Source organism: Nicotiana tomentosiformis, chromosome 6 (genome assembly GCF_000390325.3).
Source record: "Nicotiana tomentosiformis chromosome 6, ASM39032v3, whole genome shotgun sequence".
Taxonomy (NCBI): Eukaryota; Viridiplantae; Streptophyta; class Magnoliopsida; order Solanales; family Solanaceae; genus Nicotiana; species Nicotiana tomentosiformis.
Genome location: NC_090817.1, coordinates 11,476,994 through 11,549,082, shown reverse-complemented (window position 1 = coordinate 11,549,082; position 72,089 = coordinate 11,476,994). Strand labels below are relative to the sequence as shown.

The window sequence follows — 72,089 nt, the reverse complement described above, 5'->3', positions numbered from 1 at the left end:
TTCAATCACAGCCACAACAGCCATGGGGAAGGTACCAACTTAGAGATGAACCTTCCTCCTCACATAGCACTTCCGAGGGTTCGGAGAGTGCAAGTCAGGCTTCAGAGCCCTCTTCTACACATATTCTTGAAGCACCAGAAGTTGCTGTGGATGATATTCCGGACGATGCTAGAGAAGGTGATACCACAGTTGCCGGCCTTGAGAGGTCGAAGAAGAAAGAGGTATGGGAGGACCGGTTTGTGATTCTGGCTGCCTTCACTAGTTTGCATGAGTGGTGGCTGGTGAGATCTCTCACTCTTGAGCGATAATTCCAACGCAGAGATCTTGACAAGTACAATCCAGAAGTGTTGAGGCAGTTCTGAGAGAGAAAGGGTGGATGTGGTTCACCCAGTCAGTTGTGGATGCAAAGGAATACTTGGTCCGGGAGTTCTATGCCAATGTGGAACATATCAAAAAAGGGATCAAAGTTACAAAAGTGAGAAATCTGAAGGTGTGGTTCGACCAGATCACACTGAACTCCTACTAGGGGTTTGAGGATGTGGAGCCAGTGCAGTACTTGGAGAAGCTGGTGATGGGTGATGCAACTCTCCCTTGGCTAGCTGAGCTTCTTGCAGCCCCGGGGCCACCACCACTATGGATCACTGTAGTGGTTCCTATTCAGCGGAACACCCTAAATTTCGAGGCGAAGGGATGGCAGACCTTCGTATGCAGCAGACTAGACTTGTGCCAGAACGAGACAAACTTACCTATTCCACGAGCAGTTCTAGTCGCCTCTATTATGGACGGGTACCCGATCAATGTGGGTGTCGTGATGTCGGCCAACATGTCAGTGGTCGCCAGGCAGGCTGATACTTCCTACCCATATCCCAACACCATCACTAAGTACCTTACGGATGCACAGTAGAGCCCAGAAGCTATGACATGAAGGTTCGGGCAAAGAAGCCCTTCTCTTGGTACTCTCTGATGGATGCACACAACCCCAAGAGAAAGGGTCAGCCGACTACTATCGTAGGCCAGTCTGATGAACCTTCGGTGGTAGCTGCAGAGTCCACAGATGTGCCTTCTACTTCAGCAGTGCCATCTTCCAGTACAGCTGCCATTCCTCCACCTTCAGCCTCAATACCTCCCTCCTTAGCTTTGAAGTCGATGCCTATGCCTTTTGCTCCACTATCTGCGTTGTGAGTCTCCCAGGCACTGGCGAGCCTCAACAACTGGATGCAGACAGCTACTGCAAAGCTCACTGATATATCCAGTCAGGTTGCAACATAGGCATCCTCTCCGATACCCCAGATTCCTCCCACAATCGAAGAAACATTAAAGAAGATCCTGTACAACCAGAACACTATCATGGCTACTCTGGTACAGTATGGGTCCGTGATTGAAGAATTGGGCAAAGAAGTAAAGAATATGCGGAACTCACAGGCTTCGAAGAAATCGGCAGATACACTCCGGTGACAGGTCACCAAGCTTGCAGTAGCCGGAGACATTCCATTCGACATGTCGATAGACCCGCACCACCCAGGCCCAGTTCCCACAGAGCCTACCCAGCAGTTGGCCAGTCTGAGGAGCTAGACCTTGCTGCTGAGGCAGTCCGTCAGATGTTCACCAACCTAGATACTCCCGAACTTGAGGATGATGAGATCCAATTGGAGACTGAGGTCGGTGCCACTACTGGGGCATAGAGATGGACACAGACCCATAGGGAGTTTTCTTCACTCTCACCCTTCTTATACTCTTATTTTGTTAAGCATTGGGGACAATGCTTATTTTTATTCAGGGGGTCGAGTTTCTTTGACATTTTGATGATTCTAATGACGTATTTTGATAACTATGAGACAAATTGGCCTGGAATTAACTAAGTACTATTTTCTCCTTACTTCTCGTTATGTATATATTCTCTCTTATACCTCTTTATGTATATTTGTTTAGCTTTCAATAGCTTGTTATCCCTAGTCAACCCATTTGAGCCTAAAACCTTTCTCAATTGACAACCATGTCACAAGCCTTTACCCATTTTGTCGTGACCCTCTCTTGGCACCCGAGCTTTCCTTAACACTCCTGTGAAACAATTGGCTAAAAACGTAAGTGGGATGACCCAAAAGGTCATCTTCAAATTTAATAATTATTTCTATATTTTAAGACCTCAAAAAGTACTATTTATCATTTCTCGACTTGCGTGCGCAGTCCGTATAATTTTTTGAAAAGTTTTTATGTGAAAAATGGATTAAAATATGAATTAGAGCCTTAAAACTCAACTAAGCTGACTTTGGTCAACATTTTGAGCAAACGGACCCGGATCAGTATTTTGACAGTTCCGGTATGTCCGTATCATGATTTGGGACTTGGGAATATGCCCGGAATTTAATTTGGAGGTCCCTAGCTAAAGTTATGACCATTTAACGGAAACTAGTAATTTAAAGGCTAAAGATTTCCAAAAATTTGACCACGGATTTGACTTTTTGATATCGGGGACGGAATTCGATTCTGAAAACTGAAATAGCTATGTTATGTCATTTATGACTTGTGTGCCAAATTTGAAGTCATTCCGGATACATTTAACATGCTTCGGCACAAGTTTTGTAAATTGAAAAGTTTGAAAGTCAAAAGTTCGAATCGAGGTGTGAATTGTAATTTTGATGTTATTTGATGTGATTTGAGACCCCGAGTAAGTCTGTGTTATGTTACGGTACTGATTGGTATAATTGGACGAGGTCCCGAGGGGCTCGGGTTAGTTTCGGACGCGTTTCGGACCATTTTTGTAAAAATTGCAGGTCTGGTTCTTGTGTGTCGCACCTGCACAATTTTGGCCGCAGATGCGAGCCCGCTTCTGCGAAGGAAATGTCGCTTCTGCGACGTTGAGGCTGGGAAGGAAGCTTCGCTTCTGCGAAGCTTTGATAACAGGTGTGATACCGCTTTTGCGATCAGCCGACCGCAAATGCACACCTCGTCGCTTCTACGGCTCCATCTTGTGCTTTTGCGCAGGTGCAAATGCGGCCCATTTTCCGCAGATGCGGAACTTGGCAGAACATTAAGGGGTCGAAAATGGCCATTTTTTATCATTTTGTTTGGGTTTTAAAACCTCGATTTTGGGGCGATTTGAAGGTTTTACGACTTCGAACTGGGAAAGTGTTCCTTATCATATATTGATGATCTTTCATAAATCCATGTCTATATTCATATTGTAAAACTTTCCAAAAATAAAAATTTAAGATTTGAAGGTCCATTTGACATTGGAATTTGATAATTTTTGTATGGTTGGACTCGTATCAGAATGGGTGTTTGAATATCGTAAGTTTTTTCGAGATTCAAAATGTGGGCCCCACTGTTGATTTTTTAGATGAATTTCGGATTTTAATCCAGAAAATTAGTAAATTCATATGGAATTAATTGCTACGATTTGTATTGAATATATTGAATTGTTTATGACAAGAATTGAGGATTTCAGACACTAATTCGCGAGGCAAGGGTGTATTGAAAACTTAAAATTTGGTTGCAAAGCGAGGTAAGTGTCGTGGTTAACCTTGACTTGAGGAAATAGAACCCTTAAATTATTTGTTATGTGAGATACATGTGTATAATGTATAGGCAAGGTGACGAGTGTCTATACGTCGTCAAATTAATTGTTGCATAATTACTTGAAAAATCATAAATCATTTTAAATCATGAATTAATTATTATATTAATTTCTTCACTAATATTCCTTGTCAAATATTAATTCTTGAATTTCTCCAATAATTGTCATATGCGTATTTGATCATTATTCGTGAAATTATTATTAATTTAATTATTGATGAATATTTTGGAAGGTGACGTCGGTATTTTGGTATTGAATTGATTGATAAGTGTATATCCCCGCACTTAAATGCTCTTCCGAATTTATATTATTATTTTCATGGTAAGGAAGAGTATAAAAGCACGAAGGGTGTTGCCGTGCCATTTGTGAGTGTAAAAGCACGAAGGGTGTTGTCGTGCCATTTGTGAGTGTAAAAGCACGAAGGGTATTGTCATGCCATTTATGAGTGTAAGAGCACGAAGGGTGTTGTTGTGCCATTTGTGAGTGTAAAAGCACGAAGGGTGATGCCGTGTCAAATGAGAGTAAAAGCACGAAGAGTGGTGCCGTACCATTTTCATATTATCATTTGCTCATTTTATTGTTGATAAATTAATTGGCTGCTAAGTGACACTCCTCCTGCTGAAATTATTATATCCTTCCCCTTCGCATGTTCCCTCCCAATTTATAAATTGTTGTTTGTTGTATTGTTGTTACTTTGTATTTGTATATACTTGTACATGTGGTTTACATGCGTGTCTTGTCATAGCCTCGTTACTACTTCGTCGAGGTTAGGCTCGGCACTTACGAATACATGGGGTCGGTTGTACTGATACTGCACTTTGCACTTCTTGTGCAGATTTCGGATTTGGTCTCAGCGGCGTACTTTAGATTTGCCCGGATACAGTTACCAGTGGAGACTTGAGGTATAACTGCACAGCGTTCGCAGTTCTGAAGTCCCCTTCTATATTATCTCAGTTGTGTATTATATTTCAAACAACTTGAATTTTATTCAGACCTTTATTTGTATTATTCTAGAAGCTCGTGCACTTGTAACTCCAGTTCTGGGATGGTATTTAGATATCGCTATTATTATGGATTATTTCAGACATTATTTCCGCATTTGTTTCCTTGGTATTAATTAATTTAAAATTTTATTAAAATAGCTAATCATATTCTAACGTTGGCTTGCCTAGCAAGTGAAATGTTAGGCGCCATCACGGTTCCGAAGGTGGGAATTTCGGGTCGTGACAGTAAGTTTGGGGGAGAGACGAGGAGTTTATCAAGGCACAAAAGAGAAAAGAAATAAGGAAAAGGAAAGGGAAGAAAAAGAAAGAACAAAAAGAAAAATGCAAAAAGAAAGTGAATAAGTTGAAAAGTTGAAGGGATTCAAAGAAAAGTAAAGATGCGAAGCATGAAAAAAGCAAAGAAGGAGAAAATGAATATCATGACCAAGAAAGAGTGATGTTAAGTCTCTCTAGTTCCCCTAAGGAAAAGAAAATGCCTCAAAGAGTTGGCAAAAGCATGAGCCGATAAAAAAAAATAGAGTGCTTAAGGAAAGGTGAACCCGTTCTATCATAGCTTATCCAACCTTAGTCCAAAAGCCTTCATTGCATCCCGAAAAAGCCCTACGTGATTTCAAGCCAAGTAAGCTTACATTAGTGGTGATTTACATGAGCGGCAAGCCTATGGTACTTAAAGCCGTACTTGTGACATTATTTTGAGAGAGATGAATAAACATTTCACAAAACGTTGAATTGAGTGCCATATTCTTAAGTGAGATAGGAAAATAGAGAGTAGAGAAGGAGGAGTTTGGGATCCACAATGACCTACATGAAAGAGCGAGCTTCTTAGATAAATAAAGTCAACTCTTGATGCTCAAGTGTCACATTAGAACCATTCGTGCTTAAACGTTTAACTTGTTGCCTTGTTGATAATTCATAAGTGTCGTAGGTAATTGTTTGTCCCAATTGATGTGTGATTGATTCACCTTTGATTAGCGGGAATGGATCTTAACTTGTGTAAGAGGGAACTACTTTATTTGCTTGAGCACAAGCAAAAGCTTAAGTTTGGGGGAGTTGATAAGTGGGGATTTTGACTACTTATTAGAACCTTTTAGCTTTCGTTTTAGTCCAAAAGCGCTTAATTGTGTTTCCGAAAACTAATGAAATGTACTTAATTGCAGAAATATTGGAAGATGAGCTCCCAAGATGAAATCCAACTCAAGAATGAGTAATCAGAACTCAAGGACAAAAACAGGCACAAAAGCTCAAAGTGCGGACCGCAGAATATCATCTGCGGCCGCAGGTCATGAAGCAATTCCATCAGAGAATGTTGCAAGATGCGGACCGCACACAAATTATGCGGCCGCAGAAGCTGGATTAGAGCAAAAGTTCAGAGAACCTGCATCTTAAAGTGCGGACCGCACAATTATTGTGCGGCCGCACTCAGAATTGTGCGGACCGCAGAAGAGCAAGGTGCGGCCGCACTCAAATTGTGTGGACCGCAGAAAAAAAAAGGAGTGTGGCCGCAGATTTCCACTCCTGTCAAGCTGAAGAAAAGTGCGGACCGCATATGGAATTGTGCGGCCGCAAAACCTCCTAAAAGGCATTTTTGTCCAAAAATTTCAGCTTTATATAAATAGAAGAGTTTCACTTTTTAGGTTAACTTTTGACATCAGCTGCTACAGTAGACGGCTTCTTTTACTCTTTTTAGTATATTTTGCTATTTTGAGCTTTTTTGAATATTGATTTCATCATTTTTTTAATTATCAATATGGGCTTAATTATCATTTTTCTCTCGTTTCTTCTAGTTTATGCATGAGTAGCTAAAGTTTCACTAGGGTTGTGACTCAACCCTAGTATATAAATTTAATGGGTGTTTGATTTATTGCTTGTTTATGGTTGGGTGTTTATTATCTAGCCTTGTTCTTATTTTTATTTGAAGAATTAATTGTTGCAAGCATTAATTCATGCCTATTTGACTTAGTCCCTACTTGAGAAAGAGAGACATAGTCTAGGAAAACTTGGCTAGTAAGAAATTGGGTCAATCGAGAGATTGATAAGCCCAATTAAAGGGTTGAACCTAGAGATAGTAAAATCTGACTTGAGCTTCTTATCAACTCTTTTGTTCAATACCCATTTGGACTTGAGAAAGCCAAATTGGGCAAAATCACTCTCTGACCTAGAGGTATTGAGTGGGTACTTGAGTGTTGATAGCTATAATACACTCCGACCAATAAAACAAGCTTTAAAGTTTACAACCCATTAGGCAAACACCTAGGTGAAGGTCATAACCCTAGGCCTTTTATATCATCTGGACAACAACAAAAACAATTTCCTAGTTTTATTCTTTGAATCGCAATCATAGTTTAGTTTAGATTTTTTTTAAAAACCAAATATTGCGGAAAGGCAAATTTAGATATACAAACTCACGCGCCAAGATATTTACTACTAACACCCATTCATATAGCTCCATACGGAATTCGACCCCGACTATTATTGGGTATTACTATTGTATCGACCGTTTTCATAACCTCAAAGAGAGGAGTGAAATTGGACGAGATCAGAAAGTAGTTACAACACATATGGGATGACATTGAAAGTACGGTTTCAGCTTCCTAGAGGCGCTTAGCAAAGCGAGCGCTAGTTTTTCTAGGTGAGGGTATCTAGTTTCAGTCTCGCCTAGAGTCCTGCTAACATAATAGATTGGAAATTGCGTACCTTTCTCTTCCCGGACCAAGACTCCACTTAGCGCTATCTCGGATACTGCTAAGTACATGTATAGTTGTTCGTTTGTCTTTCAAGTATGAAGCAGAGGTGAGCTCGAGAGATACCGCTTGAGTTCCTCTAAGGTCGTTGGCACTCCGGGGTCCATGAGAAGTTATTATTTTTCTTCAACAGTGAGAAGAACCAGTGGCTCTTGTCCGAGAACCTCGAGATGAATCGCCCCAGGGCGACTATGCATCTGGTTAACCTTTGAACGGCCTTGACATTGTCCACAACGATGATATCTTCGATGGCCTTGATCTTATCGGGATTAATCTTGATTCCCCGATTAGATACCATGAACCTGACCCGACTCCAAATGCGCAATTCTCCGGGTTCAACTTCATATTGTACTTCTTCAATATGCTGGAGGTTTCCTACAAATGTTTGAAATGGTCATCTGCTCGTAGGGACTTAACCAACATATCGTCAATGTAAATCTCTATTGATTTTCCTATTTGTTCTTCGAACATCCGATTTACTAGGCATTGGTAATTGGCACCAGCAATTTTCAGTCATAATGGCATCACGTTATAGCAGTAGGTATCGTACTTAGTGATGAAGGAATTTTTTTCCTGATCACCCGGGTCCATCCGAATTTGATTGTACCCAGAATAAGAGTCAAGAAAACTGAGGATCTCATGGCCGGACGCTGCATCGATCATACAATTGATGTTAGGCAAAGGGAAAGAGTCCTTGGGACATGCTTTATTCAAGTCTTTATAATCTACACACATTCTTAATTTGTTTGCCTTTTTAGGGACTACTACGTTTGCTAACCAGTCCGGGTACTTAATCTCCCGGATGGACCCTATTTTAAGGAGTTTAGATACCCCATCCTTGATGAACGCATGCTTGACTTCGGACTGGGGTCTCCTCTTATGCTTGACCGGGTGGAACTTCGGATCCAGGCTTAGCTTGTGAATGGTTATTTCCATCGGTATCCATGTCATTTCAAGGTGGGACCAATCAAAACAATCTATGTTAGCTATAAGGAATTGAATGAGTTTTTTCCTGAGCTCGGGACTTAACCCCGTGCCCAGGTATACCTTTCGATCGGGCAAGTGCTCAATTAGTACGACTTGCTCCAGTTCCTCGATTGTCGATTTGGTAGAATCGGAATCGTCGGGGGCTATAAAAGACCTGGGAACCCCGTAATCCTCATCTTCATCGGTCCCCTGCTTCTCCGGTTGGGTCGGGGACGGTGTAGGTAATTGCTATTTGGCTTCTTTCTTGGCAGCCAAACCCAGACCTTTTGTCGCTGTAAGTGCGGATACCGGGACCACCTCGTCGACTGCGAACATCTCCTTTGCAGTCGGTTGTTCTCCGTAAATTATTTTTATCCCTCCTGGCATTGGGAATTTCAACACTTGGTGCAGAGTCGAGGGTACCGCCCTCATGTTGTGGATCTATGGCCTCCCGAACAGAGCGTTGTACCTCATGTCTCCTTCGATTACATAGAACTTGGCTTCTTGAATGATCCCGACGATGTTCACCGGTAATGTTATCTCCCCTTTAGTGGTCTCACATGACATGTTGAATCCGTTTAGAACTCGAACTGCAAGCACGATCTGATCTTGTAGACCGAGTTGTTTCGTGACCCTTGATCTAATGATGTTGGCCGAGCTACCTATATCAATTAACACAAGCTTAACTCGAGATTTATTTATGAGTACAGATATTACCAGTACATCGCTGTGGGGATGTACGATCCCTTCAGTGTCCTCGTCATTGAAAGACAAGGTTCCCTCTCTCACGTAATCCCGAGTCCGTTTTTCCCTTGTGATGGATACTTTGGTGCGCTTCAGCATCGACCCCTGGGGACGTCAACCCTATCGATAATCATGTTAATGACGTGCTGAGGTTCCTCCTGCTTGATCTGTTTATTAGAATCTTTATTCCTGAAATGATTCTTGGCTCGATCACTCAAGAACTATCGGAGATGTCCATTGTTGAATAGTCAGGCTACTTCCTCTCTTAATTATCGTCAGTCCTCCATTCTGTGCCCGTGAGTGCCATGATATTTGCACATTAGGTTACGATCCCTTTGGGCTGGATCAGACTGTAGAGGTCGAGGCAAATTGGTGTCTCTGATGCGTTCGATGGCAGTTACGATAGCAACAACATCGACGTTGAAGTTGTACTCAGATAACCTCAGTGCTTCCTTAGGCCCGATGGGCCTGTCAAAATTGTTTTTGCTCATGAGTCCCCGGTTATTTTGACTCCGATCGCTTCTCCTTTCATTTCTCATAGGGTTTCGTCCAGATACGTTACTCTTACGATCACCGATATACAACTGATATCGATCCCTACTTGGCCTTGGTTCACGATCAATGTCTCTTTTGGGTCTGTCACTGGCTCGGACAGGATAAACAGACCCGGAAGGGGCCCAAGTTACGATCGAATACTCTACCAGATTTTGCTTCAACTGCTGCGAAGCCAACGAGCTTCGAGTGTTGAGTCCTTGGGTGAAGGCCTGAACGGCCCAATCGTCCGCGACCGGAGGCAGGTCCATTTGTTCCATCTGAAACTGGGATACGAATTCTCTGAGCATATCATTATCCCTCTATTTAACTTTGAAAAGGTCCGACTTCCTGGTCTCGACCTTGATAGCCCCGGCGTGTGCTTTTACAAAGGAATATACAAGCATAGCAAACGAGTCTATAGAATTAGGAGGTAGGTTGTGACTTGTGATACCATATCATTGCTCATTTTGACAAGGTCTCCCCGAATATTTTCAGCAAGACAGATTCGATCTCATCATCTTCTAAGTCATTCCCCTTTATGGCACATATGTATGAGGTCACATGTTCATTTGGGTCAGTTGTCCCGTTATACTTAGGAATTTCAGGCATGCGGAACTTTTTAGGGTTCGACTTCGGGGCTGCGCTCGGAGGGAAAGGTTTCTGAACAAACTTTTTGCAGTCTAGGCCTTTCAATATCTGTGGCGCTCCGGGGATTTGGTCAACCCTGGAGTTGTAAGTCTCCACCTTCTTGTTGTTGGCTTCGATTTTTTTTTCTCCTATTTCAACCCACTTTTTCAATTCCATGATCATCTTTATTATCTCGGGCTTGGTTCTGGGTTCAACTTCATTTGGCCTATCTCCGGCTGGTTCATTTCTGCGAGTGTTTCCCGGGATGATTCGGGCTCAACTCTACTGGGAGCGCGGCTTCAGTTCTGCAGTTGGGCTATTATTGACTGTTGAGCCTGCAGTATTTCTAAGATCACCCGTAAGCTGATCCCATCTCCTTCACCATCACGAGCATTTTGAGATACCGACCGGACTCCCCCATGGATGTTTTTCTCAGGATCGGTGGGAAACTTCGTGTTGATGGCCACATGTGAGCTGGCGTCGATCGGGTCTGCGACCAGAATTCTATTGGGATCGGCGGGGGGCACCTCGTTACCAGGCGCTATATTGTTGTTCTCGCCATGGTGTCCAGACTCAGCATCCGTGTTTAGAGGGGCAGATTGGGAGTTCGACATTTTAAACCCAGACCTGAAATCAAAGGCACTTCAAAGAACAAGTATGAAGCAGGGTGTGTTATGAAGTATCATATCGTTGCTATTATCCTTATCTCCACGGTGGGCGCCAAACTGTTAACCCTCAAAATCGGATAACAATGAAATTTGTAAGTGATTTTAAGGATACGCAAATTAATTTGATACAAAGTGATAGATTAAGTCAAATTGAACAAACAAAGAAAAAATGGATTCAAACCACACAAGGAGGACAATTTCAGCCTTAATGAAGTATTCGCCCTCGATCCGGGCTCACTATGGCCAGCACTGATGAACAAGAGAAAGAGCTAATAACAGAGAAAATAATAATATATTGCTTTGGAATGCGTGTTACAGTGTCCCCTTTGAATAAAAATCATCTCATTTATATAGTAGGAGAGTTTCATCCCTAGTACAATTCTAAAAAAGGTAAAAATCTTCTTTTTCGTTAATCACTCATTTGCTGCCGATACGGGACGAGATCCACGCCATGATATTCGGTCGAGCGCGGATATCACGGCCCTTCGTTAGTCGTGTGCAACCGTTTGGTAAGGCTTTTCCGAGGTCTTGGAGCTTGAACTGAATCTGGGGGCGTGGTCTCGATGGCTCCAATGGTAACCGATCTGTTCGGGCCTTAGCACAGGAGGTATATCTGGCCGGTCCTAGACATAACGGCCCTCCGTTGGTCATGCTTGATTGCCCGACACGTTCTTCGAAGTTGTTCAAAGCTAGGACCGATTCCGAATCATGACTCGATAAAACTCTTACCACGATTTCGGTCCCCTGTCATCATGTCTCGAGCTTGGCTTATTTTGTCGGAGGCCGGGGTGTACCATAAGCCCGATTTTAACCGTATACATATATATAATCGGGCCTTATTAATTAAGAGACTTTATCAATAATATAAGTGGACTTCTCAAAGGTATAAGTAGTCATTAGTCTTGCTGGTTCGGACGATAAGGCCCTAGGTAAGCTCGGGTTAGCGTGTCAAGGTGAACGTAGGTAGTGGATGTAACAATTCTTTTAAAGCGTCTTAGTTAATAGCTACCGAAGTGTAGAATTGAGGTGAGGAGCGCACTAGCTAGGTGGAGTTTCCTTTCGAAACTACTTCTTTTCCTTTCTCTCTCTACAATCCCATCTATTGAACTGTCAGTGTCGACACAAGTTCAGAATGTTGGTTGAGCGTAGACTAGTCTGTTTAGGCAATCACAGACTGTCTAAAGCTAAAAACGAAACTTAGTTTCTCACTGACTACATCAAAAGCGAAATCCACAACTTCAAATACAATGTGAGCTGGAATGGGGGTTGCCTTAGCTAATATGGTGTACATATGCCAGGAATCACACCATAGCCGGAGTCGATCGATGAGGATAAACCTAACTACCTTGGGGAAGGGCCAGATCTTGATGTAGAAGGAAGCTCTCAAGCTGAGGCTCTCTCTCTCTCTCTCTCTCTCTCTATATATATATATATATATATATATATATATATATATATAAACAATAAATAAATATCAATACACAATAAATATCAATTTGGAGAAGAGTCAATCCTTAGAACCTCTGCATCCTCATATCTAAAACCCCACAAGCTTACAAGTTGAGTTCTAATAAAGATGTGGTAGTGAGGCTAGACAATGCCCAAACTAATATGGCAGCCCAAAAAAGCCCACAATAAAAAAAATAAAAAAAAAGAAGTAAACATAGTATTACAAGTTTGGGATATTACCACTTTTAGCCAGTGCAAGAAACTATTTATATTTGGTAGCCAAAAAAGTATATAAAATTTGTATAATTTTTGTATATAACATACAGAATGTATATATATACAAAAAAATATATATTTTTTCCGCTATTATTTTCATAGCAGCTATACAATGTCATTTCCCAACAAGTTTTTGCCAGTATGCAATATATAATCAAGGTATAATCACTATATAATTAATAAATGAATCTGCTTTTAAGCAAAAAAATTTTAAAAGGTGTACATTTCATTTTGAGAAATTTTACACCGTTTATAATTTCTAAAGATTCGTTTATAGCTCCTACCCCTTTATACCACAAAAGTTTACCATCTAAGGGAACTGGTGGAATCTCTTGTACACAATAGATTTGGTTTTGGAACCTCTTGTACACAATAGGTTTGGTTTAATCATCACCAATGGTATTCATGGTTCGGTTTGAGTCGATTTTTCCCTAAAAAGAAACCAAATCAAGTAAGTCGGTTTTTTAAATATTGGAACCAAACCAAACCAATTAAGTCGATCTTTTATCGATTCGGTTTTTGTTGGTTTTTTGTTAGTTTTTCGGTTATTTATTAATTTTTTTCTTAAATATGAGATATACACTACCAAACGCATATTTCGGAAACTACGTTTTCAACGTAACACTATCAAATCAATTGCTCTTTGAGAAATCTATCATTTTCAAGATATATTGATGATAATTGAATCAAATGGTGATGAATAATTTAAATACTCAATTAAAAATCGATTATTTTTAACATGAAATAAATTCTTGTACTTAGTAAAAGAAAACAACCAATCAAACTAGAATATAAAGGCAAAGAATTAGATAATTATAATAGCAAAGAACTAGACTAAAAATACAAATGACTAATATGTACCATAAAATTTTAAAAATTTTATATAAAAATATACATATATAGGTGTAATAATAAATTTAAATAGCTACTTTTATCGTCGATTTGATTCGATTTTTTCAGTTATTTTTTTTATTAAAACTCAAATCAAATCAAATCTAAAAAGTATCGATTTTTTGGTCGATTTGGTTCGATTTTCGGTTTGATTCGATTTTTCGAGTTTTTATGAACACCCCTAATCATCGCTACTCCTTCCCTTCCTTCTTTTTATTAGAAAAATCATCCCTGTTCTGTTTTCTTTTTTTTAAAAAGTTCTATTACAGTAGGAAATCATATTTTCTTTTTAATTAAAAAGAATCAACCCTAATCTTTCTATTTTAATTCAATGGAATCAGGGGAGGGCCACATACCCCTAATAAATGGGTGATTGATACAAAAGGGATTTTTGGGGCTAGTCTTAGCATAATATTCTAAAAATTGGCGGTATTTAAAAAAAGACTCCAGAATCGCATACTACTCTTCATGGGTTTTTTTATCGGATTAAATTATTCATCAAAGTTTATTGAATTGTCATATTTTTTATCTTTAGAATTTCTCTACCGAACTGGTAGAGTTGCTTAGGGCTGGGCATATATCGGGTAAAACCGATAGCCCCAACCGAAAAAAACTTATTGGATTATCGGTATCAAGTTATTGGGTTAACGGTTCGGTAACGGTTTAGTGTTATTTTACTATTGGGTTATCGGTTCGGGTCTCGATTTACCCAAATTTTTAACGATTTTACCGATAACCGAATAAACTTTATAAAAATATGATTTTACCCTTAGATATATAAATTTTTCAATTCTCCCAATTCTTTATCTATTGTTCTAACCCTCCCAAATTTATCATTCAACATATAGAGAAACAATATTATAAGGTTTATTATATTCTTTGAGAGGGTTACAACAATCGAGAAAGTTTATCATATTGTTTATACAGTACACATTATCTTTCATTACTTCTTCTAATAGAATCGAGATTGAGTTATCTTATCGGGTAACCGATAACGATCGATAACCGATTAATCGATAATCGAAAACCGATATATTATCGGTTTGGTTATCGGTTTATCATATTTATAAACCGATAACCGATAACATTCACAGCCGAACCGAACCGACTGATGTCCGTCCCTAGAGTTGATGCTATTACTACTCTACCTATATGTTAAGTTGTTCATTGAAGTCTATCAGATTGTTATACTTCTGCTCTTCAGGTATTTTTCTACCTGGTTGGTAGAGTTGATGCTATATTTTCTCTACCTATCTGTTAAGTTGTTCATCGAAGTCTATCAGATTGGCATACTTTTTTTGGGTTGTTTTAACAAAATGTTCTTCGAATAGACAACTTCAATTTCGATCAAACCATCCCATATCTGCTCCAACTGATCTCAAATTTGAAACAAAGATTTCAAATACCAACACAAACAATCTCAAATCACCAATTTAGTCGAATAACACCAAATTAAAAAGACCCACTTTGTCTTCTCCAACACTTCTAAGGTCCAAAAATGGAGTTTTGGGATTTTTATAGTAAATCACCAAAATCTGTGTTTGAACTAAAAGTTAAGCATAAATTATCAACATTCAAACGATTTTAATAATAATTGATCATTAACTTTTATTTTTTTTACCACCAAACAAGAATTTCAAGCTTTAAAAATTGAAGAAGGTGTTCAAGTAAAAAAAGGAAATATTTTGCTAAGTCATAACCCTTTAGGGGTCATGGCGTGCTAATTTTAACTAATAAACACTTGTAAATTTTAATATATTTGGTCGGGCGGCTGAAACTAATTATAACTGCTAGCTAAATATAAAAACAAATCTATTAATTATGCATATATATATATATATATATATATATATATAATTAATAGTTTCAGTTTATATATGTATATATATATTATATGTATATATTGTTTTTATATTTAGCTAGCAGTTATAATTAGTTTTAGCATATATATATATATATATATATATATTGTATACGGTTAAAACCGATCCTCGGTCATGAAGATCAATCGAGGATGGCATTTCAATCAAGGGGTATCTTCATGGAGACCCCGAACGAATTCCGAGACGGAGGCGTCGAGCTCGGCGTTCGAATCGACCGAGGTAACATCGACCGATACAGGTCCCAAACATCGATGCCCAAAAGTGATCACCTAGCTCGAAACCAAGGCCAAGGTTCCGATCCGATACCGAGCTCGAGTCGGTATCGAGCTCACAGACAAAAAGCTGTTACAACCGCACCAAAGGAGGGAATCTCTGCGGGAATTAAGGAGGAGACATACCATCATGGGTCCTCCACTAGTAATATTTATTCATCATGTTGCTATAGATAAAGTAGTGATCCTTGCCTATAAAAGGAGAGATAGTTTGTAATAGAAGGTATTTTTTCGCTGGGATTAAGAATTCATTGTGTTTATCCTTCTAAAGCTCACTAAATATCTTTGTTCATCATCTTCTATTTTTGCACCATAAATATGTGTATTGTTATTTTCATATCAAATGAATCTACTTGCCCTTAGAACCATACATAAATTCAACGTTATCCGATTTTTCGGGTAAACAGTTTGGTGCCCACCGTGGGGCTAAGGATAACAAGTGATTATTTGATACAAATATACAGTACACTCCAGCTTACAACTTCATACCAGCAATGGCTCCGCCAATCGACCTCGAAGCCGGCCTTCAGGATGAAACCAACAACTCGGTGCCCGTGGCCGAAAGGCTACCCAACAACGGCAACGAGGCTCGAATCGAGGAACCCAAAATTCGAGCCGAAGTACCAGTAGATATCAATTCACGAATAGCTCTAGAAGAGAATCAACTTTCCGAGCAAGAAAGAAGCGTTCAGGGTGGCGCTCGACCCATAGCCCGAGACACCCACAACACGGGGGAAATCGGGGTCAGCTTGCGTATGATTTTCGAAATGCTACAAGCCCAACAAGTAGTGATAGCTCAGTTGCATAGCCAAACTCATATGCAAAGTAATCCTAACTCCAATCCACTTCTTCGAGAAGTAACCCCCAGAACGGAGCCCGACACAGTGAAATCAAACGAGCGAAAATCAGTAACCGCTCCTGAAATTGCTAAACTACTCGAGGAACTCACAAAACGAGTCAAAGCCAACGACAAAAAATTAGAAATATATGATGCTAGGATCGATCAGATCCCGGGGGCTCCGCCCATGATGAAAGGGCTGGATTCGAAGAAATTCATACAAAAGCCTTTTCCATCGAGCGCGGCCCCGAAACCGATCCCAAAAAAGTTCTGTATGCCCGTAATTCCCAAATATAACGGTACGACCGATCCTAACGAACATCTCACCTCCTATACATGTGCCATCAAAGGCAACAATTTGAAAGACGATGAGATCGAGTCCGTATTATTGAAAAAGTTCGGAGAGACCCTCGCAAAAGGAGCAATGATCCGGTATCACAACTTGCCACCGAATTCTATCGATTCTTTTGCCATGTTAGCAGATTCGTTCGTAAAAGCACATGTTGGTGCCATAAAGGTCGCAACGAGGAAATCGGATCTATTCAAAGTAAAACAAAGGGGTGACGAAATACTGAGGGAATTCATATCCCGGTTTCAAATGGAACGAATGGATTTGCCACCAGTCACAGATGACTGGGCCGTACAAGCTTTCACCCAAGGGTTAAACGGACTGAGTTCGACAGCATCACGTCGGCTGAAACAAAGCTTGATCGAATACCCTGCAATAACTTGGGCGGATATACACAATCGGTATCAATCGAAAATTAGGGTCGAAGATGATCAATTGGGATTTTCGTATGAACCCACGCGTCAGAACCGCGCAACCACTAAAATTCTAAAGGAAACCAACAGAGAACAAAGGTCAAACAAAGACCGACATCAGCCGTACGTCATAGATCGGGTGAACCACGATTCGGCACATGAGACAGTTAGGAATAACCGCAGGTATGATCGGGGGCAAAATTCTCGGGGACTTATGAGCAAGAGAGGCTTTGATAAATATGCCGATCCTATAGAAGTTCCTCGATTATCGGAATATAACTTCAACATCGATGCATCCGCCATCGTATCGGCCATCGGACGCATCAAAGATACCAGATGGTCTCGACCCATGCAGACCGATCCGGCCAAAAAGAATCCCAATCAGATATGCGAGTATCATGGCACCCATGGTCACAAAACGAAAGAATGCAGACAATTAAGAGAGGAAGTAGCCCGCCTGTTTCAACAAAGGGCACCTTAGGGAATTTTTGAGTGATAGGGCGAAGAACCATTTTAAAAACAAGGACTTCGGCAAGCAAAACGAAGAAGAAGAACCACAGCACATCATTCACATGATCATCGGCGGCGTCGATACCCCTCAGGGACCTTTGCTCAAACGCGCTAAAACGTCGATTGTGAGGGAAAAGCGATCTCGAATTCAAGATTACGCTCCCACAGGGACTTTATCGTTCAATAATGAAGATGCAGAGGGAATCATCCAACCCCATAATGATGCACTGGTAATATCCGTACTCATGAATAAAATTAAAATTAAGTGTGTGTTAATTGATCCAGGTAGCTCGGCCAATATCATCAAATTGAAGGTCGTAAAACAGCTCGACTTACAAAACCGGGTCGTATCCGCAACTTTGGTTTTAAACGGATTCAATATGGCATGCGAAACCACCAAAGGCGAGATAACCCTACCGATAAACGTCGCCAGAACAATTCAGGAAATAAAGTTTCACGTGATCGAAGGTGATATGAGATATAACGCCCTTTTCGGAAGGCCATGGATCCACAACATGAGAGCTGTACCTTCGACCCTACAACAGGTCCTCAAATTCCCAACACCGACAGGTGTCAAAATAGTATACGGAGAACAACCAGCCGCAAAGGAAATGTTCTCCGTCGAGGAAGCAAAACCAACATCTTCGTCTTTGCCAGTGAATGGATCGGGTTCAAAAGGAGGGACAGTCGAAGAATGGAATGCCAAATAGCAACCAAAGACATCGGCCCCGACCCAGCCAGATAAGCAGAGCATCGAAGAAGATAATGATCAGTGGATCCCTCGATCCTTCGTGACCCCCGATGACTCTGATGCCACCAAATCAACTATTGAGGAATTGGAGCAAATCATTTTGATCGATCACTGGCCTGAACGAAAGGTATACCTGGGAAGGGGTTTGAGACCCGAACTCAGGAAGAAAATCATTTAATTTCTTATCGATAACATCGATTGCTTTGCTTGGTCCCACTTAGATATAACAGGAATCCCGCTGGACATAACGACACATCGACTAAGTGTGTCCCCTGGATTCAGACCGGTGAAGCAAAAAAGAAGACCCCAATTGAAGGTGAAGCACGCATTCATAAAAGATGAGGTAACTAAACTGCTCAAAATAGGATCCATTAGAGAGGTAAAATACCCCGAATGGTTGTCCGATGTGGTCGTAGTGCCTAAAAAGGGAAACAAACTTAGAATGTGTATAGACTACAAGGACTTGAACAAAGCATGCCCCAAAGATTCTTATCCACTGCCCAACATCGATCACTTGATCGATGCCACGGCCGGCCACGAGATCCTTACTTTTCTTGATGCCTATTCCGGGTATAATCAAATCCAGATGAACCCGGAAGACCAGGAAAAGACTTCGTTTGTGACCAGATATGGAACATATTGTTATAACGTAATGCCTTTTGGGCTAAAAAATGCAGGAACCACTTATCAATGCCTAGTAAATAGAATGTTCGAAGAACAAACAGGTAAATCAATGGAAGTCTATATTGATGACATGCTAGTCAAGTCCCTGCGCGCAGAGGACCATTTGACCCATTTGCAGGAAACATTCGATATTCTAAGGGAATACAACATGAGGCTCAACCCCAAAAAATATGCTTTCAGAGTCGGCTCGGGTAAGTTCCTCGGCTACATGGTGTCAAATCGGGGAATCGAGATTAACCCAGACAAAATCAAGGCCATTGAAGACATCACCATCGTGAACAGCGTGAAAGTTGTACAAAGGTTAACAGGAAGAATAGCAGCCTTAGGCCGATTCGTTTCGAGATCATCAGATCGAAGCCACAATTTTTTCTCTCTACTCAAAAAGAATAACGACTTCGCTTGGACACCGGAATGCCAACTAGCGTTACAAGAACTGAAACGATATCTATCGAACCCACCACTGCTGCACACTCCAAAAGCCGACAAAAAACTTTACTTGTACTTGGCAGTATCAGAAGTCGCCATAAGCAGCGTCCTGGTTCAAGAAGAGGAAGGTACGCAATTTCCTGTTTACTACGTAAGTCGGACCTTAGGGGAAGCGGAAACTAGATATCCGCACTTGAAAAAATTGGCACTTGCGCTGGTTAGCGCCTCTAGGAAGTTACGACCGTACTTCCAATGCCACCCCATAAGCGTATTAACCACCTGCCCACTTCGTAATATTTTACATAGGCCTGAACTATCGGGCCGATTGGCCAAATGGGCCATCGAACTCAGCGGGTATGATATCGAATATCGACCTCGAACAGCCATCAAGTCTCAAATTTTAGCAGACTTCGTGGCCGATTTCACGCCGACCCTCATACCCGAAGTCGAAAAAGAACTATTGTTAAAATCAAATTTATCGACGAGGGCATGGATCCTCTTTACGGACGGAGCTTCGAACGTAAAGGGGTCCGAACTAGGCATAGTTTTAAAATCTCCCACGGGTAACATTATTAAGCAAGCTATTAAAACTATCAGGTTAACTAACAACGAGGCCGAGTATGAAGCCATAATTGCAGGTCTCGAGCTAGCTAGAAATTTGGGAGCGGAGGTCGTTGAGGCCAATTGCGACTCTTTGCTAGTGGTGAGTCAAGTAAACAAAACCTTCGAAGTCCAAAAAGGCAGAATGCAAAGGTATTTGGAAAAACTGCTTATCACTTTGAACCTTTTCAAACAATGGAGTCTACGACATGTTCCACGAGAACAGAATAACGAGGCCGATGTGCTTGCTAATTTGGGATCATCGAGGTGAATGATTTGAACTCGGAAACTGTCGTTCAACTTTCAAGATCTGTAACCAAAGAAGGGCACGCCGAAATAAATTCTACTAGCTTAACCTGGGATTGGAGAAACAAGTATATTGAATACTTAAAAAACGGAAAGCTCCCTTCAGACCACAAAGAGTCCAGGACCCTTCGAACTAAAGCTGCTCGATTCACTTTGACTGCGGACGGAACGTTATATCGAAGAACATTCGATGGACCGATGGCGGTATGCATAGGTCCGGGAGATACCAATTACATACTCTGGGAAGTACACGAAGGCACTTGTGGCAATCACTCTGGTGCCGACATGTTAGTTCGAAAAGTGATCAGAGCAGGGTATTATTGGATCGATATGGGCAAAGACGCAAAAGAATTTGTTCGTAAATGCGATAAATGTCAAAGGTTTGCTCCAATGATCCATCAGCCCGGAGAACAACTTCACTCGGTCCTATCGCCATGGCCATTCATGAAATGGGGAATGGACATCGCCGGCCCCCTACCATCGACCCCAGGTAAAGCCAGATTTATTTTGTTTATGACTGACTATTTTTCTAAATGGGTTGAAGCGCAGGCGTTCGAGAAAGTAAGAGAAAAAGAGGTTATCGACTTTTTGTGGGATCATATCATATGCCGATTCGGGATACCATCCGAAATAGTATGTGATAATGGGAAGCAATTCATTGGCAATAAAATCACAAAATTCTTCGAAGACCACAAAATAAGAAGGATACTAGCAACCCCATACCACCCCAGTGGAAACGGACAAGCCGAATCAATAAACAAAACTATTCTTCAAAACCTGAAAAAGAGATTGAACGGCGCTAAGGGAAAATGGAGAGAAATCCTGCCCGAAGTCCTTTGGGCATACCGAACAATATCGAAATCCAGTACAGGGGCGACCCCATTCTCCTTAGTATATGGCTCCGAAGCATTGATACCAGTCGAAGTCGGAGAGCCTAGTCCCAGATTTCGATTCATGACGGAAGAATCAAATAACGAGGCTATGAACACCAGCCTTGAATTATCAGACGAAGGACGAGAAGCTGCCCTCGTCCGGTTGGCCACACAAAGGCAACGAATCGAAAGGTATTACAATCGAAGAACTAAACTTCGCCACTTCAAGCCAGTAGACTTGGTGTTAAGGAAAGTCGCCATCAATACTCGGAATCCAAACGAAGGAAAACTAGGAACAAATTGGGAAGGACCATACCAGGTGCTCGAGCACTTTGGGAAAGGATCGTACAGGCTCGGCATCATAAACGGCAAACAGCTATCAAGCAATTGGAATGTATCACATCTAAAATGGTACTACTGCTAAGGTCCGACCTTTCCTATATTTATTCAACTGTCCCGTACAGAAGTTCGAACAAAGAACAGAAGTATTCTTCTACTCAAAAGCACGTGTTGCACTTTTTTTTCCTTAGACCGGTTTTTTCCCAAATGGATTTTTTGCGGCAAGGTTTTTAATGAGGCAACCATCGATCGTGCTGCGCTTTCGAAACAGTATCTGAAGCTTTCAATCCTTAGCCCGAACGACCTCGAATACCGGGGGCACCAGGGCCTCAAATACATCGAGTTCAGATGCAACAAAGTCTTCTCACAACAATAGAGGAAAAATTGTAAGAGCCAAAATGGTCAAAATAAACCATGCTCATATTAGATTGCCCCAAAACATATGTACAATGACTTGAGATTTATTATGCAACCAGAATTAACGATCACTCGAACATTAAGCCTACGGGCTAACACATTATCTCGAGTTCGAAATAAACAAGCCTACGGGCTACTTCTATATCGAGTTCGAAATACTCGGTCGACCATTGAGCCTATGGGTTACTTCAACATCGAGTTCGAAATAATCACTCGAATATTAAGCCTACGGGCTTCCACATTATCTCGAGTTCTAAATAATCACTCGAATATTAAGCCTACGGGCTTCCACATTATCTCGAGTTCGAAATAATCATTCGAATATTAAGCCTACGGGCTACCACGTTATCTCGAGTTCGAAATAAACACTCGAATATTAAGCCTACGGGCTACTTATATATCAAGTTCGAAATACTCAGTCGACCGTTGAGCATACGGGCTGCCGAGTTCGAACAAGGACCCAATCGAATTTGAAACATTGAAAAAGCTACATTTACTCAGAGTTTACATTAACAACCACATTATCATCGACTCAACAAGCAAAATCGACCTTGTTATATATATACAAAATTGCCTACGTAATTAATTTACAGATAATGAGAATTAGACTCTAAGCTTCTGGGTCGGGGTCTTCCCCACCCTCGGACCCACTTTTGCTACCATCATCATTATCATCGTCATCATCATCAGAAGCCAAGGCTTCAGCTTCCGCTTCAAGCTCTTTTGCCTTTCTTACCTCTTCGGTAAGATCGAAACCTTGAACATGAATCTCCCCGAGGGTCTCCCTCCGAGATCTACACTTAACAAGTTCGGCAACCCAATGAGCTCGAGCATCGGCAATCTTTGCCGCTTCCCGGGCCTCCACCTGAGCGGCCTCAGCATCAGCTCGATACACAGCAATAGACTTATCTGCCAAAACTTTCGACGACTCAACCTCTGCCTTAGCCTCAGCAAGTCGTATCTCAAGCTCATCGATTTTCTTAGCCTGAACCGACACCTTTTGCTCGACGTTTCGAAGCTGAACGTCGGCTGATAATAACTTTGTTAAGATGGTTTCTTTCTCCGCTGCCAGGCGGTCAATAGTCTCCTTCCACTGGTTGCATTCGTCCCGAATTTGATCGACCTCCTCTCGAAGTAGCCTGATCCTCTCGATCTTTTGCTGCAACTGAGACAACGGATGGTTAACTTCCACAGTCGAGTCAAATCCATACTTTAACAGAACGAGGATCACCTGTTGATCGAGTTCGACCCTTTCTTCACGAACCTTATCCAAATCCGCTTGAAGATCCTTTATAGCCTCCTCCTTTTTGCTACAAAGAAGCCGAAGGTCATCTCTTTCACCTAGGAACTTCCGGAGTTCGGCCTCACACTGGCTAAGATCAACTCGAAACCTACCGATGGCCTGCATAGTTAGAAACGGTCATCAACACCAATAAAGCAAAAAAGGATCACCGATATCGGAACCGTCAAATATGGAAAAGAACAAAGAAGCCAAGTATGGAAGAATCATTACCCGAGTAATAAAACGCTGAGCTTCCTCTAACAAAAGAGAAGCATCACCGATATCGGAACTGTCATCAACACCAGTAAAACAATCCTTAAAAGGATCCGCTGCACCTGAGCCAACACCAATATCAGGAGTCTTCAGCTCTCGAGCCTCCTTCAACGCCTCCTCAGAAAAAGATGGAAGGGAAGGTGAATGATCCATTGCCATTGCCCCGAGCAAATCACTCAGAGTACTCCGATCGAGACTTAGGTCTTCGAAACCAACCCCGATGGGCACGGCCGCCATCGGCTCAACAGCTCTAACAACCTCGACTGCCTCCGTAGGTCGGACTACCAAAGCCGAGGAGCTATCTTCTTCTTCTTCCTCCTCCCTCAGTCGATGGACCGAGTCAATCGAAAGGGCAATGATTTTTCTCCTCACCGTTCAAGTTTTGGGCTTAGGGTCCTCCAGCCGAGAGGAAGCCCTTCGTTTCTTTTCTTTTCCCTGTTCCAGGATCGGGGGCTTATTGCCTTCATCACCGCTCGAAGACCGCAAAACGGCATCCCTAGTTACACCTATATACAAGGAAAAAATCGATAACGAAATGAACGCAGAATATACCTCGAGGGAAACAGGAACCAAACCTCACCATGATTCTTGGCCTCCCATCTACCTTTAGCCAAATCACGTCAAGCGCGCTCGGCATAGGATGAAGTCGAGGCTAACTTTCGAACCCAATCCTCGAGATCAGGCACAACTTGTGGCATCCAAGGTGCAGCTGAACATCAGAAAATAATATTAACAAATACGGAAAAAGACACGAAAAACAAACACGGATCACTTACGGTCGAAGTTCCATTTTTCAGGAAATGGCATCTTTTCCTCCGGGATAAGATCACTAGTCCTCACTCGAATATATCGACCCATCCAACCTCGATCCTTATCTTCATCGATGCTCGACATCAAAGCCTTTGATGCCCGATGATATAGCCTAATAAGTCCACGATAAATCTGAAGTTGATACAGTCATATAAGGTGGCTCAGAGAAAAATCCAACCCTCCGGCTTTGATAGAGAAGAAACACAATAAGATGACTATACGCCATAAGGAAGGATGAATTTGGCCGAGGGTGACCTGATATCTCCTGCAGAAATCAAAAATTACGGGATCGACAGCTCCCAACGTAAAGGGATAGGTGTAAACACTTAAAAATCCCTCCACATAGGTAGTGACGCTCTCATCGGAGGAGGGGATTTGTAACACAACCTCAGAACCCCAGCCGCAGTCTTTTCTGACGGCCTCGAGGTGAACCTCCGCTATAGAGCACACATACATCGATACGTACTCACACCGACCCGGAACGGACGAAGGATTCTCCACCTTAAAATCAGTTTTTAAAATACACGGGCCGGGAATATAATCTTGAACGGACGGCTCGGTCGGCGCCTTATCGTCACACGGCCGTGAGGAAGAAGCTTTCTCCTTGTGAGGTACGATTTTTGAAGTTTTCGCCATTAATACGAGAAGAAAAAGTCGCAAAGAAAGGTGAAAGAGGGGACAACACCGAAACTCTGGTATAAGCGGCACTAAAGCAACGAAATAAGAGAAACTAATCAAAGAGAATTTGGGAAAAGAGGAAGCACGAAAGTGGAAGACATTATATGTGAAAACTATTTATAAGGCATGGCGATTCGTTTCTAGCGGTGGCCGACCACCGACTGACACACATTAAATGCCTCGATAAAACCAAATCGATGGGACAGCTATCACGCACGTCATAGTCAAAGCCGATAGAAACGTCATTATCGATTCGGTCGAACCTTAGGGAAATCATATCGTTTCTCGTCATTTCCTTTCCAAGAAACGAGGGGGCTATCTGTATACGGTTAAAACCGATCCTCGGTCATGAAGATCGATCGAGGATGGCATTTCAATCAAGGGGTATCTTCACGGAGACCCCGAACGAATTCCGAGATGGGGCGTCGAGCTCGGGCGTTCGAATCGACCGAGGTAACATCGACCGATACAGGTCCCAAACATCGATGCCCAAAAGTGATCACCTAGCTCGAAACCAAGGCCGAGGTTCCGATCCGATACCGAGCTCGAGTCGGTATCGAGTTCACAGACAAAAAGCTATTACAACCGTACCAAAGGAGGGAATCTCTGCGGGAATTAAGGAGGAGACACACCATCATGGGTCCTCCACTAGTAATATTTATTCCATCATGTTGCTATAGATAAAGTAGTGATCCTTGGCTATAAAAGGAGAGATAGTTTGTAATAGAAGGTATTTTTTCGCTGGGATTAAGAATTCATTGTGTTTATCCTTCTAAAGCTCACTAAATATCTTTGTTCATCATCTTCTATTTTTGCACCATAAATACGTGTATTGTTATTTTCAGATCAAAGGAATCTACTTGCCCTTAGAACCATACATAAATTCAACATCCGATTTTTCGGGTAAACATATATATATATATATATATATATATATATATAAAGAATATATATTAAATATAAAGAATATATTTGCCGACTGTTATTTCAAAGAGCGGGCTATACTGTCTTTATAGGATCTTGAGATACCTCAAAGATTATGTTGGCAAATATATAATCTATTTAGGATGAGAAAAGATTGCTGAGAAAGCATCTTGAAAAAGATAAAAGAGTTTTGATCTGAAAATCCTGAAACAAAGCCCCTATATTTCCTAAACCCTTCTTTTTAGCATGACGGATATATTGAGTAAAGGGACGATAAAACAACGAAAGCAACTTTCCTGTCTTTACCTTTGCTTTTTACCAAGGAAAAAAAAAGGAAAATCTAGTTGGTCCCAAAAAACAATAAACCGACCAAGCATATGTTATTATGTCTGATTCTCTTATTCTCTCCACGTCGGACTTACATCAGAGACAACTACACTTCTGATCGAAAATCACTTATCTCAAATAATCTGATCAAGATTCACTGTAGAAATTTCCAGTTGATAATCAGTAGTCTCCTTCTTCACCAATGTCTGAAGCAAAATCACAAGCACCGGCAACCTCCTCTTCAGGTAACCATTTCGCACTTTTAATTTTCTTTTGGATTTTGCAAACAAATGAGAGTTTGATTTCGATTAACTTTAGAACCCCAATTTATTAAATATTAAGCTTTTCATTTAATCATCAATCATTTCCCCGTGTTCAATGATTCGAGTTATGTAGAGCGTCAATTTATAAACATTTTTTTGGGCTTATCTACACATTTGAAAAGCACCAAAAGAGTATTTATAAACCAAATACTTAGTGGGCGTTTGGACATAAGAATTGTGAAATTTCGGAAAAAAGTGGGAAAAAAAAATTCAGTTGAAAATGGTATTTGGAAATTGGAGTTTTGTTTGGATATGAATACAATTTGGAATTGTTTTTTAATTTTGTAAGTGATTTGAAGTAAAAATTGTGAAAAATAGCTTTTTGGAGTTTTTCAAATTCCGGAATTCAATTTCAAGTTGGATTTGGAATTTTATGGCCAAATATTGATTACAAAAAAAAAGTGATTTTTTTTATGGCCAAACGGCCCCTTAGTGGGCTTTTGGACATAAGAATTGTGATATTCCGGAAAAAAGTATTTTTTTTTTCAAGTTGAAAATGATATTTGGAAATTGAAGTTGTGTTTGAACATGAATAGAAGTTGGAGTTATTTTTGAATTTATGTGAGTGATTTGGAGTGAAAATTGTGATAAATAGCTTTTTGGTGTTTTTCAAATTTCGGAATTCAACTTCAAAGTTGGATTTGGAATTTCATGGCCAAACACTTATTCCGGAAAAAAGTAAAAATTTTGTATAGCCAAACGGGCCCTTATAAGCCAAAATCAGCTAATAAAATTTTGACTTTTCAGTTTATAAGCACATTTGAGTTAACCAAAATTTTTACGTTTACTTTATTCCATTTCCTTTGCGCTTCTCCCCATTGCTAATTTGCATCTGAAGTAATTTGAAACAAAAATCTTGCATTTATTAGTTTTTTTTATTTTTTTATTTTTTTATTTTTTTATTTTTTTATGTAAACATCTTTAAAAGCATTTCGACCATTTTAACTAGAAAAGTGCTGAAACCAAATACATTACCCGCTTATTATCAGTTTTAACACTTTTATCCAAACACATAATTGTCTGTGTATAAAATCAATTTCAACTCTTAAAAAATGGTTTTCAACACCTAAAAGTATTTTTAAACACTTATGCTTATGAGCTACTTTCAATCAGTTAAGCCAAACGAGATATTCCAACTCAGGGGATAAAAGACATAAAAAAGAGCTTATAGTAGTTTCCGGTCACTCCACCCATTGACTTAAGTTTTCCGACTGCTTATAAAGTTTGGATGATAAAAAAAATTATTTGAAGTTGAAATTGAAAAAGAGTATTAGGTTGAATTGTGTTTGGACAAGAATTTCACTTAGAAAAAAAAAGTTGAGGTTTGTAAGTGGAAACCATTATTTCATCTGAAATACTCGTGAGACCAAATTTTTAAATTTCAAATTCTTTTTTTCAAGTTTAAAGTTGAATTAATGGACAAGATTGTAAAACAAACACTTATCAGTGAAATTTTTTCTTCAATTATTCCAAATATTATCTATGCTAAATCCACATAATTGCCTTAAGATTTTGAGTTGGATGCCCAAATTCTTTCACAGTTTCATTCATTCAGGAGTATGGAATAGGTGGTTGGGGTTTAAGATTTGCGTCGAATAATGGACTAATTTTGATATTCTAATATTGGCAGATAAAGATGTAAAGGCGCCTAATGTGTTTGAGAGAGTTAAAGAAGAATTTGAGGCAGTACTGCATAGTGAAAAACACTCACATCACCATCACAAAGAAACTCACGGTTTGCGCGATGATATTGATGAGAACACACCCGTTAACGATGTGAAAGCACCTAACGTGTTTGAGAGAGCGAAGGAGGAAATCGAGGCTATTGTTCAAGCAATACATCCAAAAAAGGAAAATCACAGTCATGATTCAACTTCAGACGGCGACAACAGGTTTCAAGAACAGGATTTTCTTGCAAAAATAGAGAATAAATGCTTCTGAGGATTTAATTAGTTAGTTAGTTTTGCGCTATTTTGTTGATGATATGCAGGACTTACGGTACAACAGCTGATTTGAAGACACATGATCCAGATTCTCTTTCAGGTATGAACTCTACGATTCATTTTAACGGATTGTTATAACTTCAATGATTCGTGATTATAATCACTTAACAAGTGATTAATGAACAGCATTGTGTGACTCATGTCACCTTAGATATATTTTAAGTTTTGATGTTTTTTTTTGTGTGTAAGCCGAGGGTCTTTCAGATACAGCCTCTCTACCTCACCAGGGTAGGGGTAAGGTTTGCATACACACTACTCCCAGACCCCACTTGTGGGATTATACTGGGTTGTTATTGTTGTTGTCGTTGTTTTGTGTGTGTGTGTGTGTATATACCTGCTTTTGCTGCCTTTCTTCAAACTGATTACACTTTTTCCTATTTCATTTAGGGAATTACGTGACAATATTGCAAATTTTTCTTTCACTGCCCAGTTATTCTTCATCTGCCTCGGCATAAAAATGTCTGCAGAACAGTTTGTCTAATTTCTGGTATTTGACCTTATATTGTAGAAAAGAGCGAGAACTGTTTATTTTCACGGAGAGAAATAGCTTAATTTCAAAACTATTTCATATGAAGATTACAGTTTTCCTTGAACTTCCAAACTACAAGTACTAAAACGTAACCTCAATTTAACCTTCAGAGCCCCTCGAATGGGTAATTTCTGTTGTTTTTTTAAGTGACAGAGAATTTCTTAAACAGAAAAGTGAAATGATACAAACTTTGGTGCTGGAAATGGCTATTATCAATAGAGTCTTGTTGGAAAAAGTATCAAAGTCCAATTAAAATGACTCTACCCTCTTCTGTCCTTAGACATTGTTTGCTCAACCTATTTTTTGGTATGAGCTTTTAAACTGATAACATTTGCTGTCTCAGAAGTAGTTATTTCAATTAGTAGCTTAAGTCTAAATCATTTTTAACTTGAATCAATGCTTTTCCAAATTCAATACATTCTGATCGAAACTTCTGACTTTTCTGATCTAAATGATAAAATTCATAGAAGAGATGGAGTTTTTGGCTGTAATCTAAAGGTATACATAAGCATTCCGGTGGCAAAAAGTTTTAGTTGTGGTTAAAAACACTCCGACAATTATGTCGGACTCTGCCTTCGGGAGGTCTCTTTCACTTCCATCAAATACTACGAACATAATCAAACCAGCCAAAATTGTCCTCTTTCTAGTAGAACGTTTTCTATGACAACCATGTTTGGGCAAAAGCCATTTTCTTCCAACCAAATGGAGACCTAGATTTATTTGAAAATGACTGGCTAGTGGTATCAAATTATTATAAACTATCCGGTATTGCTAAAATTTTCCTCATTTGGAAACAATTTCAAGAATTGAAAGAATTTTCATGGTGTTTGTTCCATGTATGTGATCTGTGTCATTTACTGTAGTTTTTCCCTTTTTTCTCAAATATAAAAAAGAACCCATCTAATTAACCACTTACCGAAGTTTTCCCTTTCTTTACTTTCTACGTATCCTCCACCCAGCGGCTGAACTAAGTAGAGTGAATGGGGTTCAAACTGACCCCATTCGTCGGAAAATTACACTGTGCAAATAGAGTAAAAATGACCTTTTTGACTACATATGAGTTGTTGAATCCCCTTGACGTGAAGAAAAATTCAAAATTTAGTAGTAAAGGGGGTTTAAATTTGCTTTAGGTCGTAGATTCAAATTTCAACTGAGACATTTTTGAATCCCCTTATATACATTTCTGGTTCTGCCACTGGCTCTACCAAGTATGCAAAAGTCATCTTTAACGTCACGCTTTTGGTTAGAAGTTCGAATCTGTATTCATCCTTTGATCATACTGTGGTTCTGTTTAAGCAGCGAACAAAGAAAAGATGCCTAATCAAAACGAGAGAGTCGAGGAAGAGATAGGAGCAGATCTGCACAGCGAAAAATCTCCTCATCGTCATCACAGAGAAACTCATGGAAGGAGTGATGACATTGATGATAATACACCGATTAGTGAAGTTAAAGGTCCAAATATATTCGAACGAGCCAAGGAAGAAATCGAGGCCCTAGTTCACTCAATTCATCCAAAGAAGAAATAATCTAGCATTGCTACACAACGAAGTAAAACGGATTGGTGATTGATGTTTATCGGAAGAGGTTGACAAAGATATGCTCATCTTAGGGTCACTGGGACATTGATCTTGCAAGTTTAGCCACTTTTTCCTGCTGCTTTTAATCCTTTTCCAAAAAATTTACCTACTTTCCATGCAAAAGATTGATTATTGAGCTAGCTTATTTGGTGCCTTTCATCTGGAAAATATAGGTGCTGAGATGTTTGTGCATGTAAAGTTAGTATTTTTCAGTACTCTTGTGAGACAATTTGATTCGGATATGTTGACACACATTGATATTTTATCAGTAAAAAAGATTATTATTCCTGTATTAGTGATATATTATTCATATATATGAACTTTGTTTCTAGCAAATGAATTTATATATACTAAAAATAAAGTAAAAAGCTTGTTATATATTGAAAGTATAAAATTATAAAAAAAAAAAGTTGCGCGGTGCACAAGGCATCTCGTGTTTACACAGGGTCCGGGGAAGGGACGCATCCAAATGGGTGTGATGTAGACCGTTTACCCTAATGCAAACATTAGTGACTGCTTCCACGGCTCGAACTCGTGACTTATAGGTCACACGAAGACAATTTTATTGTTACTAGTAAACATTCTTATAATGTCGGTATATATAATGTTATGAATCAGCCTCAACCCAGTAATGATAGCAACAAGGATGTTACAAAAATAGCTATTTGGCTGAGAAGAGCTATTGGGTCGAGAACAAGCAATTGAGCCAGGTTAATATGGGATCCGGGTTGAGTAGTGGCCTAAGAACTGAATGATTAAAAGGGTATGATTAGTGATATTAGGGGTATGCATATTGTTAAGAAAAGTGTCTGCTCTCCTCGTCTCCCTTTTTCTAAGTCTAAGTTTTCACCCCTTCTTTATCTCTATCCTTAGCTACTTATGTGTTGTAATTCAATAGTTTGAGTGTTGAATAACAATTCGAATTTGTAATTGAGTTCTAGCTCATATTGATATAGTAAGGAGTTTGCCTATTTGTTACATTAGTGCTTTCATCGATCGTACTCCAATGGACGAAGTGATACTAGATCGTTTCAGCACCGGCGACGCAACGGGATGGATCTATCGAGCCGAGCGGTACTTCCACTTCCTTGGCTTCTCCGAGGAGTATTGGCTACCTCTTCCTTACTTCTACCTTGAAGGTGCTGCCCTTGTTTGGTTCGATTGGCTATATCGAAACAACCAATTCTATGATTGGAATCATTTCAAGGAGAAGCTGAAGTTGCATTTTCGGTTACAGACCTTCACAAGTCCGGTACGTATGGCAGAGACCCAGGTGTGTCCTGTTCCCTCTATGAGCATAGTTCCCATCTCAATTGCATTTGCTATTGCATCTGATTTGGATGCTCGACATTCTGAGGCGGACCAAATGTTCGATAAAAATCCACAAGGAGAATAACCACACTCACAAACTGACTCGTCCAACGATGCCAAGGAATTATTAAATGAATGTATTCATCATGGCGAGGATGGTGAATTTCAAGTGTCGGCAACGTCAATTCTTGCAGAATCATTGTTCAACACAAGAAACGATCCTAAGGCCGATGATGCGTACTCGAATGCACACTTCATTGCTCCACCGATAGTGGTTGATTTAGTAGCTGATAAATCAGCAGGGCTCCCTTTCCAGGTTACTCAGATGCTTGGAGGAAATACTGAAAACGTTGAAATTGATTTTTTGGATACTATACAACCGAAGGAATCGGCTGACAACGACGGTGAATGGCTCACGAATATTGCGGACATCATGTTTGATAAAAGTCTCGAGCTAAAAGCGACCAAGCTGCAATGCCAATTTGTAAGTGTGGCGCTTCTTGAGACCGCAAAATATGTTTCTGCCGAGATTTTATCTGCTCACTTTGACGAACCAACGGGGAATGAGGCGGTGACTTCACTTCTCATCCATACAACAGTAGCTGATGAAGATGACGAGATTGTCGAGTTTTTCCCTTACCTATTCAAACAATCCTCTTTAACCTTGGTGTTGGATGATTTTAGGGATCTCGCAGTGAACTTGAAATATGTCTTACACACCTGCAATTGGTTTGACACTGGGCAACATGCTTCAAATGAAGTTGTTTCAACATTATTGACTGCAAAACGACGAATGGGTTGTCACTTGTATTCAGCACATCGCAAGGGTGCAAGGGATAATGGGCTACCAATTTGTATTTATGTGGACAATTGTTTCGCTACTGGGCAGGTTTTATGGGCTTGCTTTAATATGGTAGAGCTGTGTGTGTCTTCGTTACTCAGACAAGTCCAGCTTATTGGTTACCCTCATGGCTTTTCTTTATGTTGTAGCTGCGTCAAGCAGATCCAAACTGGTCTCATGGCGTGTTGATCTCATAAACTCTTTACAGCCGCAGCACTTCCCGATAAAGTTTAACGGTTGTAAAGGATTTATAATATCACACCTTTCGCTATTGCTTCTAGCAAGCGACGATATGGTTGATTCAACTCCTACTCGCAATGAGAGGCCTGGCGTCGTTGATCCTGGTGCTAATTACTTTATAGTAAGCATCCGAGCAACTGCAACAGATCTTTGTGCGTGGGATCCATGAATAAGTTTCAAGTCCAAGTCTCTAACCGGTTATACAGTGAATGGGGATCCATTGCTATTGATGGATATATTGGCATATTTTTCTTCTTTGCATATGCTACTTCTATGACTCAAGTGTGAGATTCCGGCAAACAATGGTTGCATAATTATTATTGGACTTGCTATTTTACTGCGCCAACAACTAACTTTAGTGTTGATGCATTAGTCATTTCTCCACATCTTGGTGTTGTTTTAGATGCTACTAGCAAAGTTCACAGAGAAGGAACTGCACAAGTCCTTCAAGGTGTTATAGTTGGGCAAACTGGGATAAATATGAGAGCCCAAGTTACTTTTGCATTGATTGTAGTCTTCGATCTTAGATGAGGCCCTTTGGATGCACCAATTCTTGAAGACAGAGAAGGTGTTCTTGAGGCAATCTTGAAAGCCATAGCTAATCTGTCTATAAACATTGTACCTCTCTCTGTTGATAATTTTGATTTTCACCAATTGAAAGCAACTATTCACGACTTAACCAAGTAAGAGTATGGCTTGTCACTTTATGGAGTTTATTTCCACATTGAGTCACATTGCGCAGATATCATTAGAGTTAATGGTGCATTCCTTTTTGAGTCACATTCTGCGGATAACATTAAAGTTACTGGTGCACCAGGTGAGTTGCGGAGAAAAATGAAAGAGAATAGCAATATTGATTTCACTGCTTGTGTACTTGAAACTCTAGAGCTTCAACTTAAAGTTAAGGGTGTAGTTGAGTCTATAGTGGAGCATTTCAGCACTTTCAGTAGGAAATCCAACAGACAACTAATTACAATTGACGTAAGGATTGTGATACTGGAGAATAAGGGTTGCCAAGGAAATTGTGCTTCTAGATCAAAGAGTTGCTATGGTCCACAAGATACAGCTTTGTACTTCAGATATATTGGTTTCACCAAGGATACATCTGCATTGATTATGTTGAAAGCTATGAGGGATATTGAACAGTCCGCATATGATAATGCAAAGTCATTGTGGCCTTCTTTGAGCAAAATCGTCATACCTAGCCTTGAAATCTTTTAAGCCTTGCCATTTGTTGCTTTGCTGGAGGTGCTAGTGGCACAACTTGCCCTTGTTATGGAGGAAGTTCTTGTTTTCCTTTCTACTTGTGATAGAGATGAGCTCGCCACTACAACATACATACCAAGGTTTGTGCTAGTCATTGATTTCGCTTCAGTGAACATCATTACACGCACTATTGTTGCTAGCACATATGGGACTGCTAGTTTCATCTATATATGCAAGTCAAGTTGCTAACTAGTGCCCTTTACACTTGTGTATGTTTATATAGCTACAATTAATTTACTACTATTTTTTGTTGAAGGATTTCTTGACTCGAACCTTAGGACAACGTTCTTATTGAGGACGGGAGTATTGTTATGAATCAGCCCCAACCCAGTAAGGATAGCAACAAGGATGTTACAAAAATAGCTATTGGGATGAGAAGAACTATTGGGCCGAGAACAAGCAATTGTGACAGGTTAATATGAGATACGGGCTGAGTAGTGGCCTAAGAACTGAACGGTTAAAAGGGTATGATTAGTGATATTAGGGGTATGCATATTGTTAAGAAAAGTGTCTGCTCTCCTCCGTCTCCTTTTCTCTGAGTCTTAAGTTCTCACCCCCTTCTTATCTATATCCTTAGTTACTTATGTGTTGTTATTTAGTAGTTTGAGTTTTGAATAACAATTCGAATCTGTAATTGAGTTCTAGCTCATATTGATATAGTAAGGAGTTTGCCTATTTGTTACATATCACTTAACCTATTTGCTTAAGGAGGTCAAAAGAGTTTCTTTTTTTTCACCTAATTTTATGTCATGAAATTAACCACTAAACTATTATGTTATCTTTAAATGATAATAACTGGTCTCAAATTTACTTCATTTTCCCATTATCGTTGTTGGCAAAGATAATATGATCTTGTCATGGCGTAAAAAAATCAACATGCATAGTGTAATTTGACTAGTTTTAACATGTTAGACTTTCGTACTAGAGTTCTAACACATGCTTACTACAAACAACAAGCTATAGAGAATTAGTTCGGTAGCTGATGATTTAACTAATATGACCTAGGTGGAAGATGTTGTTGGGATTTCATTACTTTGCTTGATTTCTAGCTAATTTTTGTTACTCTATTTTCCTTTCAAAAGAAAACAAAAACAAGCTATAAAGAAAAAATAAAAGAGAAGAAGGGTGAGGGAAAGGGGAATTGATTAATTAGCTGCATAATTTTCTTGTATCCAAACACGGCCTTGCTGACAGTTGATAGAATTGATATTCGTAGAATACAGTTGTTAGGTAGCCAATGATTTATAGTCGGTCAAGCTTCTCCAATTTCAAAAGTATTTTTATTAAAAAAATATTTTTTTTAAAGTTGAACTATTTGGCAAAGTTTTTAGAAGTAGGAAAAAAAGTACTTTTGAGTAGAAGCAGAAACAGTTTTGGAGAAGCAGAAAAAAGTAGCATCTTTCCAGAAGTACTTTTGAAAAAAATATACTGAGAAGCACTTTTTAAAAGTTTGGTCATACACTTATTGTTGCTTAGAAGTGCTTTTCAAATTAATTAACCAAATAAAACTGCTTCAAAATACTTTTGAAAAAAAAACACTTCTCAAAATAAATTGATTTTTTCGGTTTGACCAAACGGGTTATTAGCTAACTTTGACCTTTAATCAAGTGTCTAGTTTCGGAAGGCATGCACTTATGCCTTTTAGCATTTCTTTGTGTGTTGTTTAAAGGCCCGTTTGGATATAAAATAAATTTCATTTTTCTTCGAAATCAATGTTTATCTATAAAATTTCCAGTTTTCACTTGAAGATGAATTTTGAAATTTTTCGAAAATTTAAAAAACTCATTGTTTTTTCAAAATTTTCACTCAAATCACTCACAAAACTTCAAAAACAACCCAAAATAATATTTATGTCCAAACACAATTCTAATTTTCAAATATCATTTTCACTTGAAATTTTTTTTCACTTTTTTTTTTGGAATTTTACAACTCTTATGTCCAAACGCCCACTAAGATGTTGTTAAGATTTCATTATCTCACTTGACTTCTAGCTAATTTTTGTTGCTCTATTTTTCTTTCGAAAAAAAAAACTAAAAGAAAAAATAAAAGAGAAGATTGTGAGTGAAAGGGGAATTAATTAATTAGCTGTACAATTTTCTTGAATGCAAACACGACCTTAGAATTGATATTCGTAGACTACAAATGTTAGGTTTTCTTAGAGAAATTGTGTGGACAAAATTTTTCCCTAAGATGTGTATTTTTGGCTTAACAAATTCAGTAGTGTGTTATTTCTAAGAAAATACTAAAAATATGGGAAGCTCATTAGTAGATTGTGACCTAAATATAAAGTATAACAGAAAGAATAGACGGAAGTTGTTATTACACATATCATCAGCCATATGAGATTTGTAAGTCGCATACGCTACATTCAACTTATACGTCGCAGTTACTCAATAAGGTTTATGTATAGGGTGAAATATAATATGACATGTGGTCATCTAAAGGGAGGACACGTGGAACTCAAGACAGGGATGGCCAAAGACCGAACGCAATTATTCCGCTTGTCACCGGAAAGGATAACGTTCATAAAGATGTGTTAAATGATCTACGCACATTTAATAGAGAATATTCTGTAGCATTAAGAGGGACGACCTGTTACAGAAAATTTTGGCATTTATGTTCACTGTTACGTATTCATCAATGATCCTCATAATTGACATTAAAGGAGGACATGATCCTATGACTTCCTTCCCTAGAGATAACTATAAATAGTGAGCTCAGTTGTCATTGTAAATGAGAGGAATTATCTAGCAAAACTTACACTCTATTCTATACAAAGCATCTACAATTCGACTTTCTTGCTTTTTTGTCTCATCATCGTTGTGCCCGGAAATCGTGTTCACGGAATTATCATCTTTGTTATTTCATTTACATTCTAAGGCTAAGTATCGTGTATTTCTTCAATTATTGCATTATTTCAGGATCAAATTAGTTCACTTGTCTAAAAACCACGTATAAATTCATCTGTACCATTTTACGGGTAAATATTGTGGTGCCCACTGTGGGGCCTAGACAGTCGTGCAATTAAATTGATCCTTGCCTTTTTTACTAACGTGTTTTGATTACTTTGTCTTAGAAAAAAATCACGAAAAATGGCAGATAGCACTGTTAACGTCACACGCAAACCTGAAATTCGAGGGGATCAGCCTCATTTCGAGGATTCAATCAGTGACACTCGCAGTGAGGGGACTGACGCCACACCGGTGCATGACAGGCGATACCCTCGATAGGTTCGGGAGACAACTCCCGATGATGCTGATGAGGAGAATGTAGCAGATGAGGTGAGGGTCCTGCAAGAGCAACATACAATCATTCTAGGCCATCTCACGTGGCAGAATCAGATTATGACAGAACTGAAGCATGCGCTATCAGGTGCTTCGAATAATGCAAACAGACGAGATCCAATTCCTCCCATTGTTCCCGCAGACCAAACAACGCAGAGAGTCGACAACAATACTCCTAAGGGTGAAGTTGGTTCCGACGGTGCTAGGGGAACAGATCTGGTCTCAACAACGATAACGATTCGTTCAAGGATGAACTTTTGTGGTTCATGAGAGAAGTAAATGCTCGCATGGATCAAATCTTGGGTGCTCCACCAGTATTGAAAGGCTCGAACTCGAAGAAGTATATTCAATTACCGTACAAGCCGAGTGCGGCACCAGAACTAATCCCGAAGCGATTCAAAATGCCTGAAATTCCAAAGTATGATGGAACTTCAGACCTACATGAGCATATTACTACATATATAATGACGGTGAAGAGAAATAATTTAGCTCCTCATGAAATTGAATCTGTGTTGCTAAATAAATTCGGAGAAACTCTCACGATGGGAGCTCTAACGTGGTATTCATTATTACCCGAGTATTCCATAGATTCCTTCGAGGTGCTCGCAGATTATTTCATTAAGGCTCATGCCGGGGACAAAAAAATGCAAGCCCGTAAGGCCGACATATTCAGGATCGCATAGGGAGAATCTAAATTATTACGAGAGTTTGTTACTCGATTCCAGAAAGAAAGAATGTTGCTCCCGGTCGTCCCGGATAAATGGGCAGCTGAAGCATTCACCAAGGGATTGAATCCAAAAAGTTCAGATGCTTCCCGGAAGTTGAATGAGAGACTGCTTGACTTTCAAGCAACAACTTGGGCAGATGTACACAACTGGTACGAGTCAAAGATAAGGATCGAAGATGACCAGGTCGGTTCTACATCATCGGCCAAAGGACGGGAGAAAAGCAGAGAAAAATCAAAGGATGACTACGACGCGAATATACGAACTTCGAGGGGACGGTTTTGCCCTACGAGCAGACCAAATGTCGTGGCAGAAACTTTCGGGAAACAAACAAGTTCATCGCTGACAGAGGGACCGATAGTGGTCGAAACAATAGATCACTCTAAGATAAGGAGACGCTAGGGTCTCGGGATCCTTCTTACCCCAAGTTATCGGAATATAACTTCAATGTTAGTATAGTAGAGTTGGTGTCATCCATGAGAAACATTACAGATGCATAATTCTCGAGACCTATGAGATCCGATTCCAGTCAGAGAGATCCCAACTTATGGTGCGAGTATCATGGGACGAACGGTCACCGGACAGGGGACCGTCGAGACCTCCGAGATGAGGTGGCAACATTATTGAAGAATGTTCACTTTAGAGAATTCTTGAGTGACCGAGTCAAGAACAATTATGGCTGTAACAGAGACAACGCGGAACTTCCGAAAGCAGGAGATGAACCCTCACGTCAAGCGATCAATATGATCTTCAGGGGGAATGAGATTAACAGGGTCAACTTTTCGGCAACAAAGAAGACGAAAGTATCGATAACTCACAGTAAAAGACTCCGGGAAGACGATATCACTTTCACGGAGGAAGACACAGATGGATTTTTGTTACCACACAATGACGCACTGGTAATCTCTTTAAATGTGTTAGATTTTAAGATTAAACGTGTTCTAGTGGATCCAGGAAGTTCGGCTAATATCATATAATGGAGAGTATTGGAGCAAACTAAAGTCACCAGAAGTATTATTCCGGCAACAAAGCTCCTTGCTGGTTTCAACCTTGCAAATGTGACAACCCGGGGAGAGATTTCGCTACTCACAAACGCTGAAGGAGTAATGAAAATTACTCTCTTCGAAGTAGTAGATGGTGATATGGGATACAACATTATCCTAGGAAGGCCATGGCTATACGAGATGAAAGTTGTACCTTCAACATATCACCAATTGCTGAAGTTTCCAACGCACGAAGGGATCAAGCAGATAAAAGGTGATCAACCGACAGCAAGGGAGATGAATGCAATCTTAGTTTTCAACAGCAAAGAGGAGGAGCGCACGTCATAGAAATTACAGGAATCAGCGTCTTTTCCCGATTAGAAGGAGTTAGCCCAGGAGTAGGGTCGTCAGGACAATATCAGGTGCCGAGATATTTTCAAGTTCCGAAAGAGACGGACGCAACGAAGTTCATGGCAGAGGAACTAGAGCAAGCAATATTGTTCGAAGAATTCCTATAAAGAAAATTTCATTTGGGGACAAGACTGCACCCCGAGATCAGGTCTGGTTTTATTGAATTACTTAAACTTAACGCTGATTGTTTTGCATGGTCGCACGAGGATATGACAGGTATCCCAATGGAAATAGCGGTGCACAAGCTGAGTTTGGATCCCAACATACCTCCAGTAAGGCAGAAGAAATGCACTATTGCCGAGGCCACAAATAAATTTTTTCAAAGAAGAGGTAACCCGATTACTTAAAATCGATTCGGTCTGAGAGGTAAGATATCCGTACTGGCTAGCCAATGTAGTAGTAGTTCCTAAAAATAACAATAAATTTTGCATGTGCATAGACTATAAAGATCTTAATAAAGCATGCCCGAAAGACTCGTTCCCACTGCCAAATATCGACCAAATGATTGATGCCACGGCTGGGCACGAGTTGATGAGTTTCCTTGATGCTTATTCTGGATACAATCAAATTAAGATGAACCCGAAAGATTAGAAAAAAACTTCGTTTATAACAAATTTCGGTACATATTGTTACAATGTAATTTCCTTCGGGTTGAAACTGAAGCCAATTATCAACGGCTCGTAAATAAGATGTTTGAAAAGCAAATAGGAAATACCATGGAAGTTTATATAGTCGATATGCTCGTTAAATCTTTGAATGTCGGTGACCACCTTAAGTATTTACAAGAAACATTCGACATCTTGAGTAAGAATAACATGAAACTTAACCCCGTGAAGTGCGCGTTCGGGGTCAGTTTTGGTAAGTTCTTGTGATTTCTGGTCTCACAAAGGGGAATTGAGGTAAACCCCCGATAAAATCAAGGGCATAGAGGATATCTCGGATCAATTATCGAACGTAAAGGAAGTCCAAAGGCTCACAGGAAGATTAGCAGCTTTGAGCAGGTTCATTTTCCAATCATCGAAAAAATGCCATCGCTTCTTCACACTGCTCAAAAAGAAGAAGAATTTCAAATGGACACTGGAGTGCCAACAGGCTCTGAGGGATTTGAGGAAGTACTTATCGAGCCCTTCATTGCTCTCAAAACTAAAATAAGGTACAACACTGCTAGTCTACCTCGCGGTTTCAGAAGTTGCGGTAAGTGCAATTCTAGTCGGGGAGGACGAAGGTATGCAATTTCCAATTTATTATGTTAGAAAAATTTTAACCGGAGCAGAAACTCACTATCCACATTTGGAAAAACTGACCTTAGCTCTCGTAGCCGCCGCTCGAAAGTTGATGTCCTACTTCTAATGTCACCTAATAGTTGTGGTGACTACTTTCCCTTTGCGGAACATCCTCCACAAACTTGAGCTCTCGGGTAGATTGGCCAAATGGGTCGTCGAGATGAGTGAATTCGACATAGAATATAAACCAAGGAATGCAATTAAGTCACAAGTCTTGGTTGACTTCGTGGCTGATTTTAGTCCGGGACTACTACCTCTAACAACCAAGTAGGCAGTAATGGTGTCGGAATCAACATCGGGGGTTTGAACCTTATTTACAGACGGAGCTTCGAATGTAAAAGGGTACGGGCTCGGAATAGTCTTAATAACGTCTGCGGAGTAAACCTTAAGGCATGTTATCAGAACAATCCTTTTAACTAACAATGAAGCAAAGTGTGAAGCTTTGATTGCATGGCTCGAATTGGCCCGGTGACTTGATTCCGAGGTTATCGAAATCAAAAGTGACTCACATCTGGTGGTAAATCAGGTCTACGGGATATTTGATACCAAATAAGAACGTATGCAACAATACATGGTAAAGGTCCATGCTCTTTTGGCATGACTCCGGGAGTGGTCAATTACTCATATCCCGAATGAGCATAACACAAAAGCGGATTCATTAGCAAACTTAGGATTGTCGACGAAAATAAAGGGATCGGAGTCCGAAACTGTGGTACAACTGATGAGCTCAGTCCTGGATACGGATGGTTACTATGAGTTGAATTCGGCTAATCTGGTCTGGGACTGGAGAAATGAAATAATCAACTACCTCGAGCACGTGAAGTTATCCGACGATCCCAAAGCATCATGGGCGTTACGTGCCAAAGCTACACGTTATAGCTTCAATAAAGGCCAATTGTATAGAAAATCTTTCCAAGGCCCGCTGGCCCGGTGTTTAGGAGCGTCAGAAGCTGACTATGTCATGAAAGAAATCTACGAAGGAATATGCGGCAATCACGAAAATGTGACAAGTGCCAATGATATGCATCACTAGTACATCAACCGGCAGAACCCTTACATTCGGTTTTGTCCATATGGTCATTCATGAAATGGGGGATGGAAATCGTTGGACCGTTGCCACCGGTTCCCGAAAAGGTAATGTTTCTTTTAATTTTGACTGATTATTTTTCTAAATTGGTGGAAGCAAGTTCTTATCAGAAGATCAGAGAACGCGAAGTGATCGATTTCCCGTGGGAAAATATAATATGCAGGTTCGGAATACCAAACGAGATAGCATGCGACAATGGGCCACAGTTTATCGGTGCAAATACTATGAAGACAACAGTAATAAGACCTTTGATAGCAAGACAAACACACAAGCTTCCACTGGGGGACGATTAGATAATCTTTGGTTCGATAGCCAATTTCCACTGGGAAGTTAAGTTTGCTATTGAACTGAGGTTACCCGACCGTTCACCAGCACAAACCGCTAGAGGATTGTTAGGTATTCTTTCTCTCGATAGTAAGGATTCCTAAGGGAGAGTAAGGTATGTTGCCGAGTGAAGGATTACCTAGCAATTCATTAGTTGAATCTTCGAAGATACAAGACTTACATTGTTCCAATTCGCACTTTTCGCATTTGAACACCCGGGAAATGATATGAGGATACGACAACAATGATTGCCACGTCAACCGGGGACCGAAAATCCAAAAACTAAATACATCATCGGGATCGGAGACTGCGCAGCCATCCCCGTAGAAATAAGTTGTACAAGATAGCCACAAGTAATGGCAGTTTCTTTTCTACATAGCAAAATGCCTATGTATTTTTTGAAAATAGAAAGAATAAAATGGAATCCTTTCACTTTTATCTTGTTTCTTGTCAGAACGATGAGCTAACTTTGTCATTTGAAAGTTAAACAAGTACTTCAAATGTTAGTGTTGTAATGAACATGAGACGTCCTCTTCAAGAGCACCATAAACATAAGAGGGCAATCTCTTATAAAAACCCTCATATTAAAAGGTTGGTTCCGGAAGAATCAATGCCCGGAATCTAAAAGGCCATCGGGGAAAAATACACCCGAAGCCGCATATGAAAAGGACACAAAAAGCAAACTTGCACAAATATTCACAGAAACCCTCACGTAAAAGGGAAACTTGCGTAAATATTCATAGAAACCCCCACATAAAAGGAAAAATTGTACAAATATTCATAGAAACCCTCACGTAAAAGGGATAATACTCAGAACCAAAATGCTTTGAAGAAAAGGCATCCGAGACTACACATAGTAAAGCGTGAATAGAGCAACATGCACAGAATGCTTGAGCAAGTGCAAAAGTTAAAGACTTGCATGGATATTCAAGCGAAATTAAGACTCAAATGATACTTGAGCAAAAATATGTCTTTATTTACAAGAACGGGCCAAAACGATAAACGTACAAAATGGGAAAAGAAAGAAAAAACTAAACTGCAGCGACTCCGGAACCAGGAGGAAGAGAAGTATCTGCATCCCCGGGAAAAGTAGGCGTTTCCACCAATGACTCAATGTTTCCCCCAATTTGGTCTTCAACATCACCGCCTTCTGATCCCTCTTTAGTTTCCGAAAACTCATAATCGAAATCAGAAGAACCTGGAGCATCAGACTGCACCGGGAGTCCATTTTTTGCAGCCAACTCAAACTCTCGGGCTTTAGCAATTTTGGCATCAACATCAATGATACTAGCTTTGGCCTCTTACAAGGTTTTTCTCCTCATGTTGTACATGGCATAAGTTTTTTCAACAACGAGGGAAGTCGCTCGGCGCTTAAGTTCTTCTTTGAGTTGGGAAACCTCAGCAGAAAAGCTTTCCCGGGCCGACCTAGCAGATTTGAGGATGACGTAAAGGTCACAAACATTTGAACTAAAGAGCCTGTTATACTCGATAGTTTTCCTGTACTTCTCTTCTAGTTGGGCGTGTTTCGCCACCACAAGAGTAAGCTCTTCAATTTTGGAGTTTAAGGCTGCTTTTAAGTTGGTTACTTTTTCGGCAGCAGCAGCCTCGCGCTCGGTTGCAGCAAGAATGACTTCCTGGACTTTAGCCCATTTGGCCTTGGCTTCATCAAATCTAACCCTTAGCGGCCCAACTTCTTGGCTAAGGATTACCACTTCTTGCTCGCTTTGTTGCAAATGAGCCTCCAAAACAACGACCTCAGTAGCTTTGGTTTCTAGTTCTAAGAGGCGGACAATATTTTGGTCCCGTTCCACCAAAAGCTGATTCCTTCAGAAGTAAGTTCGTCCTTTTCACGAATAAACCTTTGAAGGCCCTCAGAAGCAAGAAAGTTGGCCGACAAGACAAGAAGAAGTAAAACTTCGAATACATTCATACAAAAGTAGAAGAAATAATGAAGGAAGAAAAGAACGTACCATTGCGACGTTGTGCATGGCATTGTTCAACAAGCACTATCCCAAGAGTGCGTGAATCTTTTCCCAGTCTTTTATGAAGCCAAAAGCTTCAGATAGTTAGCAAGCTCCACCGGCCGGGATAGCAAGTTGCATCCGGTAGAGACCGAAAGAGTAACGTTCCTCCTTTTTGGTGGATCTTCAGAAGGGGCAGCGTAATTTTGTCCCAAATTCCCATGAACTGGGGACTGTGGAAGAGGAACACTTTCTTCATGGTCAGGTGCGACCGATGGAGGTGATGTAACAACTGCAGGTGGAAGAGCCGATCAAGATGGAAGTGATGTAGCAATTGTTGGTGTCGGTGAAGGTGGAGATGAAGCTGATAGAGTTGAAGAATGAGAAGCAGCTGCATCAAATGTAGTGCCGACTGGTGGATGCTCGCCAACCAAAGACGGCAAGAACCCGATACTCAGCCCCGCAGCACCGGTTATAGCAATTGGGGCCCGAAAATGGGAGTTGGCATATTCTACCAAATCAGATTCTCCCTAAAGTGCCGAGACATTGTCTTCAGTTGGTGTAACTATCTCAACAGGAAAGAAGCTCCCTTATCAACAACTTCATCATCAATCATCACAGTGTCTATGACCGGTACGGAAGGAGGACCAGTCATCATCGCCACCAGAGATGACTGGGGGGCATCGGTTTTTGGTTTCGGGAGCGTCTTCTATTTGGTTGCTTATCCTCTGGCCGGGGACTCCGTAAAGAAGTATTTGCACCCAAAACAGGCCCTGAGATACCTGTTCGAGTAAGTGCTTCCTAAAACAGCCTCGCTGCATCAACAAGATCAGCTAAAACATCCTCATCGGGGACAACAACAGAACCCGCAGGTAGACCTCATTCCATGAACAAGTCAGAAGGGTTCAATCAAGTACTTCATATACAAAAAATGGAAGTAAGGTAAATTAAAATTATCATAATTTTTGGCCTTCCACCCGTATTTAAGGGTTAGTTCTTTCCACAAACAAATTTCCGGCGTTATGACGTCCAAGATCTTATGAACCCACCGGTCCAAACCATCCACCACTGGTGGGATCCATCGAGTTGCTGAAACATGCGAAGGGTAAATAGTTGATACGGCCACAAAGGAATATCTAGTAAAAGGAAATACAAAACAAAGAACTTACGAATGAGGTTCAAAGCGGCCGAAAATGATGAAGTCGTTGTCAGAATGATGTCATTGGTGGCAACTACAATGAACCATTTCATCCACCCACATTCGTTGTCATTATCCATGCTTGACATCAAAGCATGGTGGCCATGCTTGCAGAGGTTTATCATTCCCCGTAAAAGATTTTGGGGGAATAGAGATTCATCATATGAGCTAAGGTTAGGTCCTCTCCAGTTTCCTGGCACAAGCGTCTAAGACATGCGACCGTCCTCCACACTGAAGGACTTACCTGTGCCAAACACATTTGGTAGCGAAGGCAAAACTCCACAATCACGAAATCGAGCTCTCAACTCAAAGAAAACGCACCCAAAGTAAGGAGATATATGTAAACGTATGTAAAACCTTCTTTGGGAATGGTCACTCGCTCCAATAGGTCATGAGCGATAATATCCAACTCATGGCAGCAACAATCTTCCTTCACAGCAGGAATACTGGAAGGATGAATAGAAGAAGGGCACTTACTAGCAACCCATGTACGAGGGTTAACAATAGGGAATTTCTCTTCAAGGTCCTTTGTGGTACCGATTTTTTTTGGGATGATGGAACTCACCGTTGGAGGAACAAAGTCCTTAGTTTTGTTCTTGTTCTTTATAGAACCAACACGTTTAGAGGAAGAAGCCATTGAAAAAGAAGATGGAAAAGATTTTGTGTTTGAAAAGAACTAGAGAAAGAATGGAAAGCAAAGATGCAAATCAGGAGTTCGATAAATTATGAAACGCAAAGGAAAAAAATGTGGCGTATAAGTAAAATTTTGGTGGCTAAATTTATGGCAGTGATTACTTCGCTAATCGGCAAAAATTGTGTTGAATCATGGGATGACGCGTGTTCGGGATATTAAATGGGGAGAGAGGTGCGTCTTCTGCCAAAAATGTGTTTCTACTAACTTCCCGTTAACACAAAGTTATGTCACCGGAAAGAAAAGAGACTATCTGTATAAGGTGAAATATGATATGATACGTGGTCGTCTAAAGGGAGGACACATAGAACTCAAGACAGGGATGACCGAAAATCGAACGTAGCCATTCCGCTTGTCACCGAAAAGGATAACGTTCATAAAAGTGTGTTAAATGCTCTGCGCTCGGTAACATTTAATAGGGAATATTCTGCAACATTAAGAGTGACGATCCGTTACAGAGAATTTGACATTTATGTTCACCACGTGTTCATCAATGACCCTCATAATTAACATTAAAGGAGGACATGATCCTAAGACTTCCTTCCCTAGAGATAGCTATAAATAGTGAGCCGAGTTGTCATTGCAAATGAGAGGATTTTTCTGGCAAAACTTACACTCTATTTTATACAAAGCATCTACAATTCTACTTTCTTATTTTTTGGTCTCATCATCGTTGTGTCCGGAAATCGTGTTCATGGAATCATCATCTTTGTTATTTCATTTACATTCTTAGGCTAAGTATCGTGTATTTATTTAATTATTACATTATTTCAGGATCAAATTAGTTCACTTGTCTAGAAATCACGTATAAATTCAACTGTACCATTTTACGGGTAAATATTTTATAAGTCACATCTACTAAATGCGATATAGGTTTTCTAATAGCCACCCCTCAATTTTTCAATTTTTGACTCCTTTTTTTTTTTTTGGTTCTCAATTCTCATTTGTATCCGTGTTCGCTACATATAATTTTTCTTATATATAGAGAATGATTTATTTCTTAAAAAAAAGAGGTTTCTCCTTATATATATATATATATATATATATATATATATATAGTTTAATGAGTTATAAATATATACTAAATCTCCAAAAAAATTCAACTTAGGGAGGAGCTAGAGAGCGAGTTATGGGTTTCACCGAACCGAGTAACTTTGGTTCAAATCTTGTATTTATTTGATGAAATTCCTTAAACATGTACAAATTATTAATTTAGAACCCAATAACTTAAAAATGATTAGAATCCAAACCCATAACATTTAAATTTTGGTTCCGCATCTGATTCAACTGATAAAATACTATTGAATAAACATAGTATAAGTGAATTTATGCATTCATTGAAGAGATCGACAATTATTGATTATACCGTCGTAGAAAAGAGCTTCTATCAGATATGCGCTAATGCGACTTCGAGATTGCATTTGCGATTTATCGTGGTTGCGAAATGCGACTCATAATACGCATTTGAGAAGTACGTCTTATAACATTCAGCAAAATCGACTTATACATGGAGTAATATTTTGGCCAGGTTTTGAACTTAACCCAAACACCTTTAAAAGAGTTTAAAGCCCCCCATCTCTCTCTCTCTCTCTGTTCTTCCCCTGTTTTTAGGGTTTTTGCTTTGCGTTCTACTTTCTTCCATTTTCGCTCTGCTTCTTCTTCATTAATATAATGAGCAACACCAAAGACAACTTCAACGTTGCCGATCTCACCGCTGGTAAAACGCTATCCACAACGCTCTTTTATTTACTCAGTTCTATGTATATTTGCAAGTAAAAATTTCTGAGTTTCGTTATAAGATGAAACTTTTTTTTGTGTGTGTAATTTGCTAGTGAAAATATCGTTTTTTTATATTTATTAAAGATGAAGCTTTTGATGGGGTAAAGTTAAACCTTATACATGAAACACTTTATAGCTTACTTTTATGTGTAATTTTCTAGTAAAAATTCTGGATTTGTCTAAAAGATGAAAACTTTTAATAGGGTTTATACTATGAGTTTAACTTTTTAATTAAAAAAACTTCATATAATTACTTCTGTGTATCTTGTGAAATTTGGTTCTTCAAAGCAAAATGCTTTTAATTTGGGGGGGGGGGGTGTTCAAAAAAATTGTCGCTTTAGTAATTCTAGACTAAATTTGTTACTCCCTTCTTTCCACAATAAGTGATTTTTGTATGTTTTCACACATATTAATAAATACATTTTTTAACACATTAATTAGCAGTGAAATTGGCCATATTAACTTTTACTATCTCTTCACATAAACACATACTCCAACATTATTTATTATTTACTCTGGCAATGGAAAAAAATAATTAATTCATTCTTGAAATCTGGAAAAATCAAGTCAAAAACCGGAGATAGTAATTGTTTCCAACTATACCGTTAACATTAAAGAAGTAGTAGTTCTTTTTAATAATGCTCAATTCTCAAAAAGCATTTAATAGGGGAAACTTAGTAAATTAAACCTTATATTTATTATTTTCTTAATGGACGTGAAAAGAGTTAAAAGCTTTATATAAAATGTTATTACTACTACTAATATGTGCAAGTAAACATTTCTGGGTTTCTTCAAAAGATGAAACTTTTGATGGGGACCATGTGGTAGAGTTAAAGCCGATCCACAAGACACTTTATAACTTTTGTGTATTTGCTTGTGAAAATTCTGAGCTTCCTTAAAAGATGAAACTTTAGATGGGGCTCAAACCCTTGATACATAATAGTAGTTATTTAAAAGCAGAAACTTTTGCTGGCTTTAATCAGTTATTTGCTTGATCATTTGTTTTTTTAGTTTTATGTATTTGAATTTCTCTAATTAAAACTGTTTTGTAGCTTTGGGTGCTGGGGATAGAGAAGACCTTGTTAATGCTCTCAAGGTGAGTTGTTTTGTTTGGTGGTTTTCTTTAGTTTAAGTAATTACGTTGATTTTATTGATTTGATCGTTTTGCAGAATAAACTTCAGGATATCACGGGGAAGCCCACTAACGTGCTTGAATGTTTGTCGCCCAGTGTTAGAAAGCGTGTTGAAGTTCTGAAGGAGATTCAGGCACGTGTTTCTTATACACTACTGTTGTTTGAATATGTATCTTTCTTATCTTAAATGCTTTTGGCTTATCATCTAACATTTATATGCCAACCAGTTTGATTAAGGTTTAGTCATTCGTTTCGTACTTAGATAAGATCCATGTAGGGTAAGTGTTAGATTCGAAGATTCTCTAGTTTTACTTTTATATAGAACCCTTAGTTATGGAGTGGAACAAATTTTGCTTCTTTACGTGAAGTGAAGATATTGTTTTGCATGTTAAGTATCTTCTAGATTCACAGCATATATTGTTGGGTAGTCGCGTCATTGTGAGTTATTTAGGAAAGTGTATCCTTGATTCAAAAAGTACTATGTGCATTAGCTGCCAAATTAGCTTTCACTATTTTTTTTAGTAAGTTTATTAGTTTCTGGCTAGTTTCCGATGTCTTTCTATCTCAGGTTTCTTGCCTTTTAATCTGACTTTTTGTCTTTGCAACCTCGGATGTTGTCTCTCTTTCTCTTTCTCAAATTCAGTCTCAGCATGATGAATTGGAGGCAAAGTTTTATGAGGAGAGAGCTGTGCTTGAAGCCAAATACCAAAAGTTGTATCAGCCTCTATATACAAAGGTTTGTAATGCCGCTGCATTTGCTCTTGTTCCGTGCATCCATGATTCTATACTCCCTGTATCTCTTAGTAGTGTTAGCTAAAAAACTGAACATATGCAGAGATTTGATATTGTGAACGGAGTTGTTGAAGTCAACACCTCAGAGACCGAGGCAGCAGCGATGGACCAGGACGAGGATGAAGATGCAGTGGGTACGTTAAATATCTAGTTAGGGTTTGTACTTGCTTTCTTGTGATCTGTGTTCTTGACATTGGCTTTTGATAGGGAAAGGGGTCCCTGATTTCTGGCTCATTGCAATGAAGAATAATGATGTGCTCTCTGAGGAGGTTAGTAGTGGATCGCCAAGTCCTTTTTGCTTTTATTTCTTGTATCTAGCAAATCCACCTATTTTATATGATCCAACTCCGTAAGTACAGATTACAGAGCGAGATGAAGGAGCACTCAAATTTCTCAAGGATATAAAGTGGGCCAAGATTGATAATCCAAAGGGGTTTAAGCTTGAATTTTTCTTTGATACTAATCCTTACTTCACGAATACTGTACTGACTAAAACGTATCACATGATTGATGAAGATGAACCGATTCTGGAGAAGGCCTTAGGGTATGTTGATATATTAATCCGCGGCCAAGTTTTTTGATTTGATTTATTAGCCTGTTTATTCCAAAATGGCTTCTCATTGCTAACAATTTGTAGGACCGAGATAGAATGGTATCCCGGAAAATGTTTGACACAAAAGATTCTAAAGAAGAAGCCAAAGAAGGGGTCAAAGAATGCCAAGCCTATTACTAAAACAGAACAATGCGAAAGTTTCTTCAACTTCTTTAGTCCACCTCAAGTTCCAGAGGACGAAGAGGATATTGATGAAGATGCTGTAAGTGTTTATTTTCTTCATGTGTTAATTTTCTTGAGGATATTGATGAAGACGTGCAAGTGTTTTATTTTCTTTTGGGGCTCAATTTGAATAACATTTCTCTCTACTTCGGCAGGCTGAAGAACTTCAAAGTTTGATGGAACAAGACTATGATATTGGGTAAGTTGATACGAAATTTGCATAACCTTGATTATAATTTCCATTTGAAGTGGATATTGTACCATCCCAGAATATAAATTACTGAAAGAAAATTTTATATAAAAAATTGCTGAAGGAAGATGGTGCTATAGTATCTGTATTTCAATCTGCCTATTTAGTTGCTGAAGAGTCATATCCTAATGGTCTATGCAGGTCAACTATTCGAGATAAGATTATCTCGCATGCGGTTTCTTGGTTCACTGGTGAAGCTGCTGAAGATGATTTTGCTGACCTGGAAGATGACGATGATGATGATGAAGAAGATGATGATGACGAAGATGAGGAAGAGGAGGATGATGAAGATGATGAGGACGAGGAGGATGAAGATGATACCAATACCAAGAAAAAGGTACTAATTAACTTCCATGTTTTGCACCTTAATTTTGATTTGGATATGGCTATGAGTGCTAACCCGTTTACCGTTGTTTCAAATGTAACTGCAGTCATCTGCTGTGCGCAAGGTATGAACAACAAATTCATTTACTGATTTTTTCTTCCGTCCGTTTTTTCTTTCGTAAACTAGACATACCTAGTTATTTATATTTCATCGCAGAGGGGTGTTAGAGCACATGCACCAGCGGGTGGTCAGGCTGGTGAGAGGCCACCAGAGTGCAAACAACAGTAGTGCTGCAACGAACTGGCGAAGTGAATCGTGATATTTATCTTGAAACGATGGATGGCTTAGAGAAGAGATCCTGCAATTTTGTTCACTTGTTAAATGTGGAGTATGCTAGAACAATCTTTAGACCTTTTTCTTTTCCTATATTTTCTGGTTTATATTCTTTCCTTGTGTCAGTTAGCTCTTTTATATTCTGGGGTAGATAGGAAGTGGAAGTGTGATTGGAGTAGTTGTACTCTTATTGATTTCTGTTGGTGATTCACAAGTCTCAAGTATAGGTGTAGTTCAGACATTTCTTTGATCTTTGAGTAAGATGCTTTTTCTTTTCTCCTCCTTTTGGTCCTAAATATGCTTCTTGAATTGGATGTTGACTCAATACAAAATGCAGATTTATTTAATCAGATATTTTTATTTGATTTTCAGTAGAATGCCATCTTTTTAAATCCATTCTGTTGGTCCCATAGGGAGGAGAATGCTATATAGTAGTTTGTCCATATGAGAAGAAGTAACTTGTGGTTACTTTCCCGCATCGGGTGTTTGCGCTAAACTAAGCTATTTAACCTTAGTAGATAAGAATTACAGTGAGAATATATTTTATTTAATCATGGTTAGGTGATACAATATGTATATGAAAAATATGTGTTGCATTCTTCGGCGTGGTGTAAAAATAAGTTTTACCCCTTAAGAATAGCAGAGTGATAATCTAAGGTCTAAGTTTAACGTTATTTCACTCATGCAAGTTGTTTACTCTTTTTTCCAGATGTCTAAAGATGATATCTAATCAAAGATTACTTTTATGGTATCTCATGTAACTTATTTAAGGATTTAGCTTGTATACATAGTTTAATGAATGTTTATAACAAGTTGGTTGCCACTTATTATCTACATTTAATGAGTTTTTGGCCAAAATTATCACTTTTCTTTAAAGGTAAGTTTAACTTTGTCCTTCAAATATAACCTTCCCAAATTGTCCTCTAAGTTTGCAAAAGTTGAGCGCCTTTAGTCTAAGTAACAAATTGTGCTTATATATGGAAGCACTTCTTCTAGCTCTTAAAGAGTTGAGAAGAGAGCACGCCTCTGTCGTCGGTCGCTCGGATCGGCTTCGAATTCGGTCAATTGATTGATTGATAATTTTTTGGACCAAGTTTATTTTCCTTTTTTCGCCATTTAATATTTTCTTTCCTAATATTTTTGCACGAAAAATATTAATTTCCAACAATCAAATTTGCGACCAAATATTCCGTTTTAAGCTTGAAAAGTTGTTGATTTCACTGGGTAGAGTGGTGGTTTATTGGTTGAGTGTAAAATGGGGAGGAATGGTTAAGAACGACATTGCTGTAAATGCCGAATTCAAGAAGTGCTTCTAACCATGTCGTCGGAGCTAAACGGAACAAGGTCCCTTGCCTCCGACATCGACATTGACAATTGGTGTTTTCTTCTTCAAGTGAATATAGTAATGCCTGTCAAAATGCAAGCAAATGAGAGAAAATCAAAATCTAAGGAAGTTTATATAGTGACACTTAAATGTAGCAATCGCAGATATAATTTTTTTTTTAAGGAGTTGACAGCTCGGTGCGAGCACCATAGTTATCCGATAATGTTGTTTTGAGTTTGAACTTTAAGCATTGTTCTGCTGAAGCTATTATGCTATCTGGGTCTTGCCCGCGATCTGGGTCTTGTTTGAATCCAGTGGAACTGTGTAAGTTGTAATTTTCAGCCGAACAATTCTTGAAAGAAGAGGGCGATGAAACTGATTTGGAGGTGAAAAGTATCACATGCAGATCGCATGTTGCTGTTAGTTTTCTAACGGGTGTTGTGTTTCTGTTACTTGGACTAAACTTAGGAAAGATAATTTTGGCAAAAAACTCACATTTACTCTAGTTATCTTTTAATAAGTTATTAGTTTCACTTATTATCTATAGTTACTCGTAATTATAGTTTAGGTAATTTGACTGTGTAACAATTATTTTATACTATCTCAGTATATGTATAAAAGTTAAACTCTCTAATATGTAGAGTGAAGGTGATATGGAGTATTAATTACACTTACTAATATCAGTGGATTAAGTTTTTGAAAGTAAGATCAAAAGTAATTAGTTATTCTTGAATCTTTCACGTTTGATCATATTCACAGAATCCAATTGCAACGATCAAACATTTTCTTTTGAATAAGTTATTTTGGTCCACAATTTTGCTTTCTAGTCACGAACGGCGTTAAAAAGAAAGTCAAGAACGGCGACACATGAATTCTTGCATTTTACCATAAGGTTTATTATGAACAATATTAATTCCTTTTTTTATTCATTAACTTTCTATAGTACGTACTGTCCTTCAAAAAATAAAAAAGTTACATGAAAATTGACAAAGACTTCCAATATTATAAAGCTCATGCTGTAATTGACTCATATAAAGAATTACAGTATTTTTTTTATTTTTGTTTTTGGTAAATTGGATAATAACATATATATAAAACAAAAATACATCACAGTTTGAGAGGCTAGTCTCTCAACAGTATTCTTCTATCATCATTCAACATCCGTAAATCAAAACTTCTAAATATATTTCACCTAGAACATCGACATATTCAAAATTTAAAGTCGAGTATGCTCTTTAGATATATGTATATCTTTTTTCCACGCACACATATAACATGTAATTCGAGCTAGACTTATTGAATTCTGTCGAACTTGTAATATCTAATCAAAGATGCGCACAACTAAATTAACAAGACTATACTACTACAACATTGACGATCTAGTTGATATCTATGGCTGTTTGATCATTGATAGTGAAAATTTTAGCCAATAATTTATCTTATGCTGAATGAAATTTTAGCCAATAATTTCCATGTCTCCAGCAACCTTTTTGGCTGCTTCCAGGAAAGCAGATTCGTCCCATTCGTCTCCCTATAGCAAGAGAATAGGCCAAATAAATAAATAAATAATACATAATAATAAAAATAGAGTTGGTGAAAGAACCAAATTAAACAAAAATTTAGGCCAAAAAGTGAATAAAAAAGGAAAAAACTCAACTCGAACATAGATTTCCTAATCTGTTTAAATGAAATTTATTTATATTACAGTAAAGAAACTACACAAAAACTGCTACAAAATTGTAACTTTCTAGTGATAGTGTAGTCAAAGAAAATCAAAGTTATCCTAACTTTTCAAATAATAGTTATGTCATATAAAGTGAAATGTGTGATTTATTATGTTTGATTTCGTAAGAGTTGAAATTTCTAATTACTATGTTTTTTTTTTTAAGAAGGGAAATTCGCAATCGCTACAATCTCTGCCACAACCTCTGCCCTTCGAGTGTGCACTATGTGGTGAGAACTTTGTGCGCACTGGGTAAACCTTCCCCTGTGTAATAGCCTGCAAACCACACAGGGAATATAAATCGCACTAGGCAAATCCTGTGCGACAGACTTAACCCATAAAGCATTGAGGGGAGATTCGATCCCAGGTCATCCATATGAATGACCACCCTCCAAACTAACTGGACAACTCCGAAGGATTTTCTAATTACTATGTTACTATATATAAATCTACAACATTCTTAAGTTAGTTTAAAGTAACAAGTATGCAGTAAATTAAAACATCCCACTTGTTCTAGAAAAAATGAAATACAAATACACACGGATAAAAAAAGCAGCTTGGTGTATCTCGCGTTCACGTAGGGTTTGGGAAAGAGTCGTATCCTAAGGTTTGTGATATACATAATCCGGTGCACAAAGTATCCCGCATTTACGCAGGGTACCGAGAATGACTGCACCCTTAGGGTTATGATATACATAGCCTACCCTAAATGCAAGCATTAGCGGCTCAAACCCGTGACCTATAGGTCACACAGAAACAACTTTACCATTGCTTCGAGGCTTCCCTTCCCAAGGAGTATGATGTATGCAACATACCCTAATGCAAGTATTAATAACTGCTTCCACGACTCGAACCCGACCTATAGGTCATACGGAGACAACTTTACTATTATTTCGAGGTTTCCCTTTCTAAGGGGTGTACACAACCTACCCTAATAGAAGCATTAATAACTGCTTTCGCGGCTCGAACCCATGACCTATAGGTCACACAGAGACAACTTTATCATTGCTTTGAGGTTTCTCTTCCTAAGTAGTGTGATGTACGTAACCTACCATAATACAATCATTAGTAACTGATTCCACGGTTCGAGCCTGTGACCTATAGGCCACACAGAGACAACTTTATCATTACTTCAAGGCTTCCCTTCTTAAGGGGTGTGACGTACACAGCCTACCCTAATGCAAACATTAGTGACTGCTTCCACGGTTTAAAACTGTGACCTATAAGTCACACAGAGACAACTTTAACCGTTGCTCCAAGGCTCGCCTCCAAACACGAATAGACACATAAAAATGCTAATATTATTATTAGATCCTTAGAAATGTCCAACACATATGCATGATCCTCTGAGCAAATAAAATGATTTAATTCTGTAAAACCAGTGAAAGCAACTACAGCTTAAAAAACAAGAATAAAATAAAATACCTGGATTCTTAATCTCAAGGTTACTAGAGTAACTGGACATGATTGAACCATCCTAGTATTTGCTTCTACTGACCCTATGCTTACATTGTCAGCCATTTTCAAGAATTCCAGCAAACGAATAACCAAATCCAATTTGCTGCATTTTCCCTTTACTATAACTTGCAATTCCACAATTCTTGCTTCTGATGTTGATTCACTTATATTTATTATCTGAACAACTAGTTTTCCACTTCCACTTGAGAACTCAGAGGCTTCTTTCTTTTTCAAAAGTTGTGCTTCCAATATTTCATTCCTTTTACTTAGTTCTTCCACTTGAGCTTTCAAAGAAATTATGTTTTCTGTTGTAGCAGCAAGAACTGATGCTTTGTCCTTCTGCAGAATGGTTTGTTTTAGTTTGTCAAACACTATAACACAATGAATTGGTTGATCATTAAGAGAATCGTTCATTAACACTATTTGTAATATTTCAGACCCAACTGTCAAGGTATTGTTCGCTTTGACCTAACATTTAAGGCTTCACAGTTATCGTTTTGTGTGGAAATGAAACCAGGTAGTTGTTTTTAAGCATATTGATTAAAATATATCCACAGTTTATAATGTATTTAAAGATTAGCCAATTTCGCTCAAACTTCAATACACGACATTCAAAAGAGTTTATAAACCTCAAAGTTCAAACTTCCGGACATCGTGTCCTAAAGTTCGAAAATTGTCTCCAAAAGTTTGAATCTTATGTCTTGAATTTTAAATTAGTAATTCAGAAATTCGGGACACTTAGTCATGAATTTTAAATTAGCAGCTAAAAAATTCAAGATACTTAATCCTGCAGTTTAGGTGAATTGGCTAATATTTAAATATACTGTAAATTATGAATATATTTTAAATAGGAGCCTTAAAAGTGGCTATTGATGCACTTCTACAAATGCCCCCCCGGGGTGGGCAATACTTGGCAGTTGTGGCTGGACCGTTACAAAAAACATAAATAACAAATATTTAAGAAAAATTTTCAAAGACCTAGCAGCAATAGGTATTTTACACAACTACATAATTATATTAACTAACAGAAAAATCACTAAGTCCCATTAAAATAGGGATGCTAATTAATAATTCCTAAATTTAAGCAAAAATAAAAGGAAAGATGATGACTTCCTAAATTTTATTAATTTTTAAGTTATACCCCACTAATAATTATTTAACTTATACAATGTTGTTCATTTATTTCAATAAAAACTTAATTTAACATTACTTATAGATTTTAAAATTTTCTATTCTTCCTTTTCGTATATTTATTTTATTTTATAGCATATATATCCGTTGTATATTACTATTATATACATCATATAAAACTAGTATATGTATATTATATAATCTTGTTCTATTTTAAATGTATCTTGTTCATTCATTCAAGATTTCATTATTTTTACTTCTTAAATTTTTTAAAGTACTAGTATCTTATAAAAATTAATTTTGAATAATAATATTTCAATATATCCATTCTTATTTCAACGAAAAATTATATGCATACAAATATAAATCATGTATAATTAATAATATGGTATAATATTAAAATAAATCATGTATATTTATCATAACATCCTTATATTCTGAAATTATAAAATACACATATTTAGTGGAAATATATAAGGTATATATGTGGTATAATATATATTTTTTAAATTATTTATATATTTGGTATAATTAAAAAATCTCAGATGATATCTTGCTTCAGTTAAAGTGTGTAACATTATTATACAAAATGGTATAATGATGGTATTTCGTATATTTGAGTATTTCATTTAAATATGCTACATTTATAATAAAATCTGCTATTATTAGAATAATCCATATATAGTAACATTAATATAAATACTATTTTTTAAGAGTCTTATAGTGTAAAAATGAATGATACCTTAGTTCCAGGAGGGAGCAAAGATCTCAGTTGTTGAAAATTCTCATTAAGTTTTTCGCGTCTTCTTCTCTCCGAAATCATGTGATGAACTTGAGTGCTTTTCACCTGAATCTGTTCTTGCCTCCTCATCAAATACAAGTTGTTGAAAAATGTTATGGATCTATTCAACATGTTTTGTTTATGAGCTAATATTGGAACTAAATTTGATCTAATAAATCTTCTGAATGCAGTAGCCTTTTGTGTAGCTAATCGATAATCTCGTGCCAAATTCTCTTGAATTTGGTTATGTGATGATCTTGTTATTGCATCATTTTCGACTTCCATTTTTGGGAATTGAGTTAAAGTTTGAATGGCCTCTGTTTGTAGTGACTTTGTTACATAACATGTGTTTGTAAGAATAATAGTCAGATATTGACCTTAGTGATGATGGAGAAGATGAGTGTTTATTTTGATCACTCATCTCTGTTTTCAAGTTAATTTGTAAGTTAAAAGTGGTTTTGTTTTTTATATCAATATCTTTCGAAATCAAGAATAGATTTTTGTCAATTGAGTTGACTAATATAGTAGACTTGGTAGTTGTTAACTATATGCACTCACGGTATAAGAAATATTGTATATCATTAGGTTACTTATTAAGCAAATACGAGTAAATCTCTTGATAAACATTAATTAGTAATATGACAAAATTGGTAACAGACTTGCTATCATTGGCTAAAATTATATTACTCATAATGTAAAAAAATCTTATAATATTTGTGTATAAATTAAATCTTGAATTATTCTCTAACAACAAGGCAAAAGAGTAAAACTAAAGAAGTAGTAGACAGAAGTGCAGCCAGCCAATAGTGTGGAAAAGTAGTGGTCAAAAGTCCACAAATAACATTTTGATTCTAGTCAAATTCTCACTATTTTCCCTTTTTTTTTTTGCCCTACATTATGTGATCCTAAAGAAAATCTCATACTTTGTGTGATCCTATGAATTTTGACAAATTAAATCCTAAAATTTCTTTGGTGGCCCTTTATAAACATAGAAGATTTTGTTCATATTATAAAAAAATCTCACTCTTTGTTGTCCGTGATAATTACTATTTAGCCGCCGTTTGAAATATAATTGAAAAATAGCTACTTTTAATGTGAAAATAAAATTTGAAAAAAATATCCATAGCTAAAATAGAAAACCCAATCACAATATATAAAGCCTAAACTTTTACAAGTGAAACTCCTGCACACTTTATAGTCTAGCCTTTTGTTGCTCTATATAATTAGAGTATGAGGTTTTTATTGTTGCCTTGCTCTTTTTGCGATTACTAATATTCATATATGCGCGGCCAATATCAAACAAAATTTATCGTAAAAAAGTAAAACTTATTTGTTTGATATAATTAAAAAAAATTGTCATATCACATTGATATATTTAAAATCATGTATACTTCAATAGAAATTTTATACTGAAAATTTTAATTGACACTTAATATCATTTCACGATCTTAATTACTCGTTTTATATGGAAACAATTAATATCATTTCACGATCTTCTTTTGTAAGCATTTAGATCTCTCTGCCAAATGTTGTTGACGTGTAAGCATCACTTTCTGGAGAAGGAATTGTACCTGGTAGCTTATTTTACATGTGCTATTTAATTATATCTAATTTTTCCGAAGTATATTTGTAGTTAGTGATTGTAAACTTCAGACGGATGTATTAAGTTTCAGATCTGAATTTTTTCAACTTCAATCCAACAAGTTTGAAGTTAATCCTGAAGCGATTAAATTACAAAAGTTTATAAACATAGATAATAATTTAGGGAACTTACATATTTGACCGTTTGATAAAAAATAATAACATTCTCTTGTATTATACATTAATTATACACAATATATACATTTGACTATTTTTTCGACTACGGGTGGTAATTTAAGTTAAATTCTCTAACTTAAATAGCGGTCCTCCAGCGGCTCTCTGTGCACTTACCCCCTTTTTGATAGTTTAACTCGCAATAACTTTTGAAGTATTTCAAAATCAAATACTTACACCTTCATATTATGCCAATTCTACATAAATATCAGTTTGATTAATAGTTTTAGTTTGCAAGGATGTTAATTGTTTCGTCTTAAAAAATAGGCGCTATATTCATAACTAAGTATATTAACATATCTATCTATATTATATTAAAAGCACGAAGGCCTTTAGTGAAATGTCGTTCGTCTTTTTTACCCCTTAAAATAGATTTCACATAGGACAAAATTATAATTTAAATTATTTTTCTAATATTTAGGAATCTGAAATTACCTAAAATTGTGGTTATTAAATCTTTCCTTATTTGAGTTAAATAAAAAATCCTAATATTTAGGACCATAAATTCTATTAAGATTTTACCTTATATAATTGTGATGACCCAAAAGGTCATCTTTAAATTTAATAATTAATTCTGTGTTCTAAGACCTCGAAAAGTGCTATTCATCATTCCTCAACTTGCATGCGTAGTTCGTAAAATTTTTCGAAAAGTTTTTATGTGAAAAATTGATTAAAATGTAAAATAGAGCCTTAAAACTCAACTGAGTTGACTTTGGTCAATATTTTGAGCAAACGACTCGGATCAGTATTTTGACAGTTCCGGTAGGTCCGTATCGTGATTTGGGACTTGGGCGTATGCCCGAAATTTAATTTGGAGGTCCCTAACTTGAATTATCGCTAGTTGGCAAAAACTAGAAGCCTAAAGGCTTAAAGATTTCAAAGTTTGACCACAAATTGACTTTTATTGATATCGGGGGAGGGGGGGGGATTCGAGTTCTGAAATTTTTTATAGGTCTGTTATGTCATTTATGACTTGTCTGTCGAATTTGGTGAGAAACAGAGTTGATTTGACGTGATTCACACGATCAGTTGTGAAAATAGAAGCTTTAAAGTTTTTTAAAATTTTCTTATTTGATTTGGTGTCCGATTCGTAATTCTAGGTGTTAAATTGGTATTTTGATCGCGCAAGCGAGTTCGTATGAGGTTTTCGGACTTGTGTGCGTGTTTGGTTTGAGCCCTGAGGGCTCGGGTGAGTTTCAGATGGCCTACGGGCCATTTGAACTTTGAAAAAAAATCTGGTTTTTAACTTCAGCTGTCATCTTGTGCATTGTGCTTCGTGATCGCGAAGCCATTCCCGCGATCGCGAAGAGGAAATTGTGAGTCGGGAGTTTTACCCTTCGCGTTCGCAAAGATAGGCACACGATCGCAGAAGGTTAGCTCCCAGTGCACTGCGAACGCGAGGGCCAAGCCGCGTTCACGTAGAAGGAATGAAGGCAGAAGTTGGGTAGGCTATTTGTGCTACGCGATCACACAAGTCAGTACACGATCGTGTAAGGCTGAGAAACTGTTCTCCGCGATCGCATGACCATTTAGACGATCACGTAGAATTAATAATCTAGGCAGCCAAAATATGCTTCGCGATCGCAAAGAGTTATCCGCGATCGCGAAGAGTAAAATGGACCTAGGCAGAAATTGTTCTATGCGATCGCGAACGAATTTTCGTGATCGCGATGAGTAAAAATCTCGGCAACAGAACTTAAGTTCTGGAAATGGGATTTTGTCCCATTTTCGATTTTGAGCTCGGGTAAGAAGTGTTTTGGGCGATTTTTACGGAAAAATATTAGGGTAAGTGTTCCTTATCCTATATTGATTATATTTCATAATTCCTTACTCATTTATATAATCAATCCGTGAATTTATGGAAGAAAAATTAGATTTTTATAAAATCTTCCAAAAATATAAAATTAAGATTTGAAGGTCAATCCGGTGTCGGAATTCGATAATTTTTGTGTGGTTGAACTGTATTGGAACGGGTGTTCGAATTTTATGAGTTTTTTCGGGATTCGAGATGTGGGTCCCACTGATAGTTTTGAGAGAAATTTCAGATTTTTATCCTGAAAATTAGTAAATTCATATGGAATTAATTCCTACGATTTGTATTTAATATATTGAATTATTTATGACTAGATTTGAGGATTTTGGACACTAATTCGCGAGGCAAGGGTGTATTGGAAACTTGAATTTGGTTGCGAAGCGAGGTAAGTGTCGTGGTTAACCTTGACTTGAGGGAATAGAACCCTTGAATTATTTGCTATGTGAATTTCATATGTAATGATGTATAGGCAAGGTGACAGGTGCCTATACTTTGTCAAATTATCTGTTGCCTAATTATTTAAACATCTTAAATTATTTTAAGACGCGAATTAATCGTTATAATAATTGTTTCACTCATATTCCTTGTCAAATATTAATTCTTGAATTCCTGCAATGATTGTTACATACTTATTTGATTTATGTGTCTTAATTGCTATTTGATATTTAGCATATTAAATATTAAACTGCATATTTTCTCCCTAATTTCCTCAATTAATTGCTACTTGTCATTGTTTGTTCATAATTAAATTATAATTATTGTATGCCTTGATGCTTATTTTATTCAAACCTTTATTTGTATTATTCTAGAAGCTCGTGCACTTGTGACACCAATTCTGGGATGATATTTAGACATCGCTATTATTATGTATTATTCATTACATTTCAGACTTTACTTCCACATTAGTTTCCTTGTTATTAATTAATTTAAAATTATTTAAAATGGCTAATATTATTCTAACGTTGGCTTGCCTAGCAAGTAAAATGTTAGACACCATCACGGTCTCAAAGGTGGGAATTTCGGGTCATGACAGTTGGTATCAAAGAACTAGGTTACATAGGTCTCACGAGTCATGAGCAAACTTAGTAGAGTCTGAAGGATCGGTACGGAGACGTCTGTACTTATCTTTCAGAGGCTATGAAGTTTAGGAACAATATTACTTCTTTCTTATCCTGTCATGCGATTTTATTCTATCATCGATAATTAAACCATTCTATTCTTATTCTCTCGTAGATGGCGAGAACATATAATACATCTATCGACGGACAGGGACCAGAGCCTCCGGTGGCAACTATGGCCAGGGGTAGAGGTTGAGGTCGAGGTCGTGCTAGAGGCCGAGGCAGAGGTAGAGCTCAATCTAGAGCTCAAGCAGCCGCACCTATTGTAGAACCTTAGGTGGATCTTCTGGAGGAGGTTCCAGTTCAGACTGTGCCAGTTGGACCAGTTCAGGCCCCAGAAGGATTCATAGCTACTCTAGTGCTTCAGGACGCTCTAGTCCGTTTGGTATGTCTTATGGAGGGCGTGGCCCAGAATGGTACATTTCTAGTGGCACCAGCCATCTCATAGGCTGGGGGAGGAGCACAAACTCCCACTACTCCCGCTCCGGAGCAGATGGCTCCCTAGAATCAGGCTCCAGTAGTCCCGCCAATTGGGGTAGTTCAGCCAGTTGTTGCGGCACAGGCTGGTGATAGGCCCGCCATATCCTATGAGGCCTTATTGAGACTGGATAAGTTTACTAAGCTCTTTCCAGTTCACTTCAGTGGTACACCTCCCGAGGACCCACAAGATTATCTTGACCGCTGCCATGAGGTGTTGTGGAACATGGGTATAGTTGAGACTAATGACATCGATTTTGCTGTATTTCAGATGACGGGTTCCGCCAAGAGGTGGTAGAGAGATTATACATTGACCAGACCAGTTGGATCTCATGCATTAACCTGGGAGAGGTTTTCACGATTATTTCTAGAGTTGTTCCTCCCTATCACATTGAGAGAGAATTACCGCAGGTAATTTGAGCGTCTACAACAGGCCAGTATGACTGTTACTCAGTATGAATCCCATTTTGTGGATTTATCCCATCATGCTCTCATTTTACTACCTACTGAGGGAGAAAGAGTGAGGAGGTTTATTGAGGGACTCACTCACCCTATTAGGCTTCAGATGGCCAAGGAGGCCGGAAGTGAGATTTCCTTTTAGGTGGTTGCTAATGTCGCGAGGAGGATCGAGATGGTTCTTGCATAGGAGAGAGGGCAGAGGTCTGATAAGAGGCCTCGTCAGTTCGGTGGTTTCAGTGGTGCCTTGTCTGGAGGCAGGAGTAATTTTGGTAGAGGTAATCCTCCCAGATCATTTCATTCAGCACTTTAGGCATCTCCCGGTGCTTCAGGGAGTCACGGTCCTATTATGCCTTACTCTGGGCAGCCATCATTTAGTGAACATTCAGTTCCTATCAGTGCACCACCACTCCAGAGTCACTACAACGGTTATCCGGCCCGTTTGGGTCAACTTCAGCTTCAGCAGCCACGACATCAGGATGGGTGTTATGAGTGTGGGAACATTGGTCACATCAGGAGGTATTGCCCTAGGTTGTCGAGTAATAGATCTCGGCAGGAATCCCGTGCCATCATACCGGCATCGGTTGCTTCACCGCCTGCTCAGCCAGCTAGAGGTAGGGTTCAGGCAGCTAGAGGTGGAGGTCAGGCCATTAGAGGTGGAGGTCAGGCCATTAGAGGTGGAGGCCAACCAGTTAGAGGCCGTCCCAGATATGCAGTTAAAAGTGGTGGGGCCCAACCCTGATTTTATGCTTTTCCAGCTAGGACCGAGCCCGAGTCATCCGATGTTTTGATCATAGGTATTATTCCAGTTTTCCATAGAGATGCTTTAGTTCTATTTGATCCAGGATCTACTTATTCCTATGTGTCCTCCTATTTTGCTTCGTATTTGGTTGTGCCTCGTGATTCTCTGAGTGCTTCTATGTGTGTATCTACACTAGTGGGAGACTCTGTTGTAGTAGACCATGTCTATTATTCGTGTGTCATTACTATTGGTAGTCTTGAGACTAGTGTGGATCTTCTACTTCTTGATATGGTAGATTTTGATGTCATCTTGGGTATGGATTGGCTGTCACCTTATCATGCTATATTGGATTGTCATGCCAAGACGGTGACCCTAGCCATGCCGGAGTTACCTCGGTTAGAGTGGAAAGGAACTCCTGGTCATTCTACAAGCAGGGTTATTTCTTATATGAAGGCTCGACGTATGGTCGAGAAAGGGTGTCTAGCCTATTTGGCTTATATTCGCGATCCCCGTGCGGATGTTCCTTCTATGGACTCAGTACCAGTTGTACGTAAATTTCCAGATGTATTCCCTGCAGATTTACCAGGGATGCCACCCGACAGAGATATTGATTTCTGTATTGATTTAGCTCCCGACACTCAGCCCATTTCTATCCCACCATACCGTATGGCCCCGCTAGAGTTGAAATAATTGAAGGAGTAGTTACAAAACTTGCTTGATCAGGGATTCATTAGACCTAGTGTCTCGCCCTGGGGTACACCAATATTATTTGTAAAGAAGAAAGATGGTTCAATGCGAATGTGTATAGATTATCGACAGTTGAACAAGGCTACTCTCAAGAACAAGTATCCACTGCCAAGAATTAATGACTTATTTGATCAGCTTCAGAGTGCCAAGGTGTTTTCAAAGATTGACTTGAGGTATGGTTACCATCAGTTGAAGATTAGGGCATCTGATGTCTCTAAGACAGCTTTTCGGACTCGGTATGGGCATTACGAATTCCTAGTGATGTCATTTGGGTTGACAAATACCCCATCAACATTTATGGATTTGATGAATCGGGTGTTCAAGCCCTATTTAGATTCTTTTATGGTTGTATTCATTGATGATATCTTGATTTACTCCAGCAGTCGAGATGAGCATGAACAACATCTTCGGAGTGTGCTTCAGACTTTGAAGAATAATCAGTTATATGCTAAATTTTCAAAATGCGAGTTTTGGTTAAACTCAATTGCCTTTTTGGGGCATGTTGTATCGGCAGAAGGCATAAAGGTGGATCCTAAGAAGATTGAGGCTGTTCAGAATTGGCCTAGACCTACTTCAGTTACAGAGATTCAGAGTTTCCTAGGTTTGGCCGGTTATTATCGTCGGTTCGTGGGGGGGTTTTCATCTATAGCAAGACCATTGACCAGACTGGCCCAGAAAGGTGCCCCATTCGGATGGTCAGACGAGTGTGAGTTGAGCTTTCAGAAGCTCAAGACTGCTCTGACTACGGCGCCAGTATTGGTATTACCCACATATTCAGGATCTTATATGGTATATTATGATGCATCTCACATTGGACTTGGTACAATATTAATGCAAGATGGCAGGGTGATTGCATACGCGTCACGACAATTGAAAGTTCACGAGAAGAATTATCTTGTTCATGATTAGAATTGGCAGCCATTGTTCATGCGCTGAAGATTTGGAGGCATTACCTCTACGGTGTCTCGTGTGAGGTATTTATTGATCATCGTAGCCTTCAGTATCTGTTCAAACAAAAAGATATTAATTTGAGGCAGAGAAGATGGTTGGAGTTGTTGAGAGACTATGATATCACCATTTTGTATCACCGCGGAAAGGCTAATGTGGTGGCCGATGCTTTAAGTAGAAAGGTTGTGAGTATGGGGAGTCTTGCTTATATTCCGCTTAGTGAGAGACCGTTAGCTGTAGATGTCCAGACTTTGGCTAATCAATTCGTGAGGTTAGATATTTCAGAACCTAGCCGGGTTCTAGCTTGCACAATCGCTCGATCTTCTTTATATGAGCGCATCAGAGAATGACAGTATGATGATCCTCATTTCTTTGTCCTTAAGGACACGGTGCGGCACAGTGATGCCAAACCGGTTGCTGTGGGGGAAAATGGAGTTATGCGAATATAGGGTCGTATTTGTGTGCCTAATATGGATGGGCTTTGTGAATTAATTTTGGAAGAGGCCCACAGTTCCAGATATTCTATTCATCCAGGTGCCGCCAAAATGTATCAAGATTTGTGGAAACATTATTGGTGGAGGAGAATGAAGAAGGATATAGTTGCATATGTAGCTCGATGTCTAAATTGTCGGAAAGTCAAGTACTAGCATCAGAGACCTGGTGGTTTGCTTCAGAAGTTAGAAATTCTTGAGTGGAAGTGGGAGCGTATCACTATGGATTTTGTTGTTGGGCTCCCACGGACTCAGAGAAAATTTGACACAGTTTGGTTCATTGTGGACAGGTTGACCAAGTCAGCACATTTCATTCCGGTGGCAGTTACCTATTCTTCAGAGCGATTAGCTAAAATTTACATTCGTGAGATTGTCTGCCTTCACGGTGTGCCCGTGTCTATTATTTCAGATCGAGGTATGCAATTTACCTCACACTTCTGGAGGGTTGTAAAACATGAGTTAGGCACTCAGGTTGAGTTGAGCACAACATTTCATCCACAGACAGATGGACAGTCAGAGCGCACCATTCAGATATTAGAAGATATACTTCACGCTTGTGTTATAGACTTTGGAGGTTCTTGGGATCAGTTTTTGCCACTTGCGGAGTTTGCTTATAATAATAGCTACCAGTCGAGCATTCAGATTGCTTCGTATGAGGCATTATACGGAAGGCGATGCCGATCGCCAGTTGGCTGGTTTTGAACCGGGAGAGGCTCGGTTGTTGGGTACCGATTTGGTGCAATATGCCTTGAATAAGGTCAATATTATTCAGGATCGACTTCGCGCAGCTCAGTCTAGGAAAAAGAATTATACTGACCGTAAAGTTTGTGATATTGCATTCATGGCTGGAGAAAGAGTATTGCTCTGGATTTCACCTATGAAAGGTGTAATGAGGTTCGGAAAGAAGGGCAAGTTGAGCCCTAGGTATATTGGACCCTTTGAAATTCTTGAAAGGTTGGGTGAAGTAGCCTACATGCGTGCATTACCACCTAGTTTATCAGCGGTTCATCTAGTGTTCCATGTGTCTATGCTCCGAAAATATAATAATGATCCGTCCCATGTGTTAGATTTCAGCTCAGTCCAATTGGACAAGGATTTGACTTATGAGGAAGAGCCGGTAGCTATTCTCGCCCGGCAGGTCCGACATCTGAGGTCTAAGAGTTATCCTTCAGTTCGGGTGCAATGGAGAGGTTAGCTGGTAGAAGCATCTACCTGGGAGTCCGAGTCGGACATGCAGAGTAAATATCCACACCTTTTCACCAGCTCAGGTACTTTTTCTAATTTCGTTAGAGGACGAACGTTTGTTTTAGAGGTAGAGAATATAATGACTCAAAATATCATCTTTAAATTTAATAATTAATTATGTGTTCTAAGACCTCAAAAAGTCCAATTGGACAAGGATTTGACTTATGAGGAGGAGCCGGTAGCTATTCTCGCCCGGCAGGTCCGACATATGAGGTCTACGAGTTATCCTTCAGTTCGGGTGCAATGAAGAGGTTAGCTGGTAGAAGCATCTACCTGGGAGTCTGATTCGGACATGCAGAGTAAATATCCACACCTTTTCACCAGCTCAGGTACTTTTTCTAATTTCGTTCGAGGAGGAACGTTTGTTTTAGAGGTAGAGAATATAATGACCCAAAAGGTCATCTTTAAATTTAATAATTAATTCTGTGTTCTAAGACCTCAAAAAGTACTATTCATCATTCTTCGACTTGCGTGCACAGTCCATAAAATTTTCCGAAATATTTTTATATGAAATATTGATTAAAATGTGAAATAGAGGTTTAAAACTCAACTGAGTTGACTTTGGTCAACATTTTGAGCAAACGGACTTGGTCAGTGTTTTGATAGTTTCAGGAGGTATGTATCGTGATTTGGGACTTAGGCGTATTCCCGAAATTTAATTTGGAGGTCCCTAACTTGAATTATCGCAAGTTGGCAAAAACTAGAAGCCTAAAGGCTTAAATATTTCAAAGTTTGACCACAAATTGACTTTTATTGATATCAGGGTCGGATTCAAGTTCTGAAAATTTTTATAGGTTATATCATTTATGACTTGTCTGTCGAATTTGGTGAGAAACGGAGTTAATTTGACGTGATTCAGACGGTCGGTTGTGAAAATAGAAGTTTTAAAGTTTTCTTAAACAATTTCATTTGATTTTGTGTCCGATTCATAATTCTAGGTGTTAAATTGGTATTTTTATCGCGCGAGCGAGTTCGTATGAGGTTTTCGAACTTGTGTGCATGTTTGGTTTGGAGCCCCGAGGGCTCGGGTGAGTTTCGGATGGCCTACAGACCATTTGAACTTTGAAAAATAACTGGTTTTTAGTTTCAGCTGTCATCTGGTGCATTGTACTTCGCGATCGCGAAGAGCAAATTGTGAGCCGTGAGTTTTACCCTTCGCGTTCGCAAAGATAGGCACGCGATCGCATAAGGTTAGCTCTCAGTGCACTGTGAACGCGAGGGCCAAGCTGCGTTCGCGTAGAAGGAATGAAGGCAGAAGCTGGGCACGCCATTTATTCTACGCGATCGCACAAGTCAGTACGCGATCGCGTAAGGCTGTGAAAATATTCTCCGCGATCGCATGACCATTTACATGACTGCGTAGAGTTAATAATCTCGGCAGCCAAAATATAATTCGCGATCGCAAAGAGTTATCCGCAATCGCGAAGAGTATAATGGACCTAGGTAGAAATTGTTCTACACGATCGCGAATGAATTCCCGCGATCGCGATAAGTAAAAATCTGGGCAACAGAACTTAAGTTCTGAAAATGGGATTTCGTCCCATTTTCGATTTTGAGCTCGAGTAAGAAGTGTTTTGGGCGATTTTCACGGAAAAATATTGGGGTTAGTGTTCCTTATCCTATATTGATTATATTTCATAATTTCATACTCATTTACATCATGAATCCGTAAATTTATGGAAGAAAAATTAGATTTTTATAAAATCTTCCAAAAATATAAAATTAAGATTTTAAGGTCAATCCGGTGTCGGAATTCGATAACTTTTTGTGTGGTTAAACTCGTATCGGAACAGGTGTTCAGATTTTGTGAGTTTTTCGGGATTCGAGATGTGAGTCCCACTGATAATTTTTGAGATAATTTTTGGATTTTTATCCGAAAAATTAATAAATTCATATGGAATTAATTCTTAGGATTTGAATTGAATATATTGAATTGTTTATGACTAGATTTGAGGATTTCAGACACTAATTCGTGAGGCAAGGGTGTATTGAAAACTTGAATTTGGTTGCGAAGCGAGGTAAATGTCGTGGTTAACCTTGACTTGAGGGAATATTAAAAATATTAACATTTAGCATATTAAATATTAAATTGCCTATTTTCTCCGTGATTTTCTCAATTAATTGCTACTTATCATTATTTATTCATAATTAAATTATAATTATTCTATGCCTTGATGCTTAATAGTTTCTCATTGAACGTAGTATTTATTGGGGTATTTCTATTACATTTAAGAGTTGTATAAATATATATGGGGTACGCCGCAATAGATTTATTTAAAGTTTATATAGGGGATCGGGTTGCACGCCGCAACAGATTTATTTAAAGTTTATATTGGGGGAACGGGTTGCAGGCCGCAATGGAAACAAGTTGTGGGATTGTGACTGCTGAATTGACTTCAAGTATTGATATTAATTACCGGTCTTACTACTATTCCCGTTATTATTATTAATATTCTGTACATGTTAATGTAAGCGACCTGCATTAGCCTCGTAACTACTTCGTCGAAGTTAGGCTCAGCACTTACCTGTACATGGGGTCGGTTGTACTGATACTACACTCTGCACTTTTTGTGCAGATTTCAGAGTTGGTCCCAATAGCGTACTGTAAATTTGCCCGGATACAACTACCAGTGGAGACTTGAGGTATAACTGCACAATGTTTGCAGTTCTGAAGTCCCCTTCTATATTATCTCAGATGTGTATTATATTTCAAACAACTTGAATTTTATTCAGACCTTTATTTGTATTATTATAGAAGCTCGTGCACTTGTGACTCCAGTTCTGGGATAATATTTAGATATCGCGATTATTATGGGTTATTCACTTTATTTTTGCATTTGTTTTCTTGTTATTAATTAATTTAAATTTTTGTTAAAAATGGCTAATTGTATTCTAATGTTGGCTTGCCTAGCAAGTGAAATGTTAGGCGCTATCACGATCCCGATGGTGGGAATTTCTGGCCGTGACAATAATATCTTTCATATTAATTCTCTTCGTATATATACCCAACTTTTCGTATCTTTTTAAAGAAAAAGCAGTGAATTCACAAATCAAAGTACAAGTGGTTGGCTTCAAATTTTGAATTTTAAGTCCTTAATACTATCGGGCAAAAATTTCTTGACTTTTGGTATAATATTTCTCTAAAGATATATTGTTTTTAAAAATTCATACTAATTACCATTTTATCCAATATAAGAATAAAAAATTAATCAAACATTTTGTTTAGAACGTCCTATATTGATAATACATTTTAACATAATATTGGGACTACTTTTGTACTTATACAATATTTTATGTTTATTCATGTTTTTATAATATGCAAAAATTACACGTAATAATTAGAGAAATAACTATATAACTATATATATATATATATATATATATATATATATATATATGGAGAGAGAGAAAGAAAAGTGATTGGCAAGAATCAAAAGTAAAATATCCGATAAAATCTTTATCTTTGAAAATAGAAATTCTTATTTGAATAAATAATAATTATGATTAAATATTTAAAATAAAGGATAAGTTAATAGTAAGAATTTGAATCCAAAAAAGTTAAAAAATATTTAATATTGAGAAAAAAATAGTTAAATTTTATTTAACATTGAGAAGAAAATTAAGTGTTTACATAAACTGAATAGAAAAAAAAATTATTTTAATTATTTTCCAAATTCATCATACAAGTAAGATTATATTTCAGGTTGATAAAAACTTAGGATACGTAAATTTGTCTCCATAAGAAGAACGATGAAAGGAACTAGAAGATAGAGCAAAACTGGTTATAGTATTATATCAAGAGTCACTGATAAAAAGGTAAACTTGAAGCAATAAGCATGAAATAGAAGAAAACATATATTCTAAATGAGTTGTCATCAAATTTATTTTCTTTTTGCATTATCCCAACAAATGATAGGTCCCAATGCTTTCATTTCACATTTCTAAAAGGTCAAAAGATTCATTTTTTA

The 72,089-nt window shown here is 38.5% G+C and overlaps 4 protein-coding genes across 6 annotated transcripts; 3 read left to right on the top strand and 1 right to left on the bottom strand.

The window, feature by feature from the left end:
• The first annotated feature begins 26,468 nt into the window (after nucleotides 1-26,468).
• Nucleotides 26,469-31,152, top strand: LOC104113081 (uncharacterized). Its single transcript, XM_070177111.1, has 4 exons — nucleotides 26,469-26,673; nucleotides 28,382-28,643; nucleotides 28,742-28,794; nucleotides 30,583-31,152. Exons 1-4 carry the CDS (start codon nucleotides 26,631-26,633, stop codon nucleotides 30,807-30,809), a joined length of 585 nt encoding a protein of 194 aa, XP_070033212.1. The 5' UTR covers nucleotides 26,469-26,630; the 3' UTR covers nucleotides 30,810-31,152.
• Nucleotides 31,153-39,039: 7,887 nt separating this feature from the next.
• Nucleotides 39,040-39,504, top strand: LOC138893570 (uncharacterized). The gene has a single exon (XM_070178198.1). The coding sequence runs from the start codon at nucleotides 39,040-39,042 to the stop codon at nucleotides 39,502-39,504; it is 465 nt and encodes a 154-aa protein (XP_070034299.1).
• An 8,498-nt stretch (nucleotides 39,505-48,002) lies between these two features.
• On the top strand, nucleotides 48,003-52,199 carry LOC104113078 (nucleosome assembly protein 1;1). 3 transcript variants are annotated; one of them, XM_070177109.1, is made up of 12 exons: nucleotides 48,003-48,182; nucleotides 49,297-49,340; nucleotides 49,415-49,516; nucleotides 50,027-50,113; nucleotides 50,213-50,303; nucleotides 50,377-50,438; nucleotides 50,529-50,713; nucleotides 50,807-50,984; nucleotides 51,100-51,143; nucleotides 51,336-51,531; nucleotides 51,626-51,643; nucleotides 51,736-52,199. In XM_070177109.1, the coding sequence occupies exons 1-12, from the start codon at nucleotides 48,137-48,139 to the stop codon at nucleotides 51,805-51,807; spliced, it is 1,125 nt and encodes a 374-aa protein (XP_070033210.1). In that variant the 5' UTR covers nucleotides 48,003-48,136; the 3' UTR covers nucleotides 51,808-52,199. The 3 variants fall into 3 exon arrangements, with proteins under 3 accessions (XP_070033210.1, XP_070033211.1, XP_009621467.1); XM_009623172.4 differs by having other exon boundaries at nucleotides 48,004-48,182; nucleotides 49,415-49,510; nucleotides 50,021-50,113; XM_070177110.1 differs by lacking the exon at nucleotides 51,626-51,643 and having other exon boundaries at nucleotides 49,415-49,510; nucleotides 50,021-50,113; nucleotides 51,336-51,549.
• Nucleotides 52,200-54,292: 2,093 nt separating this feature from the next.
• LOC104113077 (putative transcription factor bHLH041) lies at nucleotides 54,293-58,689 on the bottom strand. The gene is made up of 3 exons (XM_009623171.4): nucleotides 58,231-58,689; nucleotides 56,325-56,696; nucleotides 54,293-54,707 (listed from the first exon to the last, which is right to left on the bottom strand). Exons 1-3 carry the CDS (start codon nucleotides 58,552-58,554, stop codon nucleotides 54,633-54,635), a joined length of 771 nt encoding a protein of 256 aa, XP_009621466.1. The 5' UTR covers nucleotides 58,555-58,689; the 3' UTR covers nucleotides 54,293-54,632.
• Between the last annotated feature and the right edge of the window lie 13,400 nt (nucleotides 58,690-72,089).

What these genes read in the sequence shown, in the direction of transcription:
- LOC104113081 (XM_070177111.1), top strand. Translation starts at nt 26,631, where the DNA reads ATGTCTGAAGCAAAATCACAAGCACCGGCAACCTCCTCTTCAG. An exon ending in ACCGGCAACCTCCTCTTCAG is followed by an intron (nt 26,674 to 28,381) that starts GTAACCATTTCG and finishes TAATATTGGCAG; the next exon opens with ATAAAGATGTAAAGGCGCCT. An exon ending in TGATCCAGATTCTCTTTCAG is followed by an intron (nt 28,795 to 30,582) that starts GTATGAACTCTA and finishes CTGTTTAAGCAG; the next exon opens with CGAACAAAGAAAAGATGCCT.
- LOC138893570 (XM_070178198.1), top strand. Translation starts at nt 39,040, where the DNA reads ATGAGATCCGATTCCAGTCAGAGAGATCCCAACTTATGGTGCGAGTAT.
- LOC104113078 (XM_070177110.1), top strand. Translation starts at nt 48,137, where the DNA reads ATGAGCAACACCAAAGACAACTTCAACGTTGCCGATCTCACCGCTG. An exon ending in ATGATGTGCTCTCTGAGGAG is followed by an intron (nt 50,439 to 50,528) that starts GTTAGTAGTGGA and finishes CCGTAAGTACAG; the next exon opens with ATTACAGAGCGAGATGAAGG. An exon ending in GAACAAGACTATGATATTGG is followed by an intron (nt 51,144 to 51,335) that starts GTAAGTTGATAC and finishes TGGTCTATGCAG; the next exon opens with GTCAACTATTCGAGATAAGA.
- LOC104113077 (XM_009623171.4), bottom strand. Translation starts at nt 58,554, where the DNA reads ATGGAAGTCGAAAATGATGCAATAACAAGATCATCACATAACCAAATT. An exon ending in TGCTCCCTCCTGGAACTAAG is followed by an intron (nt 56,697 to 58,230) that starts GTATCATTCATT and finishes ACCATTCTGCAG; the next exon opens with AAGGACAAAGCATCAGTTCT. An exon ending in CCTTGAGATTAAGAATCCAG is followed by an intron (nt 54,708 to 56,324) that starts GTATTTTATTTT and finishes CTCTTGCTATAG; the next exon opens with GGAGACGAATGGGACGAATC.